Source organism: Lepus europaeus, chromosome 11, assembly GCF_033115175.1.
Source record: "Lepus europaeus isolate LE1 chromosome 11, mLepTim1.pri, whole genome shotgun sequence".
Lineage (NCBI taxonomy): Eukaryota > Metazoa > Chordata > Mammalia > Lagomorpha > Leporidae > Lepus > Lepus europaeus.
This window is the reverse complement of record NC_084837.1, coordinates 117,467,253-117,539,102: the sequence shown is the minus strand read 5'-3', so window position 1 is coordinate 117,539,102 and position 71,850 is coordinate 117,467,253. Positions and strand designations below refer to the sequence as shown.

General features: G+C 46.9%; 1 protein-coding gene and 1 pseudogene across 1 annotated transcript; one reads left to right on the top strand and one right to left on the bottom strand.

Annotated features, from left to right (window-relative positions):
* The first annotated feature begins 24,663 nt into the window (after window positions 1-24,663).
* Window positions 24,664-58,736, top strand: LOC133770637 (rho GTPase-activating protein 6-like; annotated as a pseudogene).
* Window positions 58,737-63,244: 4,508 nt separating this feature from the next.
* On the bottom strand, window positions 63,245-66,527 carry LOC133770422 (holocytochrome c-type synthase-like). The gene is made up of 7 exons (XM_062206562.1): window positions 66,392-66,527; window positions 66,123-66,270; window positions 65,589-65,740; window positions 65,034-65,182; window positions 64,176-64,295; window positions 63,872-63,958; window positions 63,245-63,563 (listed from the first exon to the last, which is right to left on the bottom strand). Exons 2-7 carry the CDS (start codon window positions 66,226-66,228, stop codon window positions 63,365-63,367), a joined length of 813 nt encoding a protein of 270 aa, XP_062062546.1. The 5' UTR covers window positions 66,229-66,270; window positions 66,392-66,527; the 3' UTR covers window positions 63,245-63,364.
* Between the last annotated feature and the right edge of the window lie 5,323 nt (window positions 66,528-71,850).

Genomic DNA, 71,850 nt, shown 5'->3' with positions numbered 1-71,850 from the left:
CTCCAACTACCAGCCAGTAGCACACACAAGACATCACTTCACACATTCTGAAGTCTAGGTCACAGCTCAGTGCCAGGAAACTGAGCCACAGGAGGCCGCATGTGCACCTCTTGTTTCACAACCCAAAAATTTGAAGAGAATATTTACACATTACACATCTAACAGCATGCTGTCCAGAGTATGTCCTATGTGTTTTCTTTTCTTTTTAATATTCATTTATGTATATGAAACTCAGAGTTACAGAGAGGGAGACAGAGAGAGACAGAGACAGAGACAAAGAGAAAGAAAGATCTATCCACTGGCTCACTTCCCAAATGGCTGCAATGGTTGTGGCTGTAGCCAGGAGCCAGGAGTTTCATCCTGGTCTCCCATGTGGGTGGCAAGAGCCCAAGCACTCTGATCATCTTCTGCTACTTTCCCAGGCCATTCCCAGGAAGCTGGATCAGAGTTAGAGACCCAGGACTGAAACCTGCACTCATGTGGGATGCTGGTATCCTAGTAGGCAGCTTTACCAGCTGCACCACAATGCCAGCCTGAATCCTGTGTCTTTTCTTAAAATGGTGAAATAATTGTTGAGAAGCAATATAGAATGAAATGAATGTAGACACAAACTTCACTACATGTACAAACAGTCACTCAAATCAGTGTATACATTAAAATTTGAAATGCAAAGTATAAACATTCAAGAGAAAATCTATGTGCCCTGGCATTTGGTAATTACTTTTTTTTTTTTTTTTTTTTGGACAGGCAGAGTCGATAGAGAGAGACAGAGAAAGGTCTTCCTTTTTGCCGTTGGTTCACCCTCCAATGGCAGCTGCGGCCGGCGCATCGCGCTGATTTGAAGCCAGGAGCCAGGTGCTTCTCCTGGTCTCCCATGCGGGTGCAGGGCCCAAGGACTTGGGCCATCCTCCACTGCCTTCCCGGGGGTGCAGGGCCCAAGGACTTGGGCCATCCTCCACTGCCTTCCCGGGCCATAGCAGAGAGCTGGCCTGGAAGAGGGGCAACCGGGATAGAATCTGGTGCCCCAACGGGACTAGAACCCGGTGTGCCAGTGAAGAAATATTAAAGATAGTAGACCCCCCTCTCCCTATTTCGTAAGTTTTACTTTTTGATTTTACCCTTCATTTTTAGAGCAACCTGTGACCTGATTTCTAATTTCTGGCTCAAAGGGGGCCGAGGCCTGCTTCTACTGACCAGGCATAATGGAGCCAAGGCAGGAAGAGACAACATCAGAATGTGGGAAATGGCCCACCACAACCTGTTTACCTCTACAGGCGCCCTGTTGGTGAAACACAGGAGCAGCCTCCTCTCTGTTCTTTGTGTCTGTTCCTAAAATGTTTAACTTAGGATTTATTCAGCCTTGGGAAATGTATGGTGAGAGCGACCCCGCCCTACCCTGTTGTAAATCTTGTCTTTGCCTGGTGTTATCTGTACTTTGCATATGTATACCTTCTCACCTTATGCTTGTAAAACGCCCTTACCTCCTTTGTGAACCAAATGGATTAGCTTGAAAGGCCCAAGTAACTATAAAAAGCTGATGTAAATTGTACTTAGGGTCACATTCCTGACGCTGCGACCCCAGCATGCTGGTGAATAAAATACTCTACTCGCTTTTTGCATAAGAGCCTGTCTCTTGCTGTGTTCTCTGCTCCGGCATGGCCATAACACCAGCACTGCCAGGCGGAGGATTAGCCTGTTGAGCCACGGCGCCGGCCTTGGTGATTACTTTTAACACACAGCACAAAAAGACAATTCCCAAAAGAAAAAAATTAATATCATGGACTTCATAGAATTAAATTTTCTACTCTGTGACCCATTATGTGCAGAGAACAAAAAGACAAGCTACAGATTGGGAGAAAATGTTAACAAAATACATCTGACAAAGAATGTGTATTCAAAATACACAGAGATTCCTAAAAATAAAAAATAACCACAAACAATTCCACTAAAAATGGGCAAATAAATGGTTACCTGGCCACTAAAATATTTATTAGAACTGCTAGACAACAAAACAAGAACAAAACAGCAGCTGCAGGAGGGAACAGGAAGTCTCCTTGGTGCTAGAGGACACAATGGCACAGCCACTACGGAAAAACGTGTCAGTGCTTTTCCCAGGGAGAAACAAGTGTCACTGTGCAATCCAACATCGACACCCTACATGCTCTGTGTTTAAAACATTGCTTTAAAAAATATTTCCAGACAGCAATCACCAGGTAAATTTGTTCAGACTTACGGTAATCGGACTCCTCCAACAGCAGAGTGATGCGGGACTGAACTGGGTACTCCATCCACGGTGCACTCGCCACACGTCTGCAAGAACAGAGGTTGTTTCTCTGTGCTCTACACTGGACCCCCAACACCAAAGGCAGGAGGAAGCTTCCCACATCAGCGGAGTCCCTAGGTCTCCAGATACCACGCAGGGGTCAGTTAAAGGCACAGCAGCATGACTGCCTCTCCCACGTCAGACGCCCATCACAAGCCTGTCTCTCCCACAGCAGCAGGTCCCCAGGTCACAGAGCCTCCTCTCTGAGATGGCCACAGACTGAGGGCTCACACTGCTCCCTACTCAGGTTCAATCATTGCTATGATGTTCACAGAACTCAGAAAAACAATTTCCTGAATGTTTTGGTCTCCCCACAATTCATCACTGAAATGCAACCCCCAAAGTGATGTTATGAGGAGGTTATTTGGGGGCTGGCACTGTGGTGCAGCAACTTAAGCCAACACCTGCAGTGCCAACATCCCATAGGGGCGCTGGTTCAAGCCCCCGGTGCTGCACTCCAATCCAGCTCCCTGCTAATGCGCCTGGGAAAGCAGCAGATGATGGTCCTAGTGTCTGAGTCGTTACACCCACGTGGGAGACCTGGACAGAGCTCCTGGCCCCGGGCTTCGACCTGGCCCAGCCCTGGCCGTTGCAGCCATCTGAGGAGTGAACCACTGGATGGAAGCTCTCCCTCTCCTATCTCTATCTCTCCCTCTCTCACTGTAACTCTTCCAAATGCATAAATCATTTTAAAAAGAGGTTACTGGAACGTGACTGGATGGAGAGTGCTCCGTCACCATAAGACATCTGAGCTGGAAGAGGGGAGTCGGGCTGGGCCCCAAGGGAAACCTGCAGGTTTTCTTCACTCTACCTGTGCAACACCAAGGGGAAGCGAGAGCTTCACCATAAAACACTGTTGCTTTTCTCAGACGCCTGCCTGTTCACTTACTTGTAACATTAAAGTTAGAAGACTGGGGAGGGGGATTAGCAGAGGGAAGGCTTGGAGAGGTCCGCCTGGACCACGGAGGCCACGGGTCAGCTGAGTTTATCTCACACGGAGCCCGGGGGGCAGGCCTCACCACACTGTGGCAGAATAGAAAACCTCTGAGCCACGAGCTCCACACAGGCCACTCACGGCCGTCGGACACCTGCAGGTTCTGCACCGTCACAGAACTGTGAGTGCTCCGGGCGGCGCTGTGGCCCCGGCCTGCCCTAGTGCTGGACACTGCGGCTGTCGGACACCTGCGGGCTCTGTGCCGTCACAGAACTGAGTGCTCCGGGCAGCGCTGTGGCCCCGGCCTGGCCCAGTGCTGGACACTGCGGAGGTCCAGAGAGTGAACCAGCAGAGGAAGCTCACACTCGTTCTCCGTTACTGTTTCAAGCAAATATATAAATAATAAAAAATAAATGAGCAAAGCTAGTCCAGAGCTGCTCCTTGTGAACGAATTTTTAAGCGCACCCAGGTAATCCTTACCGGTCTAGGACCAGGGCTCCGTCCAGGGCCTCCAGGGGCTGGGGCGAGGCTGACAGGGGCTTCTTCCCCCACATTCTCTGTCTTTCCCGCATCTTTCCTTCAGCCCCGGCCCCCGGAACCCCGACAGCGCCTCCCTGCCCGGTCCTGAGGGGAGCGGAGCCGCGGCTCCCGCCATGGGCTCCCAGGCCTAGGCACCTGCCCGGGTCGGTCCGAGGAGAACGAGCTTCCGGTCGTCGCGGTGGAGGAGGAGCCGACGCGCAGAGGAACCGCGGCGCCACCGGGGCGGCGGGGCCGGGGCGGGCGCCCCCTGGCGGCAGCCCCCTGATCCTGAAGCTGGCGGCTCCTAGCGCCCCAGACCCCGGCTGGAGGGAGATGCAGGCAGAACCGGAGCCGCCATAGAGCATGAACCGAGGGCCTGGCCCGGAGACACAAGTCACTAGATTTGCTATGTATCGGTACCAATGTAAAAGAACCATTGAAATTTGAAAACTAGAAAATGAAAATGTTAAAATGTGACACAGTTTCACTACCTAAAATTAAAGTCCTTAAGCAAAACCTTAACAAAGTATAAATATGTGTTTAGAAAACCTTGGAACTTGACACACACCTTAAAATCATTCAAAATGTCCCAAGTATTCATATTTAAAACGTCAATTTGCCTCTGCCTCTCTATAACTCTGCCTTTCAAATACATAAATCTTTTCTAAAAATGTGAACCTAGGGGCTACCACTGTGGTGCAGCAGGTTAAAGCCCCAGCCTGCAGCGCTGGCATTCCAGATAGGTGCCAATTTCCCGGCTGCTCCTCTTCTGATCCAGCTCTCTGCTATGGCCTGGGAAAGCAGTAGAAATGGCCCAAGTCCTTGGGCCCCTGCACCCACATGGGAGACCTGGAAGAAGCTCCTGGCTCCTGACTTCAGATCAGCTCAGCTCTGGTCGTTGTGGCCAACTGGGGAGTGAACCAGTGGAATGAAAGACCTCTCTCTCTCTCTCTCTCTCTCTCTCTCTCTGGCTCTAACTCTCTTCGTAACCCTTTCAAATAAATAAAATAATTCTTTAAAAAATGCAAACCAATAAAAAAAAATCCAGAATAAAATGGACATAAACATGTATTTTGTGGGGCCGGCACTATGGCATAGCAAGTAAAGCTACCATCTGCAGTGCCGGCATCTCACATGGGCACCAGTTCGAGTCCCAGCTGCTCCACTTCTGATCCAGCTCTCTGCTATGGCCTGGGAAAGCAGTGGAAGATGGCCCAAGTCCTTGGGCCCCTGTACCTGCATGGGAGACCCAGATGAAGCTCCTGGCTCCTGTCCAGGGGAGTGAACCAGTGGATGGAAAACCTCTTTCTCTTTGCCTTTCCTTCTCTCTGTGTAACTCTTTCAAATAAATAAATAAATAAATAAATCTTTTAAAAAACATGTATTTTGTGATAAGTTTTTAAATTTAGTTTTATTTATTTGAAAGACAGAGAAAAGGAGAGACAGAGGTCTTCCATCTGCAGGTTCACTCCCCAAATGGCTGCAAAGGCCAGAGCTGGGCCAATCTGAAGCCAAGAGCCAGGAGCTTCTTCCAAGTCTCCCACACAGGTGCAGGGACTCAAGGACTTGGGTCATTTTCCACTGCTTTCCCAGGTTACTAGCAGGGTGCTAGACTGGAAGTGGAGCAGCCAGGACTCAAACTGAGCCTATATGGGATTCTTGGGCTGCAGGCAGCAGCTTTACCTGCTGTGACATAGCATAATTCCCATGGTAATTTTTTAGATGTAAGCCCAAAAGCCAAACAATGAAAGAAAACAATCGATAATATAGACTGTTAGATTTACAAATCTACTCTGTGGGGGCAGATGTTGTGGATCAGCGGATTAAGTTGCGACTTGGGATGTCCACATTCTGTGTCAGAGTGCCTGGTGTGAGTCCCGGGTACTCCCAGCTTCCAGTCCAGCATCGAGCTCGTGCTCCTGAGAGGGCGCAACAAGCCCGGCCCGGTGGAGACCTGGATGCAGTTCCTGGTTCGTGGATGCAGCCTGGCCCAGACAGAAGTTGGTCAGATAAAGTGGGTTCGCGCGCCCTCTCGTGGCCGCCATGACTGCGCAGAACGCTCAGTATGCCTCATCCTAGCTTTTCTAGAAAATGAAACAAATTCGGGGTCGTACTCAGGCCTCCGTTGGAAATTTGCACTGAAAGGGGGCGCACTACCCCATGTCTTTGTCTGACAGTCGTGATGCACAACTGTATGCAATGTCATGAATACGAGTGTAATTTTTAAACAAAAATCAACTCAAAATAGTCCATATGCTGAAAACTGAAATGCAGAAATATACAAATTCTAGAAAAATGTAGACCGGAGTCTATGTGGTCTTGGATTTGGTAAGGAGTTCAAACCACAGTTCAATTCACAAAAGAATAAAGTTGTGAACGTGGACATCATAAAATTAAGTTTTCTTCTCTGTGCAAGGCCCCGTTCAGAGAACAAAGAGGGTGCAGGATGGGAGCAAGCACCGACAGAGCAGACACCTGTGAAGAGTATGCACTCGGGGCAGGCATTTGGTCGAGTGGTTACGATGCCCAAGTTCCACATCTGAGTGCCTGGGCTTGATTCTGGGCTCTGGCTCCTGACTCCAGCATCCTGCTAACAAGGATCCTGGGTGGCATCAACTGAAGGTGCCAAACTATTTGGTTCCTGGTACCCACGTGAGACACTGGATTCAGTTCCTGGCTCCCCACCATCTGGGGGCTGTTGCAGAAATTTCTGGAGTTAACTGGAGGTGGGAGCTCATTCTGTCATTTTTCTCAAAGATGTGTATATCAGGGGCTGGCACTGTGGCGGAGTGGGTAAAGCCACTGCCTGTCAGGCCAGCATCCCATACAGGTGCAAGTTCAAATCCCGGCTGATCCACTTCCTAACCAGCTCCTTGCTAATGTTCCTGGGAAAGCAGTGGAAGATGCCCCAAGTCCTTGGGACCTTGTGTCATGGGTCCTAGTACCAGCTATTGCAGCCATTTGGGAATAAACCAGAACGTGGAATCTCTCTCTCTCTCTCTCTCTCTCTCTCTCTCTGTGCCTCTCAAATAAATATTTTTAAAAAGGAATAAGTCATAATCTACTTAAATTATATAGAATATGTGAGCATCAGAGTATGGAATGCAAAGGATGACAAGGAATCTGTGTCTCAGGTGTGTGGAAACACTGACTGCGGGTGGTGGGAGAAGCTGCTTGTCTCAGCCACTCTGGAGATGAGTGGAGTCCACAGACCCCAGGGGAAGGAGGCTCCTGGATCCTGGCTCCAGCCATTGTGATCATTTGGAGAGTGAACCAGCAGATAGAGACTCTCAGGGTTCTTCAGAGGAAAGAGGCTCTCAGGGCCCCCAGGGGAAGGAGGCTGTAGGTGTAGCATGGCCAAGGAGCTCCATCTGGCATGGCAGTCTCAGGTAGAGTGGAGTCATGTGCCCTCTGCTGGCATCTGGGGTCCCCAAAGACCACTACTCATTGCTCAGTATCACAACAAAGTGGTGACCATGCCCCCACCACGGTCCCACTGAAGCTGTAGATTACTCTAATGGTGGCTCCCTAACACTATGCAATTGGAATTTTCAACAGCACCATAAAAACTTAAGTCTTAAGATATAAATGTAACAAAGTATATACACACATGCACTCAGAAACCTTGAAACATGATAGGGAGGGGTCAGCACTATGGCGCAGCAGGTTAAGCACTATCTACAGTGCCAGCATCCCACACAGGATCCAGTTTGAGTCCTCACTAATGCACCTGGGAAGGCAGCAGCAGATGGCCCAAGTGCTTGGGTACCTGCCACCCACGTTAGTAACACAGATGAAGCTCCTAGCTCGCCAACGCCAGCCATTGGGAACAAGCTAATTAGAAAACAGGGAGATGGGAACGCACTATTAAATGGCTAAAATCTTTTAAAAGAAACAGTAGCCATTGCAATAAGAACTTTCACTCATCACTATCTCACCCTCCCTGTAGATTTGAGAAGGAAATTGTTTTTGAATGCAATCATGTCGACGCCATGCAGGAAAAACAGAGACCACCCAACTTTATTGAACACAGTAAGCCCACCAAATCCAGCCAAGTGTCAAACCAATCAAGCTTGTAGGGTGTCGGTAACACCGTGCATACATGATTGACTAATCCTGGAGGCCACACAGGGAACATTAAGTTAGTTTCAGAGGTCACCGTGTGGATATCACACCAGTATTAGAGGTCATGTGGATATAAAATCAGTACTAGAGGTCATCGTCCAGACCTTATATTAGTTTAGGTGGCCACTGTGTGGATATCTTATGGTAAATGTATGTCCTGTGCTTTAGGTGGAATTTCTTTTTTTCCCCCAAAGCCCTATCTGTGTCCAGCACTCTGAAGATCCGGCAGCACTGAAGCGAGAGACTGGAAGCTTTTCACCCACCACTGCAGGTGCAGATCTGAGATTTTGTCCTTGCTGGGGGCTGCCACACTTGTCACAACCTCAATAGCTACAGTCGATCAGAAAAGGCGGGTCCGGGCGCCCTCTCGTGGCTGCTAGGTCTCGGCGCAGGATATGTGCGACATGCGCCCCCTCCTGGCTTTCCTAGGAAATGAAGGATATTTAGCCCTTTACTCAAGACTACTTAATGTCACAATTTTAGAAATGCAAACCGAAAATAAAGTCCACTATCCTGTATCTTTTCCATAAATGGTGGTGGAATACTTACTTGAAAAAACAAGCTTTGGAGCCAGTGCTGTGGCATAGAAGGTTAAGCTTCTTGCCTTCAGTTGCCGCATCCCATATGGGCCCTAGCTGGAGTCCCAGGTGCTCCACCTCCATTCCAGCTCCCTGCTAATGCACCTGGGAAGTCAGCTGAAGATGGCCCAATTACTTGGGCCCCTGAACCCACGTGGGAGACCCAGAACAAGCTCCTGGACTGGCTTTGGCCTAGTCCAGCCCTGGCGATTATGGCCATTTGAAGAATGAATCTGAGGATGGAAGATAGATATCTCTCTCGCTGTCTCTCCTACTCTGTATCTCTGCCTTTAAAACAAATATTTGTAAAAAAGAAAACAAAATTCACTGAAAATACTTAATAGGCTAAAGTTTCCAATGCAGAGTACAAAAATTATAGGAGAAAAAAGAAATGAAGAAAATCTACATGGTCTTGGAAGACTTTTAAAATTTGTTTATTTATTTATTAAGTCAAAGTTAGAGAGAGAGAGAGATCTGCCATCTGCTGATTCACTCCCCAAGTGGTTGCAACAGACCAAGATAGGCCAGGCCAACGCCAGGAGTCTCCAACTCCATCCAGGTCTCCCACATGGGTGACAGGAGTCCAAGCACTTGGGACACCTTTAGCAGCTTTCCCAGATGCATTATCAGTGAGCTGAATCAGAAGTTCAGCAGCCGGCACTCCAATAGGCACTCATAGGTGAGGCCAGCATCACAGGCTGTGGCCTAACCCACTGCACTACAATACTAGCCCTGAAGCTTGAATAATTTGTAACACACAACATCAGAACCCAATCCCCAGAGTAAAAAACTGAAATTTTGCACTTTATAAAGGTAAACCTTCTGTGTGACAGATCATGTGTAGAGAAAGAAAAGGTACAGTTTAAATTATTTGGGATGTGAGAGTACCCAGGGATGGAATGTGACAAAAACCTGCTAAAGATGTATGGAAACTCACTGCAGATTATGAGGACACAGCTAAATGCACCATCTATGAAGAGTGGGCCCTCACCAGGCTCACATCTCCCTGAGCCTTGGTCTTGGGTTTTCTGGATGCTGGGGTTGTGGGCAATGAGCATCTGTCATTTATAAGTTACTAAGCTGTTCTGTGACAGCAGCCTGGAAGGACTAAGACAATGGGTTATTATAAAGGTGTGATGAAGGACACACATGCACAGCTAAAGGCACCTAGGATGAGGCCCACAAGGGTCCCAAGGGCAGGGCTTCCATCCCATGGAGCTGGAGCACCACCCTCTTGGCACATGGAAGTGTTCACCACCACAGAAGCTCCCTGAAGCACATCTTTTAGGGATCCTCTGGAGGCTTCATCAGGCAGGCATGACTGATGGTTCACTCCATCTCCAGTCCTCTCATCCCAGAGGATGAGGGAAGGGACTGGAATTTCCAGGCCTTTAATCACAGCTTGGTCTTTCTGATAACCAGCCCCTTCCTGAAGCTATCCAAGAGCATCCAAGAACATCCAAGAACTACCCAAGCGTTCCCATCGGAACAAAAGACTTTTCCTATCAACCAGGAGAGGTCAAAGAACTTGGAAAGAACTGAAAAGACCAAACACATATTAGAACACCAGAGGCTCCCAGGACTCCTATCACTTTGGACATTTAAGAGTTTTAGAAGCAATACGCCAAAAACAGAGGACAGAGACCAAACATGAGGGTAATTCAAAAAGTTACTGGAAAATGGAATTAAAAGAAAAATTGATTTTGCTGCAAAAACATTTAAAAGCAAGCATAGTTTTTTCATTTGAAGTTTATGGAAATCATATATTCTGAAAACCATATGCATGGATTTTAAATTTTTTATGAAAAAGATTTATTTATTTATTTATTTATTTGAAAGACAGAGTTAGAGATATCTTTCATCTGCCAGTTCATTGCCCTAATGGCCCAAGGCTGGGCGAGACTGAATGCAGAAGCCGAGAGCTTTCTCTGGGTCTCCCACATGGGTTCAGGGGCCCAAGCACCTGGGCCGTCCTCTGTTGCCTTCCCAAGTGCACTAGCAGGGAGCTGCATCTGAAGCATAGTAGTCAGGTCTTGAACCCACGCCCACATGGGATGCTGGCGTCATAAATAGCAGCTCAACCCACTACACCACAATGCTGGCTCCTGGATTTCCAATTTTTATTGCACCAAAATAAACTTACCAGAGCTGGCATTGTGGTGCAGCAGGTTAAACCACCACCTGAGATGCCAGCATCCCATACAGGAGCATGGGTTTATGTCCTGGCTCCTCTGCTTCTGATCCAACCTGTCACTTTGCCTTCAAATACATACGTCTTTAAAAAAAATAAACTTATCTTTTAACTCTACTTTTTTAAAGATTATTTATTTGAGAAGCAGAATTACAGACAGAGAGAAGGAGGGACAGAGAGAGGTCTTCCATCCACTGGTTCACTCCCAAAATGGCTACAAAGCTGGAGCTGTGCCAATCTGAAGCCAGAAGCCAGGAGCTTCCTATGGGTCTGTCATGTGGGTGCAGCTTTCACAGACTATTAGCAGAGAGCTGGATCAGAAGTGGAGCAGCCAGGACTCGAATTGGCACCCACATGGAATGCTGGTGACACAGGTAGAGGTATAAACTACTGCACCACAGCACCAGCCCCTGAACTCTACTTTTTATGAACCTTTTGAAGTACCCTCATGTGTCTGTGTTGGTGTGTACACATTTCATATTATGCAATCTGGAAGAATGACAATGTATTCAATATTCATAATAGACTAATGAATTAAATAAATGGGAGATGGTAGGAGCCTGGCTTCTCAATGCTGGAGGGAAAAGTAACAGATGAGCAAGTGAGGAAGGCTGGAACAGTCCGTGTCATACTGAATCAGAGTCCATTGATTGCAGACATCAATATCAACTCTCATTCAGCTTAATATATAGACAACTCCACATAGAAATATTTGCAATTAGATGTGCAAATGTAGAATTCACAAGTATTTCCTTGTATTGTCAGTTATGAGAGTCAAGATGCAAAAAGCACAGTCAGCTGCTAGATATAAATTGTCATTTAAAAAAAATTTTTTTGAGGGGCCGGCACCATGGTGCGGTAGGTTAATCCTCCGCCTGCAGCGCCGGCATCCCGTGTGGGTGCCAGTTCTAGTCCCGGCTGCCCCTCTTCCAGTCCAGCTCTCTGCTATGTCCTGGGAAAGCAGGAAAAGATGGCCCAAGTGCTTGGGCCCCTGCACCTGCATGGGAGACCGGAAGGAAGTACCTGGCTCCTGGCTTCGGATCAGCACAGCTCTGGCTGTTGCAGCCATCTGGGGAGTGAACCAATGGAAGGAGGACCTTTCTCTCTCTCTCTCTCTCTCTCTCTCTCTCTCTCTCTCTGTAACTCCAGCTCTCAAATAAATAAATAAAATCTTTTTTTAAAAAAAAGATTTATTTGAGAGGCAGATTACAGACAGAGAGAGGAAGAGACAGAGAGAGAGGTCTTCCATTAGCTGGCTCATTCCCTAAATGGCCACAACAGCCAGAACTGCACCAATCCAAAGTCAGGAGCTTCCTCCAGGTCTCCCACATGATTGCAGGGACCCAAGCACTTAGGCCACCTTCCGCTACATTGCCAGGCCATCAGCAGGGAGCTGGATCAGACGTGGAGCAGCTGGGACTGGAACTGGTGCCCATATGAGATGCTGGCACCACAGGTGGAGGCTTAACCTACTACACCACAGCACCAGCCCCTAGATGTAAGTTTTTAATATCATTCTCCCATAATAGGAACCAGGAATCTTTGAAGAAATGGCAGATACTAGGACTGGGACAGGAATTATGTGGGCCAAGGTCATCTTTAATATAAGAAAATGAGGAATAGAGAAAATAAAAACACGCAATTACCTCAGAGAAAACCGGAAGCCAATGGAAAGAACTCCCAATGGCCAACGTAGCAATGAATTGAGCAACAAAATAGTGCAGCAGCAGAGAATGATCTGAATGTTCAGGCATCCATACTGGCATAAATACAGAAATGAAGACTTTCTAGAATAGGATGTCATGCAGAAAATTGTCAAATCTCAGCCATAAAGGAAGAGGAGACAAATTCCCACTCCTGAAGCATGGGCCCAGCAGAAGAACAGATACAATGTGGAAAAGGGGGAAAGTAACTTCACACTGAGAAGCCTGAACACACTCCCTGAGCCAGCTGACCAAAGTTAACATGAACAGGGATCAATCACCTAGAATGCATGAAGTGAGAACAGCACTTCTGTGATGTTTTCCCAAACCCCTAACCCAGCCTAATTATGACAAAAACAAGGCAATATCAATGGAAGACATTCTTCTTTTTAAATATTTATTTGAAGGCAGAGAGAGAGGGAGATATACAGAGAGAAAGATATTTTCCACCCACTGATTCATTCCCCAAATTGTAATGGCTGGGGCTGGGCCAGGCTAAAGTCGGAGCCAGGAACTTCATCCTGATCTTCGCATGTGGAAGGGGCCCAAGTACTTTGACCTTCTTCCATTGTTTTCCCAAGTGCATATGGGATGCTGGCATCATGGGCAGGGGCTTAACCTGCTGCATCACAGTGCTGTCCCCTCAATGGAGAACATTCTACAGATACCAGACAGGTCCTCCTCAATCCTGCCAAGACCTCAGAAAGTGTCAGAAGGACCTAGAGAAACCTGACAACTAAATGTCATGTGGGATCTTGGGTGGACCCTGGCATTGACAAAAGTATAAACCAGGGAAACCAAAGAAATAAGACTGTGGGTCCAGCACTGTAGCATAGCAGGTAAAGCCACTGCCTGCAGTGTTGGCATCCCATATGAGTACCAGTTCGAATCCCAGCTGCTACACTTTCAATCCAGCTCTCTGCTATGGCCTGGGAAAGCAGTAGAAGTTGGCCCAAGTCCTTGGGCCCCTGCATCCACATGGGAGACCTGGAGGAAGCTGCTGGCTCCTGGCTTCAGATCAGCCCAGCTCCAGCCATTGTGGTCAACTGGAGAGTGAACCAGCAGATGGAAGATCTCTCCCTCTCTCTCTCCCTCTGCCTCTCAAATAAATAAATCTTTTTTAAAAACTACACTAAAGTAAATTATAGTATATAAACATTTACTTATTGTGATAAATGCTGTAAGATGTTAATATGAGGGCCGGCGCCGTGGCTCAACAGGCTAATCCTCCACCTAGTGGCGCCGGCACACCAGGTTCTAGTCCTGGTCGGGGCGCCGGATTCTGTCCCAATTGCCCCTCTTCCAGGCCAGCTCTCTGCTATGGCCCGGGAAGGCAGTGGATGATGGACCACATTCTTGGGCCCTGCACCCATGTGGGAGACCAGGAGAAGCACCTGGTTCCTGCCTTTGGATCAGTGCGGTGTGCCGGCCACAGTGCGCCGGCCGCGGCGGCCATTGGAGGGTGAACCAACGGCAAAGGAAGACCTTTCTCTCTGTCTCTCTCTCTCTCTCTCACTATCCACTCTGCCTGTCAAAAAAAAAAAGATGTTAATATGAGAAAAAAGTAGAGGCTATGTAGAAAACCTCTGCATTTTAGAGCAATTTTTGAGTACATGAAAAACTATTCTAAAATTCTATTTAAAAACTTTGCTATATTTATAAACTACCTACTTGTTTAATTATTCACACTATTACTAGCAGTTGATGCTGTTAAAAAGTCATTTTTAAAAAGATTTATCTTATTTATTTTAAAGGCAGAGTGACAGAGAGGGAGAGACAGAGATAATAAGACATCTTTCACCTGCTGATTCTCTCCACAACATCCAGGGCCTAAAGTCCGGAGCATGGAACTCTGCCCTGGTCTCTCACATGGATGGCAGGGGCCCAAGGACTTGGGTAATCTGCTGCTGCCTACCCAGGAGCATCAGCAGGGAGCCGGGTCAGAAGCAGAGCCACAGGACACTCCGACCTGGTACTCCAATATGGGAAGCTGGCATCGCAGGACGCAGCTTAACCCACTGCATCACAACCTTGCCACCCCTCCCCAAAAAGTCCTTTTTAAAATAATTTTTAAAGATTAATTTTTATTTATTTGAAAGAGTTACAGAGAGATGCCGACACACACACACACACACACTCACACAGAGAAAGGTCTTCCATCTGCTGGTTCACTCCCTAAATGTCTGCAACAGCTGAAGCTGAGCTGATCTGAAGTCGGGATTCAGGAATTTCTTCTGGGTCCCCTATGTGGGTCCAGAGGCCCAAGGACTTGAGCCCCCCTCTGCTGCTTTCCCACGCCCATTAGCAGGGAACTGGATTGGAAGTGGAGCAATCATGACTTGAACCAATGCCCATATGGGATGCCAGTGCTACAAGCCGGGGCTTTAACCTGCTGTACCACAGCACCAGTCCCTAAAAGGTCTGATTTTTAATAACAGCACTTATGACCCCAAATTAAATAATGACGGCTAATGTATAATTTCTGATAAATGCTTTTTTACATGTTGTATGTTAAAGTTATAACACATGTGTAAACACCTCAGTGCACTGTGCTGGAGCCCGGCCTCAGCATCCATGGGGGACCCTGGGGTTCGGCAGACTCTGGGAACTGTTCCCTGAGGAGGGAGGGTCCTAATACCTCAGCGCACTGTGGTGGAGCATGGCCCATGCCTCCACAGGGGACCCTGGAGTTCAGCAGACTCTGGGAACTGTTCCCTGAGGAGGGAGGGCCCTAATACCTCAGCGCACTGTGGTGGAGCGTGGCCCATGCCTCCACAGGGGACACTGGAGTTCAGTAGACTCCGGGGAACTGTTCCCTGAGGAGGGAGGGCATTATGGGTAAGGGCAGTCTGGGTGAGGTTCACTTCAGATCAGGGGGCATCATGGGCGAGGGCATCTGGGCGAGGATGGCATCATAGGGTGAGGGTCATCTCTGTGCAGAGGGCATTGGCAAGGGTATCACTGGGCAAGGGTCACTTCCAGGCCAGGGGCATCTGGGTGAGGGTCATCTCTGGTCAGTTGCTTCGCTGGGCAAGGGTCACTTCCAGCCAGGGGCATCATGGGTTAGGGTCACTTCTGAGGCAGGGTCATCTTCGGGAGAGGTCAATTTCAGGGATGGCATCGGGTGAGGAGGGCATCTGGGTGAGGGGCATTGCTGGGAGGAGCACCCAGTCAAGGGCAAGGGTCACTCCTGGGGCAGGGGTATCATGGGTAAGGGCACCTGGGTGAGGAGAGCATCTGTGTGAGGGTCATTGCTAGGCGGGGGCACCTGGGCAAGGGCATCTTGGGCAAGGGTCCCGTCTGGACCAGGGGCAGCATCATCGCAGGGCCCAGGGTCTGCTGTGCTGTGGGTGGGCACTGCACAGGGAAGCAGGGCCTGCCAGCAGTAGACAGCCATCTGTGCTGTGCTGAGCGTTCAGTGGGGTGAAGAGGCCTCTTCCGGGCTGGTCTCCTTACACTGCAACTCCAGGGGCACTGCCACGTGTGTGTGCATGTGTGTGCGTGTGTGTGTGTGTGTATATATATATATATATATATATATATATATATATGAGTATTTATAGATATTTCTAGAACAGGGCAGGAGCAGGACTGCAGAGGGGCACAAATTTTCACCAATGTCATGATGCCTGGAGGTGTCAGCTCACCATACAGCGGAAAGTCATAGATGAAGGGGAGGCTTTGGGGCTGAGGGGCCCCCATAAACTCAACAACTGTCCAGGCAGGCTTGGAAAGGGAGGTCTCCGAGGAAGAGGAGGGATCTGGTTAGAGGTTGAAGGGGGGGCTGGGGCTCTCAGGATGGGACAGACTTACCTGACCTAATCGTCTGGCAGTGGGAGAGAAAGCAGAGAGAACAGCAGAGAGAGAGGAGGGAGACAGGTGGTAAGGCAAGAGCAGCCAGGCCACGGCACTGGTGGGCAGGATGGAGGTGAGAAGCAGCAGCAGGTGGGCACGAGGGTGAGCTTTCTGGAAAAGGCCATGGACAGGCAGGGGAAGGAAGATGGGAGGAGGAGCTGGAGTGGGTGACCAGAGCTCTCGGAGAGTCGGGCTGGAGGCTGGAGAGGGCCTCCCCTGCCACTCACCAACCTCTCACACACCATCCAGGCAGCACAGCCACAGTCCTGACACTGCCTGGCCCTCTCAGATGTCCCTCCTCCCTGACAGCCCTGTCTTTGGACCCACTGGCCAGGGCCAGCACTAGCCTCAGGAGGCCCACATGGTGGCCAGCAGTCCTGATGGAGAAAGACAGGAGGAAGAACCCTGCTTGAACCAGGAGGGCGGAGCTAAAAAGGATGGCTGGAGGGGGCACCAGAGGCCCCTCTGGGTACTCAAAAAGCCCAGGAGTCCTCTGAGGGGACCCTGAGGAGGCAGGGCATGCAGGCGGCCAGATGCCAGCAGCCATAGACTCATAAATCTAAGAGGGGAGCCTCGGCTGCTCCGGGGCTGCAGGTCATGTAGGCGAGGCTGGGCCCTTCCTGCTGGGGAAAAGCAGAAGAGGGAGAGTCAGAGGCCAGCGAAGAGTGGCAGGTGGGGCCCTGGGCCAACTCTGTGGCCCGGCCAGGACGGACTTCAGAGTAGCTGACCTGCCCTGGCTACGGGGCTTCATCTGGGGCTGAGGACCCTGCCTTCAGCCAGTAGCAGGTGTGACAATGCCCAGGAGGGAGGTAGGAGGCTGTGCATCCCTGCCTCGCCTGGGCTGATGGTGCAGAGGATTCTCAGGCTTTGAGGTCATCAAGCAACCGGAGGCTTCACCCTGGCCACTGCTCAACTGCACACCCAAGGGACTGGTGACCCCAGGCCTGTCACCCTTGGCCTGTGCTGGAGCTCCCAGGCCGGGGGGCTGGATACCCCCCTGCCCCCTGCCCCCAGCAGCACAGCTCAGATTGGGGCGGGTGTGGCACACCCAGGAGGAAGTTCAAAGACTTCTGGCTGTCCCACAGCAATACCCTCCAAGCTCCCAGCCCCTACACCATCAACCACAAGCTCCCTGGCCTCTCTGACAGCTCAGAGGGCACCCACATCTGTCAGTGGTGCGGATCCTGTCCCAAGAACTCCCAGGCTCAGCCACGGAGGCCCTGGGCAGTGGCACTGAGTCCCGAGGCTGGCTGGGAAGGGAGAGGAGAGAGCCAGCTGGCCCAAGGACAGAAACAGGAAAGAGGGAGTCTGGAGCTTCAGTAGGGAGAGGGAGGGGCCTGGCCCTGAGGTCCCAGGGGCGCCCCCCAGTGTGGGGCTGGTGCAGTGGGGCAGACGTGGTCCTGAGGCAGGCAGAGTGGCAGGTGCCTACCTTGGCTGACACTCCTCAGGGGACATTGATAGGGATTCTGAAAGACAGCTCGAGAGCCTCCCGGAGTTTTGTCTGCCCAGGAAGACTGAAGAAGGCCCACCTGTCGGCTGCAGTTGGGGCTGGGGTAGCCATGACTGCCACTGTGTGTGTGTGGGGGGGGGGGGGCACGTAGACATCCTCCCCGCATTGTGTGGGCTCTAAAATCCTCACAGGTCAGTGGGCACTGGCACCCACACGGGGTCGGGGGGCACTGGCACCTTCATGGGTTGGGGGGCACAGGCACCCTCACGGGTCAGGGACACGGGCACCCTCACGGGGTTGGATGGTGCTGGTACCCTCATGGTGTTGGGGGGTTCAGGCACACTCATGGGGTCAGGGATGCTGGCACCCTCACGTGTCAGTGGGCATTGGCACCCTCACAGGTCTGGGGGTGCTGGCACCACGTGTCAGGGCCCCTGCACCCTCATGGGGTCATGTGGTGGAATGAGAAGGCCATGCCAAGATGGCCATTGGGAAGCCAGTGTCACTTACTCAGAAATGGCTTTGGAAACTCCCTGGGAATGGAGCCTGCCTGGCAATGGGCTGTGATTGGTTAGGACATAAACTGCCCCTTGACTGGATTGGCTGCCTTGGCTATATAAGCTGCTGTACCAACTGAAATAGACGAGTCTGCAGGATGCTCATCTCTGGCCCGCTTTCACTCGACTCCCAGGTTCTGTGTGGTGACTCCGTGCCTCTTGCCCCCACCATGCTCCTCTCAGAACGAATCCACAGCAACAATTAAGTTCAGGGGGGATGCAGGGGCTGCCTCAGAATGTGGATTAAAACTCGGGATTTGCACTCTGGCCCAGGGGTGCCTCTTTGAGGACAGCCAGGCCTGGATGCAGCTCCAGGAGCCCTGCAGGAACACACCTGCCAGAGAGAAGCTGCAGGGTAGCTCCTGTTAGTTACCTGATAACCCACCCTTGATTAGCTTCAAGTATCTTACACTGCTACTTCATTCCCCGGATCCAAGTTTTTATCTTCTCTCCTTTATTCAGATAGAAACTGCATTTTGCACCTGGATATTGTTAACCAAGGATTCATACTCAGATTCCAGTCCATGGCCAGGTCTCCAGGTGCCACTTGGGAAATGCCTGAGTCAAATGAACAGATATCCACACCACACAGAAGAGATGTTCCAGTTATTGGTGCTACTTCTCTAACGATGAGGTGGTTTGGGCCCCACGTGAATACTCATGAGCTCTGCACACACTGATACATAGACCAGCCCGGAGCTCCCCAAGGCCTGGATCCATGAAGAGGATTCTCTCTGGTGCTCTATACTTGGCTAGAGTTGAGGATGCCTGCACTCATTTCTGCCCACTCACACAACCCCCACACCCTAGGTGCCTAAGATCCATACTCAGACCTGCCTCACCACCGCTGATCTGTATCAGGATATTCTGAGACTCCCCACAAAACCTCTGGAGGCTCTGAAAGTACACAGGGAGGGCAGGATAACTGAGCCAGAAGAGACTTTTGCCTATGGGGGCCTGAGGCTGCAGGAAATTGTTTTTTTTTTCTCCCCTAGGCTATGGAATTATTGAATCTGGGAGTAGAGATGCCCCTTGCAGTTCAGTAACTAGAGAACAACCTCTCTTTCATCCTTTCAAAAGTTCAGCACCTTCAACACCAGAATGGATGCATCCCAGCCCCCACTACACATATGATCTCAGTGACAGCTCCAAGGCCAGCAGTCAGGCCTCTTGGAACCTGTCTTGGGCATGTAGGAAAAGAAGGGGCCTCTTGGGAGAGAACAGGATGCCTTGGGCCATCTGGTCAGGTTTTCTGTGATATCCCTAGGACAATGGCAATCTCAAAAGCAAAAATAATCAGGTTTTGCAAATAATAATATTCATTTGGGAATGGTAGAGCAAAGCAATGGTTGAACATGTGTCATAATAGACTATGAGCACACTGAAAGGGTCTTAGGAAGAGGGAGTTTTCAAAGGAAAACATAAGGAATGCTATACAAATACTTTGAAACAACAGTATTGGATCACAATGGATAATACCTAGGCAGAGTCTTTTACAATAGTTACTATTAGGCAACCAAGAGTTTAGCATCAGCTTCAGGGCTGCAGGAGGTTGGACACAATAGGAACTAAGGTGGCTCTACAGGATTTGTGGTTGTTAGTGACTATAGAAGAAAGTGTCTCTAGAACGGTGGCAAATATCCCATTAGGGTGAGCCTAAGAAAGAATGGCAGAAGCATGGACAAAAGTATACACACGAGTCCATGTTTTCTGCTGAAAAGAGAGTTGAGTATTTACAAAGATGTGTGATGTGGAGGTTTTGTCTCACGGATGAACATGGCATAAGATGCTCAGGCCATGCATTGATTGATGCGAGACACTGGTAGAAAATCAACATACAAGGGAGTTCGGAGTGCACTTACTTTAGAAATGAGAAATATCAACAAACAATTTCTCTTTGGTTTGTCTGTGCTTTGATGAGGGAAGATTGCCTTTCAAATGAGAGCCATTTTTCATTGTGTGGTATGCTGCAACCGCACCAAATTAAAATATTTTTTCCTAGTTGTTTTCTTTCTCTGAAAAATTTCATCTTAAGGATGTATTTACAATATGATTGCATTTTGGAGCCGACACTGTGGTGCACTGGGTTAAACCACTGCTTGAGGTGCTAGCATCACATACAGGTGCCAGTTTGAGTCCTGGCTGCTCCACTTCCAATTCAGCTCCCTGCTAACACACCTGGGGTAGTAGCAGAAGTGCTTGGGCCCCTGCACCCATGTGGGAGACCTGGAAGAAGCTCCCTGCTCCTGGCTTTAGTCTGGCCCAGCCTCGGCCATTGCAGCCATCTGGGGAGTGAAGTAGATAGAAGACCCCCCCCCCTTCGCTTTCTTTCTTCCTCTAACTCTACCTTTCAAATAAAGTAAATAAATTATCTTAGAAGATACTGCATGTCATATACTTTACTACTATCAGATAGCTGAATAATTATGGGGCTCCTAAGCTTACTGGGGATGCATTAAAGACCTGAATTTAAGGCCTAAGACTAAATTTGCTAGGAGAAAATATAGGGGAAACATTTCAAGACATTGGTGTAGATGGTAACTTCTTGGTTAAGGTCTCCAAAGCATAGACAACAAAAGCAAAACTAGACAAATGGTATTATATCAAAACTCAGAAGTTTTTGCAAGTCAAAGGAAAATATAGAGTGAAGAGACATCCAACAGAAAGTGAAAAAATACTTGTGAGCTACTTATCTGATAAGGGATTAACATCCAAAATATATCAGCAACATAAAAAACTCAACAACAAACAACCAATTGAGTTAAGAAATTGGGAAAGGACCTCGGTAGATAGTTCTCTAAAGAAGAAATGCAAATGGCCAACCAATATAGTCAGGGACTCTTAGGGGACAATAATTTAAACAGATCCAAGAATCTGGTATATGATTGTCCTTGAATTCAGAACATGGCAATCAGGAGGTAATTAGTTTGGACCAAATGATACTACATTATTGATTTTGTAATTGTCAAATATCATCAGATTCTCATAGTGGATTTCAAAACATTTGGAGAGGATTATTATTTTTTAAACATTTGGGAAAGGAAGGAGAGACTGTTCAGTGATCAGAAAGGTGTTCTTTTTTTTTTTTTACAGGCAGAGTGGACAGTGAGAGAGAGAGACAGAGAGAAAGGTCTTCCTTTTGCCGTTGGTTCACCCTCCAATGGCCGTGCGGCCGACACTCTGCGCCGATCCGAAGGCAGGAGCCAGGTGCTTCTTCTGGTCTCCCATGGGGTGCAGGGCCCAAGCACTTGGGCCATCCTCCACTGCACTCCTGGGCCACAGCAGAGAGCTGGCCTGGAAGAGGGGCAACTGGGACAGAATCCGGCACCCCGACTGGGACTAGAACCCAGTGTGCCAGCACTGCTAGGTGGAGGATTAGCCTATTGAGCCACAGCGCCGGCCAGAAAGGTGTTCTTTAAAACCACCACAAGAGAGCAGTAACGCAAAGGCTTTAATATCTGCACCCCTGTGTTGAGGTGGATTCGTTCTGAGAGGAGGAGTGTTGTGGGGGCAAGAGGCACGGACAGATGGGGCAAGCCCAAAACGCTGTGTCCCAGATGTAAAAAAGGCTTTCATTGGGCAAAAGATTGCAAGACCAAGCCTTTAAACTCCCAGCAGTAAGAGGGAGTCCCACCACCATTAACTGGTCCATGTCTATCTTCAATCTGAGGCCAAAATTGACCCTATACTTAGATGACATTGCCTTTGCCCCTTGACCAGATTGGCTGTCTTGGCTATATAAGCTGCTGTAGCAACTGAAATAAATGAGTCTGCAGGCTACTCGCCTCAGGCCTGCTTTCACCTGACTCCGGGGTCTGTGTGGTGACTCCACTCTGGGGGCCAGTGCTCTGGTGTAGCAGGTAAAGCTGCTGCCTGCAGTGCCAGAATCCTATATGGGCTCCGGTTCAAGTTCCAGCTGCTCCACTTCTGATCCAGCTCTCTGCTGTGGCCTGGGAAATCACTGGAGGATGGCTCAAGTCCTTGGGCCCCTGTACCCACATGGGAGATCCAGAATAAGCTCTGGCTCATGGCTTCAGATCAGCACAGCTCCAGTCATTGTGGCCAACTAGGGAGCGAACCACTGAATGGAAGACCTCTCTCTCTCTCTCTCTCTCTCTCTCTGTGTGTGTGTTTGTGTGTAACTCTGCCTTTCAAATAAATAAATCTCTTTTAAAAAAAAAAGGGGGGGGGTGGCCAGCACTGTGGTGTAGCAGGTAAAGCCGACGCTTGCAATGCCAGCATCCCATATGGGCCCGTGAGGTGTTCTGGGAGACGCGGCGCGATGCCCACGGTGACCACTGGGAGATGGAGTCTGGGGCTCTGGGGTAATGGAGTCTCCGGTAAGCGCCCATGAATCCTGCGCTGAGTCCTAGAAGCCACCAGAGGACGCGTGATCTCGCCTTTTCTGACAGCAGCCATTAAGGGCGAGACTGTCCACGGTGCATTCTGGGAGATGCAGTCCTCTGACGTGTGACGACCACTGGGACCACTGGGAGATGGAGTCCTTTGAGGCTTGTGGGTCGCTGGGCTCTGGGAAAGTCAGAAGCGGGCGCCCGCGGTCCTCTGAGAGACGGGGCCTGAAGGGCATGCCCAGGAGGCTCTGAGAGAGGGGGTCGTCAAATACGGCACCCCCGCAGGGCCCTGTGAGAGACCTAGGAAGCTGGACACCCACCGGGCTCTGGGAGATGGAGTCTGAGGTGGGCGCCCATGAGGTGTTCTGGGAGATGGAGTCTGAGGCGGGCGCCCATGGGGTTCTGGGAGATGGAGTCTGAGGCGGGCACTCACAAAACCCTGGGAGATGGAGTCTGAGGTGGGCGCCCAGGGGGTTCTGGGAGATGGAGTCTGAGGTGGGCGCTCAGGGGGTTGTGGGAGATGGAGTCTGAGGCGGGCACTCACAGGACCCTGGGAGATGGAGTCTGAGGTGGGCGCCAGGGGGTTCTGGGAGATGGAGTCTGAGGCGGGCGCTCACAGGACCCTGGGAGATGGAGTCTGAGGTGAGCGCCCATGAGGTTTCTGGGAGACGCGGTCCTCTGATGCGTGACGCCCACGGGGACCACTGGGAGATGAAGTCCTTTGACGCTTGTCACTTGCTGGCTCTGGGAGTTTCAGTCTGAGGCGCCCAATGGACTCTCGGAGATGGGGTCTTAGGGGTTTGCACAGAGTGCTCTGGAATACGGGCTCCTCAAAGAGGGCACCCCGCAGGGCCCTCCGTGAAACGGGCCCTCGGAAGTTGGACACCCACGGGGCTCTGGGAGACGGAGTCTGAGGCGGGCGCCCACGGGGTTCTGGGAAATGGAGTCTGAGGCCAGAGAACGTGAGGTGTTCTGGGAGACGCGGCCCTCTGACGCAAGACGCCCGTGGGGACCACTGGGAGATGTAGTCTGTGGCGAAAGGCCACGAGTCCTGTGCGGAGTCCTAGAAGCCACCAGAGGGCGCACAAACCTGCCTTTTCTGACTGTAGCCATCAAGGGTGTGAGAAGTGCACCAGGGCCCAGCAAGGATGAAATCTCAGATCCGCACTCAGGTCCTCAGAGTGTTGGACACAGAAAGGTCTGGGGGGACGGGGGAAGAAATTCCACCTAAAGCACAGGACAAATATCTACCAATAAGATATCCACACAGTGGCCACTGAAAGTAGTGTAAGGTCTGGATGGGACCTGTAATACTGGTGTGGTATCTGATCTGTGAAACTAACCTGATGTTCTCTGTGTGGCTTCCAGTATTACTCTATCATGTCTGCATAGTGACATCCTACAAGGTTGATTGGTTTGGCAGGTGGCTGCACTGAAACTTGGTGGGCTTACTGTGTTAAATAAAGTTGGATGCACTCTTTTTCTCTTGCATGGTGTTGACATGATTGTTTTCAAAAGCAATTTCCTCCTCAAATCTACAGGGAGGGTGGGACAGCGATGAATGAAAGTTCTTATGCTACTGTTTCTTTTAAAAGATTTTAGCAATGGGCCAGGCTCAGTGGCATAGTGGGTAAAACCACTGTCTGCAGTGCCAGCATCCCATATAGGCGCCGGTTCAAGACCTGGCTGCTCCACTTCAATCCAGCTCTCTGCTACAGCCTAGGAAAGCAGTAGAAGATGCAATGGAAGACCTCTCTCTCTGCCTCCTTCTCTCCCTGTGTAACTCTTTTAAATAAATAAATAAATAAATCTTGTTAATAGATGCACATTCTAATATTCCTGTTTTTAAAAGATTTATTTATTAGAAAGGCAGAGGTAGAGAGAGAGAGAGAGAGAAAGAGAGAGAGTTTTCAATCTGCTGGTTCACTCTCCAGATGGCTACAATGGCTGGAGCTGAGCCTATCTGAAACCAGGAGCCAGGAGCTTCCTCCAGGTCTCCCACATGAGTGTGATGGCCTAAGGACTTGGGTTATCTTCTACTGCTTCCCCAGGCCATAACAGAGAACTGGATCAAAAATGGAGCATCCAAGACATCCAGCAGTGGGCATCCAGCTTCCGAGGACCCCGTCTCACGGAGGGCCCTGCGGGGTGCCCTCTGAGGAGCCCGTCTTCCAGAGCACTCTGTGCAAACCCCTAAGACCCCACCTTCGAGAGCGCCGCGGGCGCTCGCCTCTGACTCGAACTGCCAGAGCCGGCGAGCGACGAGCCTTAGAGGACTCCATCTCCCAGTGGTTCCCGCGGCTGTCACACCTCAGAGGACCGCGTCTGCCAGAATACCTTGCGGGCGCTCGGCTCAGACTCCATCTCCCAGAGCCCAGCCAGCGACAAGCCTTAGAGGACTCCATCTCCCAGTGGTCCCCGCGGGTTTCATACGTCAGAGGACCGCGTCTCCCAGAATACACTGCAGTCTCTCGCTTCAGACTCCATCTCCCAGTGGTTCCCGCGGCTGTCACACCTCAGAGGACCGCGTCTCCCAGAACACCTTGCGGGCGCTCGCCTTAGACTCCCTCTCCCAGAGCCCAGCCAGCGGCAAGCCTCAAAGACTCCATCTCCCAGTGATCTCCGCCGGCACCGCGCGTCGGAGGACCGTGTTTCCATGAAGGCTCGGGGCGTCCGTCCTCAGACTCCATCTCCCAGAGTCCCCGCGGGCACCCGCTTTATACTCAGAAGGTTAGAGCCGTAGACTATGTGGTGCCGAGCACGACGGGGCATCCGTCACAGATGTGTGGAAACGCTCATGACAGGTGGTGGGAGACGGCGCTTGTGTGGAATCCACAGGCCGAAAGGAAAATGGAATACACGTAAGCGGTGGCCTCCACCGTCCTTTCTCACAGGATACACAGTGGCTTCAGGCGTCAGGCGGCTTAAGCGGCTGCCTGCTATGCCGACATCCCCTATGGACACCAGTTCGATCCAGGCTGCTCCACTTCCAATCCAGCTCCCTGCTAATGTGCCTGGGAAAGCAGGGGGCCACAGCTCCAGTCCTTGGACTCCTGCCATGCACATGGGAGACACAGATGGAGTGCCGGCTCCTGGCTTCAGCTTGGCCCAGCCCCAGCCATTGTGCCCATTTGGGAAGTGAACTGGCAGATAGATGTAAGATCTCTACCTCTGTTTCTCCCTCTCTGTAACTCTGCCTTTCAAATAAATACGGATCTCCTTTTTACACAGCGGCTTTTGAAACCACTATTCTCATTTCTGCCAGATGAAAGAAAAAATGCTTGTGTCTATATTCACATCTATAACCAAATGTGGGGCCAGCGCCGGGGCTCACTAGGCTAATCCTCTGCCTGCGGTGCTGGCACCCCGGGTTCTAGTCCCGGTCAGGGCGTTAGATTGTGTCCTGGTTGCCCCTCTTCCAGTCCAGCTCTCTGCTGTGGCCGGGGAAGGCAGTGGAGGATGGCCCAAGTGCTTGAGCCCTGCACCCGCGTGGGAGACCAGGAGGAAGCACCTGGCTCCTGGCTTCGGATCGGTGCAGCGCATCGGCCACAGCACATAGGACGTAGCGGCCCTTTGGGGGGTGAACCAACAGAAAAAGAAGACCTCTCTCTCTCTCTAACTCTGTCAAAAATAAAAAATAAAAACCAATTTTTTAAAAATAACCAAATGTGGGAGAGTTTCCCAATCTAAGGAATTCAACTCTGGACACCAGCTGGTTTAACAGATCAGAAGAGGAAGACTGGGGTTGGTGGTGTCTTAGCATAGCAGGTAAAGCCTCTGCCCAAGACACTGTCATCCCATATGGGCACCAGTTCGAGAACTGGCTGCTTCACTTCCAATCTGGCTCCTTCCTAATTGTATGGGAAAGCAGCGGAGGATGGCCCATGTGCTTGGGCCTCTGCACCCACCTGAGAGATCTGGAAGAAGCTCCTGGATCCTGGCTTCTGTCCAACACAGCCCTAGCCATTGAGGCAATTTGGAGAGTGAACCAATAGATGGAAGATCTGTCTCTCCCTCTGTTGCTGTAATTCTTTCATGTAAATAAATAGTTTTTAACAACAACAACAAAAAAGTCTTAGCTCTGAAGCCTGTTTCACCATCCTGCCATTCAAGGCCACAGCTGCAGACCCATCAGAGAAGAGCAGGTCTTCACCAGAAAGGTCTCCAGCGCCTTCAACTCTGACTGTCTACTGTCCAGAACCGTGGGCAATAAATTATTGTTGTGATCTCCTTCCTGAAAACCCATAACCCCAGTCCCATTGTGAGAAAAGCCAGAAAAGAGAAACTCATTGCATAAAGCTGGAGACCTTGAAGACATGAGCAATTTTCTAGTAAAAATACATATCAACTGGGGTCAGTGTTGTGGTGTAGAGGGTTAAGCCACAACCTGTAGTACCAGCATCCCATATGGGCACCAGTTCAAGTCCTGGCTTGCCACGCCCACAGCTGTGATACCCGCGTGGCAAGATGTTGCTGCGTCGGGGGTCTAAAGCTGCAGGGTTTTGGGGTGCGCACTCTGTCGGAGTTTAGCCTCAGGCGATTCCTGTGCAGTCCACGGTTGTAACGACCCTCGACTCACAGTAGGGGAGCCGAAGACTGTCCTTGCTAAATTTTGGGGGACACCGTGTCTCTGCTCTGCTGATGAACTCATTATGCATTATCTACCAGCTGTGTTTACACTTTACTACTTACCCTCATAATTCTCAGAAACTAAAAATCAAGAAAAAGAAGTTTCCCATAAGCCAGGAATGCAAGTCAAAACATATCATTAGGTTCCCATTGTAGTAACAGAAAAATGTTAAGGTTACTCAGAGGTTATCTCCAGGTACCTAGAGGGCAAGCAAAACCTTGGACAGTTATTCCCCTAAACAGTTCAGTAAGTGAAACTAAGTCAAAGGTCAATTCTCATCCTCAGTAAGTAAAACTAAGTCAAAGGTCAATTCTCATCCTCAGTAAGTGAAACTAAGTCAAAGGTCAATTCTCATCCTCAGTAAACGGAACTAAGCCAAAGGTCAATTCTCATCCTCCGTAAATTGTCTAAAAACAATGTCCCCACTATGTTCCTCATAAAACCACTCGTATGACATCATTGTTTTAACTCATTTTGTCAACCTTTGTGATAAAAGTTTTTCATTTGCCTGCAGCATTGTTCTTTACTATATAAACCCAAGCCTTACTACAATAAATCGCAGCAGTAACATACACATAACGTGTGTGTGTCTGTCTGTCATTTCCCCGCCGATTTCTGACTCTCCTGGCTCTTCGTTCCCTCGTTCTCCCTCGGTCTGAGACTCCGCGAGAGCCGGTCCGCGGCACTGGCTGAGGCACCTTGGATCCAGCTCCCTGATAATGTGCCTGGGAAAGCAGTGAAGGATGGCCCAAGTGCTTGGTCCCCTGCACCGGCATGAGACACATGGAAAAGCTCCTGGCTTGTGGCTTTGGCCTGACCCAGTCCTGGCTGCTGTGACCATTTGGGGAGTGAACCACTGGATGTAAGACCTCTCTCTGCATTTCCCTTTCTCTCTCTGTAACTCTGCCTTTGAAATAAATAAACTAAATCTTTTAAAAAAATTTACACACAGGGGCTGGCATTGGTGCTGTAGCAGGTAAAGCTCCAGGCTGCTGGCTTCAGTTTGGCCCAGCACCAGCTGTTGCGGTCACTTAGGGAGTGAACCAGTGGATGGAAGACACTCCCCCCACCTCCACTCTGTAACTCTGACTTGTACATAAATAAATAAATAAATAAATACGCTATTGGAGAAAAATCAGAAGAAATATAAATAAGTAGAGAGATAGTCCTCCTGCAGGAGCAGAACATTGATTACTGTTAAGACACAAAAATCCCCTCTAATTTGACCTGAGGGTTCAGTGGAATCCCAATCAAATTCCCATCAAAGATGCCAACAAACTATTTAAAATCCAAAATAGATGACAGAACACTGAAGAAGCGGGGGACTGGCACTGTGCCTTAGTGGGTAAAGTTACAGCTAGCATCACCAGCATCCCATATAGACACCTGCTGGTGTCCCAGTTGCTTCACTGCCAGTCTAGCTTCCTGCTAATAGCCTGGGAAAAGCAGCACAAGATGGCCTTAGTGCTTGAACCCTGCACCCACATGGGAGACCAGAAAGAAGATCCTGGCTCCTGGCTCAGCCCTAGCTGTTGTGGCCACCTGGGAGTGAACCACTGGATATAAGAACTCTGTCTCTCTCTCTGACTCTCCCGCTCTCTCTGAAACTCTGACCTTCAAATAAATTTAAAAAACAGAAATTATGACAACAGTTTTCATGAAAGAAAAGCTAATTAGAAAATAGGCTCTCTTTACCTCTACCTCTCTATAGCTCTGCCTTTCAAATAAATAACTAAATCTCTTTGTTATAAAAAGGGGGGGAAGGAGCTGGCACTATGACATAGCAGGTAAAGCCACCATCAGTTCCAGCATCCCACATGGGCACTGGTTCCAGTCCTGGCTATTCCACTTCCAATCCAGCTCTCTGCTATGGCCTGGAGAAACAGTGGAAGATGGTCCAAGTTCTTGGGCCCTCGCACCCATGTGGGAGACCTGGAGGAAGTTCCTGGCTCCTGGCTTTGGATAGCTTCAGCTGTTATGGCCATCTGGGGAGTGAACCAGCAGATGGAAGACTCTCTCTCTCTTTTTAAAGAATTTATTTTATTTTGAAAGACAGAGTTACAGAGAGAGGTAGAGCCAGAGATAGAGGTCTTCCATCCACTGGTCCACTCCCCAAATGGCCACAATGGCTGGAGCTGTGCTGATCCAAAGCCAGGAGCCTGGAGCTTCTTCTGGGTCTCCCACGCAGGTGAAGGGGCCCAAGGACTTGGGCCATCTTCCACTGCTATCTTAGGCCATAGCAGAGAGCTAGATCAGAAGTAGAGCTGCTGGGATTTGAACCAGTTCCCATACAGGATGCCAGCACTGCAGGCCAGGGCTTTAACTTGCTATGCCACAGCACTGGCCCCAGAAGACACACTCTCTCCCTCTGCCTCTGCTTCTCTGTAGCTCTGCCTTTCAAATAAATAAATCAATCTTTAAAAAAAAAACCAGGAATATGGGGATGCACATCAATTAAACAGCTAAAATCTTTTAAAAGAAACAGTAGCAGTTGCAATAAGAACTTTCATTCATCGCTGTCCCACCCTCCCTGTAGATTTGAGGAGGAAATTGCTTTTGAAAACAATCATGTCAACACCATGCAAGAGAAAAAGAGTGCATCCAACTTTCTTTAACACAGTAAGCCCACCAAGTCCAGTGCAGCCACCTGCCAAACCAATCAACCTTGTAGGATGTCACTATGCAGACATGATAGAGTAATACTGGAAGCCACACAGAGAACATCAGGTTAGTTTCACAGATCAGATACCACACCAGTATTACAGGTCATCATGTGGACCTAAAATCAGTATTAGAGGTCCCATCCAGACCTTACACTACTTTCAGTGGCCACTGTGTGGATATCTTATTGGTAGATATTTGTCCTGTGCTTTAGGTGGAATTTATTTTTTCCCCTAAAGCCCTTTCTGTGCCCAGCACTCTGAAGATCCATCAGCACTGAGGCCGGAGTCTGGAAGCTTTTTACCCACCATTGCAGGGTGTAGATCTGAGAGTTCACCTTCACTACCTGGCACAGTTCTCATAACCTCAACAGCTGCAGTCAATCAGAAAAGTTAGGTTTGTGCACCCTCTCCTGGCTGCTAGGATTTGGTGCAGGACATGGGTGATGTGTGCCTCTTCTTGGCTTCCCCTAGGAAATGAAGGAATCTTAGCCCTATACTCAATACTACTTAATGTCACAGTTTTGGAAATGTAAACTGAAATGAAGTCCACTATTCTGTCTTTTCCATAAACTGTGTTGGAATACTTATTTGAAAACACAAGCTTTGGAGCCAGTGCTGTGGCATAGAAAGTTAAGCCTCTTGCTTTCAGTGCCCACATCCCATATAGGTCCCAGCTATAGTCCTGGGTGCTCCACTTCTGATAGAGCTTCCTGCTAATGCACCTGGGAAATCAGCCAAAGATGACCCAATTACTTGGGCCCCTGGACCCATGTGGGAGACCTGGAACAAGCTCCTGTGGCCATTTGGGGAGTGAACCAGTAGATGTAAGATCGATCTCTCTCTCTTTCCTTCTCTGTATCTCTGCCTTTCAAATAAATAAATAAATTGTTAAAAAAAAGAAAGAAAAAAGAAAACAAGTTTTAAAACCTTCCTGAAGATTCACTCAAAGTAGTTCATAGACTACAGTTTCAAATGCAAAGTATAAAAGTCATAGGACAAAAAAGAAATGAAGAAAATCTACATGGTCTTGTATGAATTTTTAAATTCATATTTATTTATTAATGCAGAGAGAGAGAGAGCACTCTGCCATCTGCCAGTTCACCCCCCCAAACAGCTACAATAGCCCAAGATAGGCCAGGCCAAAGCCAGGGGTCTCCAACACCACCCAAGCCTCCCATATGGTTGACAGGAGTCCAAGCACTTGGGACACCTTCAGCTGCTTTCCCAGATGCATTATCAGTGAGCTGAATTGGAAGTTCAGCAGCCAGCACTCCAATAGGCACTCATAGGTGAGGCCAGCATCACAAGCTGTGGCCTAACCCACTGCACCACAATACTAGCCCTGAAGCTTGAATAATTTGTAACACACAACATCAAAACCCAATCCCCAGAGTAAAAAACTGAAATTTTGCACTTTATAAAGGTAAAGCTTCTGTGTGACAGATCTTGTGTAGAGAAAGAAAAGGTACAGTTTAAATTATTTGGGATGTGAGAGTACCCAGGGATGGAATGTGACAAAAACCTGCTAAAAATGTATGGAAAACTCACTGCAGATTATGAGGACACAGCTAAATACACCATCTATGAAGAGTGGGCCCTCACCGGGCTCACATCTCCCTGAGCCTTGGTCTTGGGTTTTCTGGATGCTGGGGTTGTGGGCAATGAGCATCTGTCATTTATAAGTTACTAAGCTGTTCTGTGACAGCAGCCTGGAAGGACTAAGACAATGGGTTATTATAAAGGTGTGATGAAGGACACACATGCACAGCTAAAGGCACCTAGGATGAGGCCCACAAGGGTCCCAAGGGCAGGGCTTCCATCCCATGGAGCTGGAGCACCACCCTCTTGGCACATGGAAGTGTTCACCACCACAGAAGCTCCCTGAAGCACATCTTTTAGGGATCCTCTGGAGGCTTCATCAGGCAGGCATGACTGATGATTCACTCCATCTCCAGCCCTCTCATCCCAGAGGATGAGGGAAGGGACTGGAATTTCCAGGCCTTTAATCACAGCTTGGTCTTTCTGATAACCAGCCCCTTCCTGAAGCTATCCAAGAGCATCCAAGAACATCCAAGAACTACCCAAGCGTTCCCATCGGAACAAAAGACTTTTCCTATCAACCAGGAGAGGTCAAAGAACTTGGAAAGAACTGAAAAGACCAAACACATATTAGAACACCAGAGGCTCCCAGGACTCCTATCACTTTGGACATTGTAAGAGTTTTAGAAGCAATACCCCAAAAACAGAGGACAGAGACCAAACATGAGGGTAATTCAAAAAGTTACTGGAAAATGGAATTAAAAGAAAAATTGATTTTGCTGCAAAAACATTTAAAAGCAAGCATGGTTTTTCCATTGGAAGTTTATGGAAAGCATATATTCTAAAAACCATACGCATGGATTTTAAATTTTTTAGGAAAAAGATTATTTATTTATTTGAAAGGCAGAGTTACAAAGAGATATGGGGTGGGGGGAGAGCAAGAGAGAATCTTCCACCTGGTGGTTCATAGCCCAAATGGCCCAGGGCTGGGACAAGCCAAACAAAGAAGCCAAGAACTTGCTCCAGGTCTCCCACATGGGTGCAGGATCCCAAACATGTGGGCCATCTTCCGTTGCCTTCCCAAGTGCACTAGCAGGGAGCTGGATCTGAAGTACAGTAGTCAGTCTTGAACCCATGCCCACATGGGATGCTGGCGTCACAGGTGGCAGCTCAACCCACTACACCACAATGCTGGCTCCTGGATTTCAAACTTTTGTTGCACCAAAATAAACTTACCAGAGCTGGCATTGTGGTGCAGCAGGTTAAACCACCACCTGAGATGCCAGCATCCCATACAGGAGCATGGGTTTATGTCCTGGCTCCTCCACTTCTGATCCAGTTCCATGCTAATGCTCCTGGGGAGGCAGCAGAAGACGGCCCAAGTACTTGGGTCCCTACCACCCATGTGGGAGACTCAGATGGAGTTCTTGGCTTCTAGCTTCAGCCTGGACCAGACCTGGCAGTTGTGGCTGTGTGGGGTCTCTGATAAGACCTCAGATAAGAGGCCACTGTTTTTCTGTCTGCCTCTTTCTCCCCCTCCCTCCCTCCCAACCTCTCTGTCATTCTGCCTTCAAATACATAAATCTTTTTAAAAAATAAACTTAGATTTATTTATTTTATTTGCAAGGCAGAATTACAGAGAGAAGGAGAGACAGAGAGAGGCCTTCCGTCCACTGGCTCACTCCCCAAATGGCTACAAAGCCAGAGCTGGGCCAATCTGAAGCCACAAGCTAGGAGCTTCCTATGGGTCTGTTGGTGGGTGCAGCATTCCCAGACCATTAGCAGGGAACTGGATTGGAATTGGAGCAGCCAGGACTCAAACTGGCACCCTTATGGGATGCTAGCACCACAGGCAGATGCCACAGAGCTGGCCCCTGAACTCTACTTTTTATGAACTTTTTGAAGTACCTTCATGTGTATGTGTCTCTGTGTGTGTATGTACATATTTCATGTTATGTCACAACCTACAATCTGGAAGAACAATGAATTCAATGTTCATAACAGACTAATGAGTTAAATAAATGGTAGATGGTAAGAACCAGGCTTCTCAATGTTGGAGGGAGAAGTTATAGATGAGCAAGTGAGGAAGGCTGGAACAGTCCCTGTCACACTGGAACAGAGTCCACTGACAGAAGACATCAGTATCATTCAGATTAACATATAGACAGTTCCACAGGGAAATATCTGCAGTTAGGTGTGCAAATGTAGAATTCACAAGTATTTCCTTGTATCGTCAGTTATGAGAGTCAGGATGCAATCAGCATAGTCAGCTGCTAGACATAAGTTTTTAACATTTATTTATTTATTTATTTGAGAGACAGATTACAGACAAAGAGAGGGAAAGACAGAGAGAGAGGTCTCCCATCAGCTTGGTTATTCCCTAAATGGCTACAGCAGACAGAGCTGCACTGATTTGAAGTCAGGAGCTTCTTCCAGGTCTCCCACATGGGTGCTGCACCATCTCCCACTGCTTCCCCAAGCACATATGGGATGCCGGCATCACAGGCAGGGGCTTAGCTCACAGTGCCACAGTGCTATCCCCTCAGTGGAGAACATTCTACAAATTACCAGGCAGGTCCTCCTTGATACTGGCAAGACTTCAGAAAGTCAGGAGGAGCCTAGGGAAACCTGACAACTGCATGCCATGGGGGACTTCGGGTGGACCCTCGCACTGAAAAAAGTATAAATAAGAGAAACCAAAGAAATTACAGACTGTGGGGCCAGCACTGTAGCACAGCAGGTAAAGCTATTGCCTCAGTGCCAGAATCCCATCTGGGCACTGGTTCAATTCCTGGCTGCTCCTCTTCTGATCCAGCTCTCTGCTATGGCCTGGGAATGCAGCAGAAGATGACCCAAGTCCTTAGGCCCTTGCACACACATGGGAGACCTGGAAGAAGCTCCTGGCTCCTGGTTATGGATTGGTCCCAATTCCGGCCATTGCGGCCATTTGGGGATTGAACCAGTGGATGGAAGACACCTCCCTCCCGCCCTCCTTGTGTGTGTGTGTGTGTGTGTGTCTGCCGCAGCCTATCTGTTACTTTGCCTTTTGAATAAATAAATAAATAAATCTTTAAAAAATTACAGACTGTAGTACATTATTGCATATAAAAATTTTTTGTTGTGATAAATGCTATAAGATGTTATTCTGAGAAGAAAGTAGAGGTTATATGGAAAATCTCGGCATTTTAGAGCAATTTTTTAGTAAATGTAAAACATTCTACAAAACTATTTAAAAACTTTGCTATATATAATACTTGTTTAATTATTCATACTAGCAATTGATGCTGTTAAAAAGTCATTTTTAAAAAAAAATTCTTATTTATATGAAAGGCAGAGTGACAGAGAGGGAGAGACAGAGATAGTAAGACGTCTTCATCTTCTGATTCTCTCCCCAGCGTCCAGTGCCCAAAGTCAAGAGCAGGGAACTCCATCCTGGTCTCTCACATGGATGGCAGGGGCCCAAGTACGTGGGCCATCTTCAGCTGCCTATCCAGGTACATTAGCAGGAGGCTGGATCAGAAGCAGAGCTGCAGGATACTCCAGTATGGTACTCCAATATGGGAAGCCGGCATCACAGGCAGCGGCTTAACCCGCTGAATCACAACCTTGCCCCCCTCAAGAAGTCTGAATTTTAATAACAGCATTTATGACACCAAATTAAATAATGACTAATGTATAATTTCAGATAAATGCCTCTTTTACATGTTGTATGTTAAAGTTGTAATACATATGTCTGAACCTATTTATTATATTTTTTCTTATGCTGTGGTTATGCTCTGATTTGCCCCCTAAAATGCTGGTCATCTTAGAAATAAGCAAAAAAAATTACAATTTAGATATTCAATTTCAATTCATGATTGCATATTTTTTAAATGTTTATTTGAAAGTGGAAGCTACAGAGAGAGAGAAAGAGAAAGAGAAAGAGATCTTCCATCTGCTGGCTTACTCCCCAGATGGTCACAATGGCTAGCACTGGGCCACGCCACAGCCAGGAGCCAGAGACTTCCTCCAGGTTTCCCACAAGCGTAGCAGGGGCCCAAGGACATGGACCATCCTCCCCTGCTTTCCCAGTCACATCAGCAGGGAGTCAGATTGGAAGTGGAGCAGCCAGGACAAGAATCAGCATCCATATGGGATGCTGGTGTCACAGGTGGTGGCTTTATCCCCTATGCCAGCCCCTGCACAGTTTCAAAAATATAACTTCATAAAAAGAAAGGTATCAATGACAAATTGATTCATTGTGACTAGATCACTTATTCTAATATTTTCTTTCCATTCATACCTTTTATCAGTAGTAATAGGTCCTTGAGAAAAATATTCGAAGAATAGAATGTGTGGCCACAATGATTCAATGTGTCATTATATTGCTTTCTAAAACAGAAGATTATAAAAGAACCTTCAAAATCAGTTTCCTCAATTATGCATTGCAGAAAGTGATCAAACCAGAGAAACAGAAAGGATAGCACATACTATGTGGTTTAGATGTTATTATACTTTATGAGGGGTGGAATGTACATTTAGAGATTATAAAGAACTTTTGGAAGTCCAAGCTGAACCTGTAATTACATGGTCACCACAGTTAATTGTGATACTAATGTTAAAAAAGGATCTGCATGGCTGGCGCCACGGCTCACTAGGCTAATCCTCCACCTGTGGCGCCAACACATTGGGTTCTAGTCCCGGTCAGAGTGCCGGATTCTGTCCCGGTTGCTCCTCTTCCAGTCCACCTCTCTGCTGTGGCCCGGGAAGGCAGTGGAGGATGACGGCCCAGGTGCTTGGGCTCTGCACCCACATGGAAGACCAGGAGGAAGTATCTGGCTCCTGGCTTCGGATCATTGCAGCGCGCTGGCCGTAGCAGCCATTTGGGGGGTGAACCAACAGAAGGAAGACCTTTCTCTCTGTCTTTCTCTCTCTCACTAACTCTGCCTGTCACAAAAAAAAAAAAAAAAAAAGGATCTGCAGGGAAGGCATTTGACCTGGTGGTTAAGATGCCCACATCCCTTATCAGAGCCCTTGGGTTCAGTACCTGACTCTGGCTCCTTACTCCAACTTCCTCCTAATGTGCACCCTGAGAGGAAACTGATGGCTCAACTTATTGGGTTCCTGCAACCTACATGGGAGACCTGGATCAAGTTCCCGCCTCCTGTGTTTGGCTCATCCCAGTTCCAGTAGCTGCAGGCATCTGGGGAGTCAATCAGCAGATGAGAAACTTCTTTTCTCTTTCTCTCTCAAATAAATGTTTTTCCAAAAATTATCTGTGCTTTATTTTGTATAATAAAATAGAAAATTAACAATTAATGCTCACAGAACATGTTAGACTTAAAATGCAAATAAATCAAAATGCTCTTTCTACACTAGATTATATAGCCCATCATGAGCCGATGTGCCATATCATAAAGTGCATTCACCTTAACTACACTGAGGGAGACCTGAAGAAGCTCCTGGATCCTGCCTTTGGTCTGGCACAGCCATGGCCATTGCAGCCATTTGGGGAGTGAACCAGTGATGGAAGACCTCTCTTTCTCTCACTGCCTCTTCCGTCTCTGTAACTCTGCCTTTCAAAAAAAAAAGAAAAGAAAAGATTGTTTTCCAAAAAAAGAAAGAAAACAACTAGCATAGAAAAGCTTGGAATGATGCTTGGAGCTGCCCATGGGCAGAGACCCCAGGACCACAGTGATTCCTGGCTAGGAGTGCAGTGGCCTTCCAGAAATTATAGTGTTGTGCCCAGATCGTTAGAGCCCCGCAGAGACCCCAGAGAGTTTATCACACCGAACTGTAAAAGCAAGGTTTATTCAGGAGTACAAGCCGTGACAGGGACCCCATCCAACCAACCGGCACAGCGGAGGAAGGAGTGAGGCCCCAGTCTTGGTTTGGGAGAGTTTTTAAAGGAAAAAAGGGCTACATTAGCAGGAAAAAAGAGTTACATACAGCACCGAAGCTCTGGGCACAGGGAGTTACTTTGTTTAGCAATCTCTACTGTGCTGTCCTTGGTCTACCAAGCTAGCTGTCCCTGGTAAGCTTTGACATCTCCGGAATGCCTGAATGCCTGCTTTTACAAGGACCCGGGTCTGCTATGGGAAATGGAGGCTGCTTTATTGTTTTAAAATGGAGTCACTTTGGCTCTTCAGTAGTTTGCCTTTCAAAAGTCAAGGCACAGAAAACAAAAGGCGGCGGCTTTTCTGCAGGGCACTTCACGGCGTAATCCCGAAGGTGGACACAGGGGAGGCCTGTCCCGGGCAGGCTGACCAGACACAGCCCTGGACCAGCAGGAGCCGCTCCAGCCGCGCGGCGACCTCACAGGACTCGCGAAGCTCGTTTGGGCATAAACAAGTCTTACATAGCAACTTTTCCTCGGGGTTTTGCACCCCTAAGGATTTATTTGTTTATTTGAAAGAAAGAGCGACAGAGAGAGAGAGAGATCTTCCATCCGTTGCTTCACTCCCCAGATGCCCTCAACGGCCAGCGCCGGCCAGGCTGAAGCCAGAGCCAGGAGCTAACCCTGACCCTGACCCTGACCCTGACCCTAACCGCTAAACCCTGACCCTGACCCTGACCCTGACCCTAACCCTAACCCTCACCCTCACCCTCACCCTAACCCCTAACCCTAACCCTAACCCCTAGCCCTAACCCTAACCCTAACCCTAGCCCTAACCCTAACCCTAGCCCTAGCCCTAACCCTAACCCTAGCCCTAACCCTAACCCTAGCCCTAACCCTAACCCTAGCCCTAGCCCTAGCCCTAGCCCTAACCCTAGCCCTAACCCTAACCCTAACCCTAGCCCTAACCCTAGCCCTAACCCTAACCCTAACCCCTAACCCTAAACCCTAACCCCTAACCCTAGCCCTAGCCCTGGCCCTAGCCCTAGCCAAGGCCCTAGCCCTAGCCCTGACCCTGACCCTGACCCTGACCCTAACCCTAAACCCTGACCCTGACCCTAACCCTAACTCCTAACCCTGACCCTAACCCTAACCCTAACGCACAGGAGGCAGCCTGGCTCTATTCCAACTCACTCTTGGGATAACACATCCACTTCTGGAAAATGAGCACTCACTCATGGGAAAAAAGGCATTAATTCATTTATCCAGCTCCACTCCCGTGACTGACACACTTCCCACTAGGTGCCACTTGCCAAACTGCCCCATTGGACAATTAAGGTTCCAATCCATGGTCATTAAATGGACACCTGGAAACCACAGTGCTACTGAACCACTATCAGTTTCTTGTAGAGAAGTTTCCTGGTTGACTTGAGCGACACCTCTGAATCAAGGTATAGGGGAAGCTCACAGAAATAATGCTTTTGTGAACAGTGAATGTACTCTGAAGATGATATGAAGGGCTGATGGCTCATGCTGAGCATTCAGTCAAAAACATGGATTTTATGTGGTGAATAAATTTGGGAACACATATATAAGTCCCATGAGAATGTCACTTCTGTAAGTTAACCCTTGCAGCCTGATGTGAGGACAAAGCATTAACAAAATGCATCTGATTGAATGGAATGTGTGAGGTCTATAAAACCCAGGAGATATTAAAAGTCACAGAAGTGAACATTGCCCTCATCTGACTTGCATGATACAGGCAGGCTAGTCTTTTGTGGTGGAAAGCACCAATATAGTTCCCAGGATTTATGGCTTCCCATCCTTACTTATCCTAGCAGAACAGCATATTGTCACTCAAGCAATTTTACCATACAAGTGTGTAAGGTGGGGGCCTAGTGACCTAAGGAAGAAGAATGTCCTCTTAAAGAGTTCTTTACAGCAAAGCCATATTAATAGCAGTGAACAATATTGGTTTAGGTTTGGAATGTATTGTCCGCAGTCACATGTACATGCTCACAATTCATTGTAGGTGTTTTCTGTCCTCGTTTGGCTTTGTCCCCTTTTTGTAGCTTATCCTGGTAGCTTTGGCCAAAAGGCTGTAGATTGCTTTGCTTGAAATGCCAGGTGGCTATGGAAGAAGGGTTTGCAATCCCTGCTCACTGTGTTTCTTCTGAGTAGAAGCCAGGTGAATTGTGTGGAAGTGATCTGTTCTTTCCCTTGGGAGAAATTCCCACCTGGGACTGTTCTGGGACAGGATCAAAGCAAAATCCATGACATCGGGCCCTTCCCTGCAGCTGAGGTGAGTGGGGATGCAGAGCAGCCGCATTTCTCTTGGTCTAAACTCTCCTTTCATGTGGTTTGTCCCTATTAGGGGTGGTGTTCTGGCTCTGTGAAGACAAATGATGCACAGGAGGACTCGGTCTTGGGCTGTCCTGCTGCGGGCATCTCTGCTTTCAAGGTTTGACAAAATCCTGTGCCTGTTAAAGTTAGGACTCCAGGGTCATAGTGGACCAGGGCATACCATGAGCAGCATTGGGAGAAATCTACCATGACTTCAGTTGCCCCTCTCTCGAGGAACCTGGCAGTATGTCCTTTTCTCCTCCTCACTCACAACTATGGGGCTAGTCCCCCTTTGCAAATTATCTCAGGATTTTAAATGTTGGTCTTGCAGTTGTAATATCTTCTAGTCTTTTAAAAGTTATTTATATAAGGTGAATAAGCTTCATTTGTTTCATATATACAGAAATAAGAGCATAGTGATCCTCATCACCCTAACCTCCCTCCTGCCCATGCTCCCACTCTCCATTTTCCTTCCTTATTTTTGATATAATTTTTTACTATGACATACTTTCAGGTTATTTTATTTATTAAGAAAACTTTTATTTAACAAATATAAATTTTGAAAGTACAACTTTTGGATTATAGTGGTTTTTTCCCCCCATAACCACCCTCCCACCCACAAACCATCCCATTTCCTACTCCCTCTCCATCCCATCTTCATTAAAATTTATTTTTAATTATCTTTTAGTACAGAGCTGGTCTTCTGTATATAAAGATTTCAACAGTTTGCACACATATAGACACACAAAGTATAAAGTACTGTTTGAAGACTAGTTTTACCATTAATTCTCCTTAATTCACATTAAGGACAGAGGTCCTACATGGGGAGTAAGTGCACAGTGACTCCTGTTGTTTTAACAATTGACACTGTTATTTATGATGTCAGTAATCACACAAGGCTCTTGTCATGAGATGCCAAGGCTGTGGAAGCCTCTCGAGTTTACCAACTGCAATCTTATTTAGACAAGGCCATAGCCAAAGTGGAAGTTCTCTCCTCCCTTCAGAGCTAGGTATCTCCTTCTTTGATGGCCCGTTCTTTCCACTGGGATCCTACTCACATAGATCTTTCATTTAGATCATTTTTTTGAATGGATGGAAAAAGATATTCCAAGCTAACAGAAACAAAAAAAGAGCCAGTGTGGTCACCCTAATATCAGACAAAATAGACTTTAACACAAAAGCTATTAAAAGAGACAAAGAAGGACACTATGTAATAATGAAAGGATCAATCCAACACAAAGATGTTACTATCATAAATGTATATTCACCTAATTACAGGGCACCTGGCTATTTGAAATCATTATTAAGGGATTTAAAGGGAGATATAGACTCAAATATAATAGTAACAGGAACTTCAATAGCCCACTTTCAGCAATGGACAGATCAACCAGTCAGAAAACCAACAAGGAAACAACAGAGCTAATTGACACTATAGACCAAATAGACCTAGTAGATATCTACAGAGAATTCCACCCCATAGCCACAGAGTACACATATTTCTCCCGGGTGCACAGAACTTTCTCTAGGATTGACCATATGCAGGGCATAAAGGGAGCCTCAGCAAATTAAAAAAAATGAATTTATAACATGCATCTTCTCAGAACACAATGCAGTGAAGCTTGAAATTAAAAACATTGAAACAAAAAAAAAATACAAAAGATCATCAAAATGAAGAGCTGGTTTTTTTTTTTGAAAAAATAAACAAAATTGACAATTGGCCCAGCTAACCAAAAAATTGGAGAGAGAAGACTTAAAGCAGTACAATTAAAAATGGTAATAGGAATGTAACAACAAACACAACAGAAATAAAAATAATCATCAGAAACCACTACAAAGAGCTGTATGCTAACAAATTGGGAAACCTAGAAGAAATGAATAGATTCTTGGACACATACAACCTACCTAAACTGAGCCATGAAGACATAGAAAACCTAAATAGACCCATAACCATGAAAGAAATTGAATGAGTAATAAGTACACTACTGAAAAAAAAAAAGAGCCCAGGACCAGATGGCTTCACTGCTGAATTCCACCAGACATTTAAAGAACTAATCTCAGTTCTTCTCAAATTATTCAAAACAATTGAAAGGGAGGGAGTCATCCCAACTTCTTTCTATGAAGCCAATATCACATTATTTCCTAAACCCAGAAAAGACTCAACAGAGAAAGAAAACTATAGACCCATCTCCCTGATGAACATAGACTCAAAAATACTCAACAAAATTCTGGCCAACTGAATCCAACTACAAATCAGAAAGATCATTCACTTGGACCAAGTAGGGCTCATCCCTGGTATACAGGGATGGTTCAACATTCAAAAATCAATCAACGTGATACATCACATTAACAAATTGAGAAACAAAGTCATATGATTATCTCAATAGATGCAGAGAAAGCAGCTGACAAACTACAACACCATTTCATAATGAGAACTCTAAGCAAATTGGGTTTAGAAGGAACATTCCTCAACACAATTAAGGCAATTTATGACAAACCCATGGCCAACATTATATTGAATGGGGAAAAGTTGGAGGCATTTTCATTGAAAACTGGCATCAGAAAGGGATACACACTCTCACCACTGCTATCAATATAGTCCTAGAAGTGTTAGCCAGAGCCATCAGGCAAGAAAAAGAAATCAAGGAGATACAAATGGGAAAGGAGGAAGTCAAACTATCCCTATTTGCAGATGACATAATTCTATATAGAGAGGACCCAAAAGACTCCATTAAGAGACTATTGGGGGGGAGGGGTGGCACTGTGGCTAACTACATTAATCCTCCGCCTGCAGTGCCGGCATCACATATGGATGCCGGGTTCTAGTCCCGGTTGCTCCTCTTCCAGTCCAGCTCTATGCTGTGGCCCGGGAGGGCAGTGTAAGATGGCCCAAGTGCTTGGGCTCCTGCACCCACGTGGGAGACCCGGAAGAAGCTCCTGGCTCCTAGCTTCAGATGAGCGCAGCATCAGCTGTTGCGGCCATTTGGGGAGTTAACCAATAGAAGGAAGACTTTCTCTCTGCCTCTCTCTCAATGTCTAACTCTATCTTTCAAATAAATAAATAAAAAAGATACTACTGGAACTCATATGAGAGTCTGGTAAAGTAGCAGGATACAAAATCAATGCACAGAAGTCCACAGCCTTTGTATATGTAGATAATGCTATGGCTGAGAAAGAACTTCTAAGATCAATCCCATTCACAATAGCCACAAAAACAATCAAGTACCTTAGAATAAATTTAACCAAAGATGTCAAAGATCTGTAGGATGAAAATTACAAGATATTAAAGAAAGAAATAGAAGAGGACACAAAAAAATGGAAAAATCTGCCATGTTCATGGATTAGAAGAAGTAATATCAAAATGTTCATTCTTCCAAAAGCAATTTACAGGTTCAATGCTATACCAATCAAAATACCAAAGACATTCTTCACAGACCTAGAAAAAAAATGATGCTGAAATTCATATGGAGAACACGAGACCTCACATAGCTAAAACTATTGTATACAATAAAAATAAAGCCAGCACTGCAGCTCACTAGGCTAATCCTCTGCCTGTGGAGCCAGTACTCTGGGTACAGGTCCCAGTTGGGGCACCAGTTCTCTCCCAGTTGCTCCTTTTCCAGTCCAGCTCTCTGCTGTGACCCAGGAAGGCAGTGGAGGATGACCCAAGTCTTTGGGTCCTGCACCCACATGGGAGACCAGGAGGAGGCACCTGGCTCCTGCTTTGGATCAGTGCAGCGCGCCAGGGTGAACCAACGGAAGGAAGACCTTTCTTTCTGTCTCTCTCACTAACTCTGCCTGTCAAAAAAATTAATAATAATAATGCACTTTGTGCTACTTATGGGGAAATAACTAAGCCTATTTTGTATATTCTTCCTATTTTTAAAAATCTATTTCCACAAGCCATAGATGAGTTTTTCTTTAATTCACAAGACTTCTCTGACTTTACCTCATTCATCAAGTATGTGATTTTGTTTTGCTTCAAGAAATGAAGTGGTTCAGCCAAAATATTTTAATTGCATGTTTCCCATTGCTTGGCATCCATTTGGAAAAAAAATTGCCTATGGTTGAAATTGTTAACTATCATTACTTTACCCTGTGTTGCGGTTCAAGCATGACAGTCATGAGCAGAAGTATTGATTGGCTAGTACTTGGCAATCTTATTTCAAACATGATAGTCGTGAGCAAAAGTATTGATTGGCTAGTACTAGATAATCTTATTTCAAACATGATAGTCATGAGCAAAAGTATTAATTGGCTAGTACTTGGTGATCTTATTTCAAACGTGATATTCATGAGCAGAAGTATTGATTGGCTAGTACTTGGTGATCTTATTTCAAACACGATAGTCATGAGCAGAAGTATTGATTGGCTAGTCCTTGGAGGTATTATTTTGCTTTTCTTTGTCTTCTTTGGTTGTATGTGTGCATCACATCCAGGGCGCCACGTCAGTGGATTCCATCACCCATCTGGATGACAATCACTCTCAACTCCTAGAAACTCTACAGCTCTCCTTGCCTGCCAAGGCCCAAAGCAAAAAAAGAAAAATCCAGAGACAAGAAATTTAGTCTGAATCCTATATACAGACAGGTGCCAAGGCTCATGGACAGCTGCTGTGAGCATCTAGAAAAACATAGTGAGTAGACCTGCGGGTCACTGGTCATTTATTTAAATATCGTCCGTTGGAGTCAACAATTGGCATTTTGTATTCATGGGATCAGGATCTGGACAGACACTTCCTTTGTGAAGAAAGTATATAGAGGTGAGGCTTGCTTAAGAGATTACTGGGCTGGCTGGTGCCACGGCTCACTAGGCTAATCCTCCACCTGTGGCACCAGCACCCCAGGTTCTAGTCCCGGTTGGGACTCCAGATTCTGTCCCAGTTGCTCCTCTTCTAGTCCAGCTCTCTGCTGTGCCCAGGAAGGCAGTGGAGGATGGCCCAAATCCTTGGGCCCTGCACCCACATGGGAGACCAGGATGAAGCACCATGGTCCTGGCTTCGGATTGGCGCAGCATGCCGGCCGGAGCGGTCATTTGGGGGGTGAACCAACAGAAGGTCTCGAGTCTCATAAAACAGGACTGTTGATTTTGTTTGCCTCTTTGCAGGCCTCCAAACTGGGGATATTCCAAGTTGGAAGTTCAAAAAAGAAAGTAAGACAGGCCAGCGCCGTGGATTAACAGGCTAATCCTCTGCCTTGCGGCGCCAGCACACCAGGTTCTAGTCCCAGTTGGGGTGCTGTATTCTATCCCGGTTGCCACTCTTCCAGGCCAGCTCTCTGCTATGGCCCGGAAAGGCAGTGGAGGATGGCCCAAGTGCTTGGGCCCTGCACCTGCATGGGAGACCAGGAGAAGCACCTGGCTCCTGGCTTCGGATCAGCAAGATGCGCCAGCCACAGCGGCCATTGGAGGGTGAACCAACGGCAAAAAGGAAGACCTTTCTCTCTGTCTCTCTCTGTCACTATCCACTCTGCCTGTCCAAAAAAAAAAAAAAAAAAAAAAAAGTAAGACAAGTAAGTCCCTACCATGTACAAACGTTCACGTTTATGTCAATTCTCTTCTTCATATATCCTTTTGCCCTCTCACTAATGATAATGTAATTATCAGAGTGCCTGGTGCAAGTCCTAGTTATAACACTTCCCATCCAGCTTTCTGCTAATGCACACCTGGGGAGCAGCAGGTAATGGATAAAGTACTTGGATCCCTGAGAGACCTGAAATGAGTTTCAGGCTCCTGGCCTTTGCCCATCTCAACCCTAGCTGTTGAAGGTGCTTGGGGAGTGAACCAACAGATGATTGGTTCTCTCTCTCTCTCTCTCTCTCTCTCTGTGTGTGTGTATGTGTGTGTGTGTCTGTCTGTCTGCCTACCAAGTACAATGAAAATTGATTTTTAAAAATAAGTTTACTGCCATGGGACTCCAAATCCCATTAAGTTGGCATGTACCAATACCATCTCACTAGATAAAGTGATCAGTTTTAGTTCATAATTGATCATAATGGTAGGATTACATGTCAAAGGGATCACATAAACAAGACTAATGTCTGCTAATACCAACTGATAGAATAAAAAAGGAGATAACAATCCAACATGGGAAATGGGATATGCAAGACTCACAGAATGGCAAACACCGTAAACAGCACTCTGGCCTCAAAATCAGCCCTTAAGGCATTCAGCCAATGACAGTATTTCAGGCATGGAAAGCCAAGACACTGTGGCAAAAAATGACCTAAATGAAAGATCTCTGTGAGTGAGATCCCAGTGTAAAGAATGGGCCATCAAAGAACGAGGTACCTTTCTCTGAAGGGAAGAGAGAACTTCCACTTTGAATATGGCATTGTTTAAATAAAATTGGAGTTGGTGAACTCAAAAGGCTTTGATAACGTTGGCAACTCATGACAAGAGCCTCGGGTGATTACTGATGTCATAAACAAGAGTGTCAATTGTTAAATCAACAACAGGAGTCACTGTGCACTTACTCCTCATGTAGGATCTCTGTCCTTAATGTGTTGTACTTTGTGAATTAATGGTGAAACTACTAAGATAGCACTTGATACTTTGGGTATCTATGTGGGTGCAGTCTGTTGAAATCTTTACTTAGTACATTCCAAGCTGATATTCTGTATATAAAGATAATTGAAAATGAATCTTAATGAAGAATAGGATGGGAGAGGGAGTGAGAGATGGGATGGTTTGGGGGTGGGAGGGCGGGTATGGGGGGAAGAACCACTATAATCCAAAAGTTGTACTTTTGAAATTTCATATTTATTAAATAAAAACTTCCTATAAAAATTAAAGAAACAAAAAGAAGTTTACTATTAGACCTTAAGGAATAGACTCCCTTGATATGACAAACATCTGTGTTCACAATAGGCCAACTGTTCTTTTAAAAGGATTCCTGATTTGGCAAAGAAAATTAAAATATTCTTTTCCCTCTATGTCTTTCAACAGAAAGGAAATATGGAATTCAGCAAATCAAAAACAAAGCCAAGGCAGAATAATATTGTAGTTTGATGAAAGTATTGAAATTGTATTTGTTCCTATTAGTGAAAGTAACTTTTTTATCAAGATAAAAAAAAAAGAGATCTCAAAAGAAATATGATTACTTGGTTAGCCTTATTGTTTTAAATTTTAAAAATTTATTTGAGCAGGGCCGGTGCTGCAGCTCACTAGCCTAATTCTCCACCTGTGGCACTGGAACTCTGGGTTCTAGTCCTGGTTGGGGCACCAGATTCTGTCCCAGTTGATCCTCTTCCAGTCCAGCTCTCTGCTGTGGCCTGGGAAGGCAGTGGAGGATGGCCCAAACACTTGGGCCCTGCACCTGCATGGGAGACGAGGAGGAAGCACCTGGCTCCTGGCTTCAGATTGGTGCAGTGCCAGCTACGGTGGCCATTTGGGGGGGGTGAACCAACGGAAGGAAGACCTTTCTGTCTGTCTCTGTCTGTCTAACTCTGCTTGTCAAAAAAAGAAAAAAGAAATGGAAGAGAGGAGGGACTTCACCTCTTTATTGGCCCATGTATTTGGAGAGCCTATCAACATTATCAAATCAATATCAGTAATATTCAAATTCCAACATGGCAGGATTGGTAACGTCCAGAACTTCTGTGCAAAGTCCTTCCTCCCACATTTATGATGGATCTAAATTTTCCTCTTAGCTCTTCCTCACAACCTCTGATTATCAAGCCCTTCTGCTTCTATCATTCACAGTAAATCCTCAGATGGTTGTATTCAATAGCACATTGAATATATGTGTGTGTGTGTGTGTGTGTGAGAGAGAGAGAGAGAGAGAGAGAGAAAGAGAGTGAGAGAGAAAAGAGACAGAGAGAGAACTATATATATAGAGAGAGCGAGCAAACGAGCAAGTGAGCTGGGTTCTGCAGACACTACTGAGCAAGGTGACCTGTCATTTGCTTCTTCATGGAGTCTTTAGAGACTTCATTCCAGAGGCTACACGTACACCATTATTTTCCAGTTACGAGAAGAATTTAACTGTGGGACTGATGTCTCTCTGGAGGAAGAACAGTGTTCACAACATAGCAGCCTTGCTGAAGGAGTTCCTGAGGGACATGCTGGACCCCCTTCTGATCAGGGAGCTGTAAACAGCTTTCATCAATACCCTCTGTACATACTGTAGTCACGTGTGTGGGAGGGCACCCCCAGAATACTTGTGTGTCCAAGTCGCTCATTAAAACCTTGTGCATTGGCTGGCGCTGTGATTCACTAGGCTAATAATCCTCCGCCTTCGGCGCCGGCACTCTGGGTTCTAGTCCCAGTTGGGGCACCAAATTCTGTCCCGGTTGCTCCTCTTCCAATCCAGCACTCTGCTGTAGCCTGGGAGGGCAGTGGAGGATGGCCCAAGTGCTTGGCCCCTGCACCCACATGGGAGACCAGGAGGAAGCACCTGGCTCCTGGCTTTGGATCAGCGCAGCTCCGGCTGTAGTGGCCATTTGGGGGGTGGAGTATGATTTCTCTAGATTTTATTCTCCCAGGTTGAACTTTTTTTTACATCTTTCACAGAACCTTTCTGCTAAAGTGTTAAAGCAATGGGATAAGGGATGAAAGTGTGAATTGGGACCTGCCTTGGTAAATCCTTTCTTAAGACAGTTAAGTGCCTGTCACCATGAGACAGAATGGTGCAAACTCCCCTTGTACTTAGGGCTAGGGCTAGGGCTAAGGCTAGGGTTAGGGTTAGGGCTAGGGCTGGAGGTAGGGTTAGGGTTAGGGTTAGGGCTAGGGGTAGGGCTCGGGTTAGGGTTAGGGTTAGGGGTTAGGGATAGGGGCTAGGGCTAGGGTTAGATTTAGGGTTAGGGTTAGGGCTAGGGCTAGGGTTAAGGGTTAGGGTTGGGGTTGGGGTTCGGGTTAGGGCTAGGGTTAGGGTTAGTGGTTGGGGTTGGGGTGAGGGTTAGGGTTAGGATTAAGATAGTTGAGAGCCTGTGAGCATGAGCCAGAATGGTGCAAACTCCCCTCGTACTTACCCCAAGCATCTCTCTTAGCTCTCCTTAGTGCTGGAGCCAGAGGAACAGCTGAGAACCCTGTAACTCCTCATCTACCTTCTACCTTCCTGCAACTGTGACACCCTCCACTGCCTCCTACAGTTCCTCTCCATCGTGGCCAGGCATGCTGATCACAATATCAGCCAAGATGGACACGAAATAAGACACCTATCCACGTTGTGACTCTTTCTTTGTCCTGTTTTCAAAGGAAAAAGCCACCGAGATAGCCAAACATTTCACCAGGAGAAAATGACAGCTCGTCTTCCCTGACCTATTCCTTTTTTTTTTTTTCTTTGACAGAGTAAAATAGTGAGAGAGAGACAGAAAGGTCTTCCTTCCATTGGTTCACCCCCCAAATGGTTGCTGCAGCCGATCTGAAGCCAGGAGCCAGGTGCTCCCTCCTGGTCTCCCATGCGGGTTCAGGGCCCAAGCACTTGGGCCATCCTCTACTGCCTTCCGGGGCCACAGGAGAGTGCTGGACTGGAAGAGGAGCACCTGGGTCTAGAACCCAGAGCGCTGGCACTGCAGGTGGAGGATTAGCCTAGTGAGCCACGACGCCAGCTCCCCTGGCCAAATCTAAGGTCTTGGGTTCTGGTTCTCTTTGGTCACTGTCACAGGCTTCAAGATTTTTTTTCAAGCTTTTCCCTTGGACAAGAGACACTGGCCTTCATTTGGAGAGGCCAGGATGGAACTTTGCCAAGGTAGCCATGTATTTCAATAGTTAGTTATAATTAATGAAATACCTCCTGGCTTTGGGTTTCATACTAGGGTGCTGACACCTCATTTCGGCATGACAGGTCGTATATGCTTATGTTAGGTATGATGTGTCTGCACGTCAGCCTTTATCAACTCCAGAGACAACAGCTGCTATGAGGCTGTCTGCCCAATCCACAATGGGATACAAAAGTCAACCGAACTCTTCATTGACTTTTTAAGACAATTTCAGACATTCCTTCCTGCCCAATGCTAAACGAGACTCCGTTGCCTATCCGCCCCCCACCCCCGACCAAAAAAGAAGAAAATATTCTTGAAAAGCTACAAAGGAAGCTTAGCATGCTGGGAGATTCTCTACCTTTTGTCTCTCCCGTTTCACCAGTCATAGGGAAAACGGCTGCTCCCATGGTAAATGTTTCCATGTACGAACAGCCTTGGTATTTGAGTCATGTGTGTCCCAAGCGCCTACCCTGAGTCGCTCTAAACTAATGTTGGTTCAGGAATTTTTGGGGGAAAATAGCAGCATTGTATTGGATTGTGGTGTTTTGATATCTGATGTTTTTTGTTTTATTCTGTTTTGCTCAGTTGGCTGTTTGTTCCTTTAGGGAAAAGGAATTCCCAAATATAAGAGACTTCATTTCTCCTAGAAAGTATATAGCAGGAAGAAAATTAAAAGCTCCTGAGCAGTGGTGTTTCGGAGAATCTCAGAACACCTGGCATTGCTTGGAAAACGTGGTGTGAAGACAGACTGTTCTGGTTAAGGCTGTAGCTGCATTGGTTCATGGAGTCTGCGAGGAAGGATAGGAAGGAAGGAAGGGAGGGAGGGAGGGAAGGAGGAAGGAAGGAAGGAAGGAAGTAGGGACGGAGGGAGGGAGGAAGGAGGGAGGGAGGAAGGAGGAAAGGAGGAAAGGAGGAAGGAGGAAGGAGGAAGGAAGGAAGGAAGGAAGGAAGGACAGACATAGAGCCCTTATTGCTGGTCACTGCAGGGCACCGGCCTTTAAGGTTGGTAGGTTGGCTCTGACACTTTGCAGGGTCAGTGCCTTACTCACCTCAGCCTCCTCTGGCCGCTCTGGAAAGCCCCTGTCCCCATCTCCCTGTACCATGGCTCAACCTGTCAAGGAAGAGTGGACAGGAGGAGGTGCATCCCCCAGGGAAGAAAGGAGGGCTCTGGGTATCACCTCCACAGTCTAAAAGTAAGAACAGCCACTGTTGCTTCCTGGACTTAGAATGAGAAGGAATTAGCAGAGCCTATGGAGAGCACCTGGCCCAGTATATGTCCATGCTAGACTTGGAATAAATGTGAATGATTCATATGAAGCTTCAAAATGATCCAAGAGGCTTACATAGTGAGTATAAAAGTTTTCCTTGAATTGGATGGCTAATTGAATAATGTTCTGTTGGCCTGCCTTGGCTATACCTCATGTTACCTAGACAGCACCATCTGGAGGTATGATGATATGCTAAAACATAGAGAACCAAGGTGGAAGTTTTCTGAGTGAAAATCTCAAGAAAAAAACAATAAAATATCACAAAAGTGTTAATGAACCACAGCATCTTGGTCTGCAGCTGGAATCTGTGTGTAGTTATACAGATTGTATTGCATTCTCAGAATAGCAACCAGAGAAGGAGCAGAAACAGAGCTCAGGATTGTCCTTATTCTAAACATTATTTTACAAGAAAACAAAAGCTTCTACTTGTTAATGTCTGCCTCTTAGAGGTGTTTGGGGAGTAAACCAGTGGATGGAAGATCTCTGTCCCTCTGACATTCAGATGAATATAAATAAATATGTAATTTTTAAAGAAAATAAGTATATAGATACATCTGCTCATGGGCAAGTGTTGGAATGGCTGATTCTTGGCAGTGGTGGGATTATGGGCATCTCTTCTCCATGCTTTTCTTTTTTTAGTTATTAATATGTTAAATGTGATGGGCGCTGGGTTCTAGACCTGGTTGCCCCTCTTCCAGTCCGGCTCTCAGCTGTGGCCTGGGGAGGCAGTAGAGGATGGCCCAAGTGCTTGGGCCCTGCACCCGCATGGGAGACCAGGAGGAAGTACCTGGCTCCTGGCTTCGGTTCGGTGCAGCACGCTGGCCATAGGAGCCATCTGGGGAGTGACCCAACGGGAGGAAGACCTTTCTCTCTGTCTCTCTCTCTCACTAACTCTGCCTGTCAAAAAAAAAAAAAAAAAAAAGCAAAAAAAAAAAACCTTATAATAGAATGAAAATGACAGTGGATCCTGACACAGATGATGATATCCTGTGTCGGAAAGAAGATGGAAACAAACAAAAAAAGTCATTGACGATCAAATCCCTTAACCAAAGCAAAGCAAAGAGCAGGTCTTGCATTCTCTTCTCCCATAGGTCCCTGGGAATACAATGATGTCTCTGAACTTGGCCACCATCTTTGGAACCAACTTGCTGCACAAGCAGAAGTCATCAAAGAATTTTCAGTCCAGAGCTCGGCCCGGGCCGAGGAGAGCATGGCCATCATCACAGTGGTGCAGAAGATGATTGAGAACTATGAAGCCTTGTTCATTGTAGGTAGTCCTGCTCTGGGGCGGGATGTCCTAGGAAACTGCTATGGTTGTCTCTGGTGCCAGAAAGAAACTCTTGTCCAACACCTTCCAGCCTAGGGTGCTAGCCACTGACTGAATTCATCAGAAGCCAGTGAATCTAGTTGCCTATTTTAAATCATAAATACTTTATCTACATTTATCCAATGCCTTATCCTAGATTGATTTCCATGCTGGTTTTATTCCAAGTGTGTTTGTAAATTTGAGAGCCAGCAGTTCAGAATATTTGTCCTCTGAGTTTTACCTATGTTATTGTGACCAAGGAAGTCAATACTCAAGAAGCATTAGCTTCAGCTCCTATGAAATAGGAAAAATTAAAAATAGGACCTAAACACTGCCCAAACCTAGAAGGGGCATCCATCATGTCCACTCAGATCCCATTGACCAGAACTTACCCACAAGCTACACTTAGCTGCAAGGGAGTCTAGGAAGAGAACATGGATTTACCACAGTGAATATGGGCTAAGTTAATGAATGACTCAGTGGTAGTTCTGTGACACATGATTTGCATACTACCCATCCATACTCTTTATATATATATGAAAAAGTTTAGGCATGGAAGAATTAAGAATATCTTTCTCAGAGTAATTTAATCATTAATTAATCATTCTTGATCTCTTTGGGATTATGGCAATATGTTGAGAAAAGAACAGTGGAGTGTGGGAGGGGATGCAGGTCCCACACCTCAGTCTGTAAGAAGAAACTCTCTAGGACCAGAAAACTTCCCTATTGCCCTGCGTTGGCCATACATTAGCTGCATGACCTTGTCTTCTTATATTTCTCTCGTTATCCAAGGACCATATTTAAGGAAGTGCTACCCAGGATGGCTGAATTCTAAAACATGTGTGAGAGGCTGGGCCCTCTCCCACAGCCCTCTGGACAGTGTACATACCGGTCAACCTGACCTTGTGCAGTTCTGGACGGCGTCAAGGAGTCTGGCAGCAATGATAAGAACTTGTACAATAACAGGCAGCAAAGAACTTACCAAGGACATGATGAGAAAATACCAAGCAATGCATGCGACACGGAGAAGCAGCGTGGACAGGAGGATGATTGGACGGCGTCTGTGTGATCTAAGAACTGATTGGTTGAGCAGAGTGTATATGCCAAACAAAGGACTGGCTGAGACTCGCTTTCTCTTCTTCTTTTCTCTTTTACTTTTCTATATGCTGTTCTTATTCTTTGTAATAAAGCCCTACTGAAGGGGAATCAACAGCGTTCCTGGTCGTTCTTCTGCAGGCGGGGGAGTGACAAACATGCATGGTTCAATCTCCTAGCATTAACGTCCCCTCTTTTACTTTCTTAAAGCACCAGAGAAAATTAATCTAATTTTACAGTATCTTGCTGTTTCAGATTCCAGTTGGTTATACCAAGGCTGGGTTGTTGACTGACAATCCTGTTCTTGTACATGGACAAAAAGTCGATCACGTATATAGATCTTTCATTTTATCTTGCTCGGCTTTTTAAAGAAGCTTTCGAAAGGATTAAAGGGCAGAAAAGAACGTGGCTTTTGTCCTGTGGAACATAAAACCATCTAGAGGCCGACACATAATTCAAGAGTTGAGCCAGGAAAGGCTTTGGCATGGGCTATTTGGTTTTGATTTAGAAATCCTACAGCTAGAGATAGATCCCAGTCACAGCCATCGTGACCCCTGAATCAAAAACACCAAGCCATCAGATTATAACATTGGTTCTCAAACTGGATTGGGCAGAAGGGTCACCAGGAATCTCATCATACGTTCAGATCCCAGGCAACACTTGAACAGATCTGGCTGGAAAACACAGGAATGGAACCCAGGATTCTGAAGTTAACACCTCCAGGAGGTCTGGGTCGTTTCCTACTCATATCCTGGGAAATCACATCTTAAAGAGGGAAACACTGGTAGGTTGGGAAGCCCATAAGCTTTGGAAATTTAAATTTCTTGAAACAGTTTCCATGTATTGCCTATGTACAGATTGAGGAACACAGTGATCCTTCCCACCCTCTCCTGCCCATGCTCCTACCCTTCCTCCGCCTCCTGCTCTGATTCTCTCTCTTAATTTTTACAGACTTACATTTACAAATGCATTAACCCTGCACTAAGGAAAGAGTTCAACAAACAGTAAGAAGGAAAAAAAAAAAAACAAAACCATTGTTCCTCAGCTGTAGAGCTAAGGGCCTTAGGCAATTGTTGACTCTCAAAATATCAATTTCGCTCAAATACATTATGTTTCTTTTAAAAGATTTTATTTATTTGAGAGGTAGAGTTACATAAGGTGGGGGGGGAGAAAGAGACAGAGAGAGAGTGAAAGAGACAGAGAAAGAGAGAGACAAAGAGAGAGATAGAGAAAGAGAGAGACAGAGAAAGAGAGAGAGGTGAGAAAGAGAAAGAGAAAGAGAGAGGTCTTAGAATTCTTAAGAACTTCAGAACTGAGTGGAGAACACTGTTAGCTCCTTCTAAGGCTTTTTTGGGGGCCAGGCAAGGAGGAGAAGACAACGCATGTGTAGGCTGAGAAGTCCCAAGAGCAGTGGCAGACGTGGGAAAGCCTGCAAGTTCCCACCCCACTGGTCCAGTTCAGCGCATGTGGGAAATTTCCAACGAGCACTTTTGGAGCGAGGGTCAGAGGCTGTGATGCGGATTCAAGCTAAGAAATCAAGCTTTGTGCTCTCTTCCTTCCCCAGTGCACATTGCATTTTCTTTTTCTTTATTTTATTTATTTAAGAAGCAGAGAGAGAGGTAGGGAAAGAGGGAGAGGGAGATAGAGAGGGAGAGAGAGAGAGAGGGAGAGAGGGAGAGGGAGAAGGAGAGAGAGAGAGAGGAGGGAGAGAAATGGAGAGAGAGAGAGACGGAGAGGGAGAGGGAGAGAGGGAGAGGGGGAGATAGATGGAGAGAGATGAAGAAAGGGAGAGAGGGAAGGGGAGTGGGAGAGAGAGAGGGAGAGGGAGATGGAGAGGCAGGAGGAGAGAGAGGAAGAGGGAGAGGAAGAGATGAAGAGAGGGAGAGGGAGGGAAGGGGAGAGAGGGAGGGAGGGAGGGAAGGGGAGGGGGATAGATAGAGGGAGGGAGTGGGAGGGGGAGGGGGGGGAGTCAGGGAAGGGAGGGGAAGAGAGGGGGAGGGAGGAAAGAGAGGGGAAGAGGGGGGGGTGTGGGGAATCCCACAGGAATCTCAAAAAGAGTCACAGATCACCGCTTACCTGAAAAGGAGATGTACTGTGGAAACACAGTAAAACATTGAGTTAAGAAGTTACCACTAGGCACAAAATAAAAGTAAAGTGGAGTTATAAGTCAGGAGCTAAGGCAATGCCTAACGGCTGTTAAGGAGATACTCCTAATCATACCAAGCAGGCATCTCTGGTCAGATAACAGTGTGCTATGGACAGTACCCTCCTACCCACGCTGACTGGATAGTTCAAACATAAGCAAGGAGGAACCAGCATTGATTGGACAAGTTGGAGGATGGTAAGCTGGAGAGCTGCCGAAAATGAGGATAAAAAGGGAGCCCTTGCACCACTCTTCATCCTCTCGGGGATCATGGCCCGGTGTGTGCGAACCTCTGGATCTCCACACATCCGGAGCTGAAGGGGCAGCCCGTTACTTTGCATGGAGCAGATAGTGGCACAAGCTGACAATGGACAAAGGGCCGGTGTGTGTGAACCTCGGGATCTCCACACATCCGGAGCTGAAGTGGCAGCCTGCTACTCTGCACCGAGCAGGTAGCAGCACAAGCTGACCTGAGGAGCTGTCCCTGAGCTGTAACCCCATTGTCTGAGTGTGTATGTGTGTGTGTGTGCGTGGCCCAGTGCGAGCAAACCTCTGGGTCTCCTCGCACGTGGAGTCAAAGAGCCAGCCTGCTAGCTTTTGCTATGCAGCACAAGGTGACGACGGGATCAAGAGGCCATCCAGAGCTGCTGCGTTGCTGCACAGCTGCTGTCTGACCAGTGGAGCTGCCGCCTCACCACCTCGCCTGGAGTCTGCTAGAGTTGACCGCAGAGCCCGCAAAGCTGGACCAGGCCTCTCAGCAGGGGACCTCTCCAACTTCTCGCCTGCCGTCTGCCTGGAACCTTGAGCCTACTGCCCAGAGTGATAACCTTGCCACGACTTCCCTCCTGTAAGTGACTGGTCTGAGTTCCATCCCTGCTGGGACACGGAACTCTGGACACTGGACACTCCCCACAGGAGAAACACATTCGTGACAGTGATGCGAGCCTAGATACGTAGCAAACCAATGTTATGAATCTTTTGCTGTGCTTGTAGTGTTCATTGTGAAAGTACTTAAGATTATTTTAATAGTGTTTGTTATGACTTGTGGTATAATACTGATTGCCTGGCAGACAAGTGATATTGTTAAGATTGGGTAGATGTAGTTAAGTAGTTAAGTGGTTAAGTCAGGTAGTTACTGGTTAAGTTATGTAGTTAAGTAGTTAACCATTTAAGTCACCTTAAATAGTAGTGTTAAGTTTAGTGATAAGTGTATTAAAAAGGATAGATTGATAAGTATATTGGTACTGATAAGTGTATTGACCTCCATGAGCATGCCGATGAGTAGTATGATATAAAACCCCCTGGTGTGTCCCCAGTGTGTAAATTATAAAGTTGGAAAAAGACAGTGTTGTGTCCGTGTGTTCCTTTCTTCCCTGTGACTGATAAGTCGTACGTCACACTTGCTACTGTTGAGCTACGTGACAGTAGGTGCTTGTGACAGGGGGAGGGAGGGAAGGGAGGGAAAGGGAGGAAGGGGGAGGGAGGAGAGGGAGAGAGGGAGAGGGAGAGGGAGGGAGAGGGAAGGAGGGAAGAGAAGGCGGGAGAGAGAGAGAGGGAGAGAGAATCAGCAACCAGAGCCAGGCATTGAGCCCAGGCTCTCTGAGTTAGGTGTAAGCATCCCAACCAGCATCTTAACTGCTAGGCTAAATCCTCACCTCCCGGTTGTCTCAAAACTTCTCTTGCACACCAGGTATGAAAGAGTCAACCAGGTCATCAGATGAGAAGCCGCTCCTACCAAGATATCCCCATAACCAGATAGCTCTGTAGGTTTTTTTTTTTTTTTTTGACTGGCAGAGTTAGAAAGTGAGAGAGACAGAGAGAAAGGTCTTCCTTCCGTTGGTTCACCCCCCAAATGGCCGCTATGGCCGGCGCACTGCAACGAGCTCCCTCCTGGTCTCCCATGCGGGTACAGGGCTCAAGCACTTGGGCCATCCTCCATTGTTCTCCCAGGCCACAGAAGAGAGCTGGACTGGAAGAGGAGCAACCGGGACTAGAACCCATCGTGCCTCTCTCTGGAATCATCCCTATTGATGCCTCCACATTCGGCTTTTCCAGGTCCCTCCCTATCTCTAGAACGAGGTGCTCGTCAGCCTGCTGGAGATCAATCCTGACGTCATGGACTATTTACTCCGAAGGAAAGCTTCCCAATCCTCGTGAATAGGCCTTGATGCTTCCTTCCATCTGTTGGGGTTGGCTGCTCCCTGCTGGCTGTCGTTGGCAACTACTAGACAGGGCTCCAGTCATCCCCGAGCCCTAGTTCTACCTGGTTCCATGTGTGGGTTCTTCTGCCATCTAGTGGCCATTATATGGAACTGCCTGCCCTAGTTCTACCTGGTTCCATGTGTTAGGTTCTTCTACCATCTAGTGGCCGTTATATGGAACTGCTCCCACCTTTTCTACAGAGTTGGGTAGGACCATTTTGTGACATGATCCTATTGTGTGTCTCTGGGCCCTAACCCGCTCACACACCTCTAACTATTCTCGTTGTGCCAGCAGCCCTGTCTTGCTACCATCAGGAATTTCCTTCTGCACGGAAGGAAGGCACTCATCCACAGACTCCCACAAAGCCTCCACCGGAGACGTCTCCCCCTACAACTCCCCGGTGCTGTCCGAATGCTCCCTGCCATCCGAGCCCAAGTCCAGAGAAAGTTCTCCTGGACCCAGGCTTGGAAAAGGTAACAGGGCCAAGGCCAAGGCCAGGGCTGGACCAATCCAATGACTCTGTTCTTAATGCATGTGGTATGGTTCGGGAAACACCCAGGTCCTCTCCACATCCATCTCCTCTTTGGTGTCTTGGTCACTCCATGAGCATTTATAGGGTCCCTGCTGAATACAGCCCCATTGCTCAGATGTCTGGGGACTCAGGTGCCCCCAAGGAACGACCCGGATTCCCAGCTGATTTCTCATCCCTCCATCAGCTCCGGCTACTGTACCCTAACCAGTGGCTTGAGCGACATATTTGCTATGTCTCTAAGATCACCCCACATGGCTAAGTACCCTATTATTATGTGTGTGGTAAAATGTTCTCTATTCCATCCAGTTTAACTGCAAAACTATTTTTGACCAGCAGGGGGCGATATGTTTCAGTATTGGATTTTATTTATTTATTTTTTTATGGCTAATGTTGCTTGGATAGAGTGTGGCTGAACCAGCCACACCCAGGGGCTGTCCAGAGTGTCCACCTAGCGTCCAGCCCAGAGTCCGAAGAGAGCCCATTCCCTCCCACTATGCTTTTTTTTTTCCTAGACGTCTCGGAGCTTTTCAATCTCTGGGGAACTTGGCATTCAACCTTAAAAAAAGGATCCTAGGACTCCGTGTCACACGTGGGCGGCAGCGGCACGCCCAAGTGGTCCTTGGCCTTGGATAGTGCATGAGACCTCCCGCAGAGCGAGCCACACGTGGCCCGGCTGCGGACAAAATGCTCCAATCAGAGACCTCGGGAAAGCTGCTGGGTTGGCCAGTGACCCCCCTCCTCCGTCCCCGGGCCCGGGGATTCCGCCCAGGAGCCCTGGCCGCAGAAGCCCGAGGAGGCCAGTGACCAGAGGGCCTCGGGGCGGCCACTTGGCTTGACTAGCAGCATGAGCGGTGGCAAATCTGGGAGCTGCTGTCCACCGATGGCTCCGACGCCCTGCCCGAGACGCTGGTATGAGAGCCAGGCCTGAGTTACAGAACCCTCCCGATGTCCGAGATGGAGTCGTCCAAGATGGAGTCATCCAAGACGGAGGCCCCTCCCCGCGTCTAAGATGGAGTCGTCCAAGGCAGAGCCCCCTCCCGACATATAAGATGGAGCCATCCAAGATGGAGCTCCCCTCCCGACGTCCAAGAGAGTCGTCCAAGACAGAGCCCCCTCCCCACGTCCAAGATGGAGTCGTCCAAGACAGAGCCCCCTCCCGACATCCAAGATGGAGTCGTCCAAGATGGAGGCCCCCCCAACGTCCAAGATATGGCCCCCTTCCCCCTCCCAAGACAGAGCCCCCCTCCCACGTCCTCTTTCCAAGGTGGTGATAGGCAATTGGCCACTTTTTTCTTCATTCCTTTCACCATTTAAGAAAACAGCAGGACCCCCAGTCCACAGCCACCCACGTGCGCCCACTATACAGCTCTCGCTTCCGTGTAGCTTAACTGTATTAACGGGTCTCTGATGTCTATGACTGTATATTCTGCAACGGATGATGTGTGATAAATATACGATAGCTTCACAATTTTTAAAAAATTTGACACCATCAAATTATTAGAGCATTGGAGAAACCCTGCAAGATATAGGTACTGGCAAAGACTTCTTGGAAAAGACCCCAGGAGCACAGGCAGTCAAAACCAAAATTAACATTTGGGATTGCATCAAATTGAGAAGTTTCTGTACTTCAAAAGAAACAGTCAGGAAAGTGAAGAGGCAACCGACAGAATGGGAAAAAATATTTGCAAACTATGCAACAGATAAAGGGTTGATAACCAGAATCTACAAAGAGATCAAGAAAATCCACAACAACAGAACAAACAACCCACTGAAGAGATGGGCCAAGGACCTCAATAGACATTTTTCAAAAGAGGAAAGCCAAATGGCCAACAGACACATGAAAAAATGTTCAAGATCACTAGCAATCAGAGAAATGCAAATCAAAACCACAATGAGGTTTCACCTCACCCTGGTGAGAATGGCTCACATTCAGAAATCTACCAACAATAGATGCTGGAGAGGATGTGGGGAAAAAGGGACACTAACCCACTGTTGGTGGGAATGCAAACTGGTTAAGCCACTATGGAAGTCAGTCTGGAGATTCCTCAGAAACCTGAACATAACCCTACCATACAACCCAGCCATCCCACTCCTTGGAATTTACCCAAAAGAAATTAATTTGGCAAATAAAAAAGCCATCTGCACATTAATGTTTATTGCAGCTCAATTCACAATAGCTAAGACCTGGAATCAACCCAAATGCCCATCAACAGTAGACTGGATAAAGAAATTATGGGACATGTACTCCATAGAATACTATACAGCAGTAAGGAACAATGAAACCCAGTCATTTGCAACAAGATGGAGGAATCTGGAAAACATCATGCTGAGTGAATTAAGCCAGTCCCAAAGAGACAAATATCATTTGTTTTCCCTGATCAGTGACAACTGAGCACCAAAGGGGAAACCTGTTGAAGTGAAATGGACATTATAAGAAACAATGACCTGATCAGCTCTTGTCCTGACTCTAGATGTACAATGTAATACTTTATCCTTTTTAGTATTTGTTGTTGTTGTTGTAGTTGTTGTTCTAGTACTAGTGGTTGAACTCTGTAATTAACACACAATTATTCTTAGGTGTTTAAACTTTAACTGAAAAGTGATCCCTGTTAAATATAAGAGTGGGAAAAAGAGAGGGAGGAGATGTACAATTGGGGACATGCTCAATCGGACTTGCCCCAAATGGTGGAGTTAGAAATGTGACAGGGGATTCCAATACAATCCCATCAGGGTGGCATGTACCAATGCCATCTCACTAGCCCAAGTGATCAATTTCAGTTCACAATTGATGACTCTGATAGGTCTAAGAGTCAAAGGGATCACACAAACAAGACTAGTGTCTGCTAATACTAAGGGATAGAATAAAAAAGGGAGAGAAGGATCCAACATGGGAAGCGGGATACACAGCAGACTCATAGAATGGCAGATGTCCGAAACAGCACTCTGGCCTAGAATCAGCCCTTAAGGCATTCGGATCTGGCTGAAGAGCCCATGAGAGTATTGTAGGCATGGAAAGCCAAGACACCATGGAAAAGAAAAAAAAGAAGAAGAGCTAAATGAAAGATCTCTGTGAGTGAGATCCCAGTGGAAAGAACGGGGCCATCAAAGAAGGAGGTACCTTTCTCTGAAGGGAGGAGAGAACTTCCACTTTGACTACGACCCTATCAGAATAAGATCAAAGTCAGTGAACTCTAAAGGCTTCCACAGCCTTGGCAACTCATGATTAGAGCCTAGGGAGATTACTGACGCCATAAACAAGAGTGTCAAATTGTTAAGTCAGCAACAGGAGTCACTGTGTACTTACATCTCATGTGGGATCTGTCCTTAATGTGTTGTCTAATGTGAAGTGATGCTATAACTAGTACTGAAACAGTATTTTTACACTTTGTGTTTCTGTGTGGGTACAAACTGATGAAATCTTTACTAAGTATATGCAGAATCAATCTTCTGTATATAAAGATAATTGGAAATGAAAAAAAAAAAAAAACAAAACCTGGTGTTAAATTGGAAATTGCATAGAAAATTAATTAATTTTTAAAAAATATCATGTAGGATCTCTAACTTTAATGTGCTGTACACTGTTATTTAATGCTATAACTAATATTCCAACAGTATTTTTTCACTTTGTGTTGCTATGTGGGGGCAAACTGTTGAAATCTTTACTTAATATATACTGAACTGATCTTCTGTATATAAAGAGAATTGAAAATGAATCTTGATGTGAATGGAAGGGAAGAGGGAGCGGGAAAGGGGAGGGTTGCGGGTGGGAGGGAAGTTATGGGAAGGGGGAAGCCAATGTAATTCATAAGCTGTGCTTTGGAAATTTATATTCATTAAATAAAAGTTTTTAATAAAAAAAAATCACTTCACTGATGTTAGCCAATGAGAGGCCATAGAATCTAGAATAGAATATTCGAGAACATGCACAAGCAGGTGTCTGTGCTTTTGGCCATAGCTTGGCAAATATCTTAATTTTTAAAATCACTTCACTAATGTTAGCCAATGAGAGGCCATAGAATGTTCTAGAACATGCACAAGTGGATTTCTGTGCTTTTTGGCCATAGCTTGGTGACTGGGCACAGCCTTTCATTCAATGCCTAAGAAAAACACTAACAAAGCCAGAGTACAAGAAGCCATATTTCTTTATATTTGTGAGATGCCAAAAAAAATAGTCACAGAAAATGCTTTTTCATATCAAAAATGAGGGAAATGTTACATTTGATACATTATGAAGTCTATTTTTAGAACCTGTTTAGCAAGGATTTGGTCAAAGAAACCAAAATGGCTGTGCCTAAGAAAGAAGAATTAAGAAATTCTCTGTCCTGTGTTGAGTTCGAAATGAATTTTATGTAGACCTTCTAGAATATATATTTATAAATGTCTAATTTTATGTATTTTTCAAAATGACAAACTGGAATCCAAGGGGAAAGTGTTGAAGAGTGTAAGTATGCAAATTATAGAAGAACCAGATTTTTCCTGTTGCCACTTCCATCCCGCTTTTTTTTAACTGCAAAACTACTTTTGACCAGCAGGGTTGATATGTTTCAGTATTGGAGTTTTTGTTTTTTTTTCACTTCAGAAGGGAAAAGTGTATTAAAGATTTTTTTTTTTTAATAAAATATGCTACTCTTCATTTTCATGAAGGCAGTGAAATGTTCAGTGGTATTTCCCCAAGTTAAATCTTGTGCCGTGATGAATAAAATGTTACGCAGAGGCTCTGTTCCCTGGCTCTAAGTGTGATGATGAACTCACACCCCGTTCTAGACATGGACTTCACTCTCCAAAACCCCAAAGTTACAAAGAAATGGAAATTCTATTTTATATATATTATATATATATGATATCAGGTAACTTGGGGCCATATATATATATGATATCAGATATCTTGGGACCATCAAATCGGTGACCCCGAAGCATTTAGAAACTTATAATTATAATTTATAATTATTTGTTAAAAGTGAAGGGTGAGGGCCGGCATCATGGCTCACTTGGTTAATCCTCTGCCTGTGGCGCCGGCATCCCACATGGGTGCCAGGTTCTAGTCCCGGCTGCTCCTCTTCCAGTCCAGCTCTCTGCTGTGGCCCGGGAAGGCAGTGGAGGATGGCCCAAGTGCTTGTACCTCACAATCCCTGTATTACCTCACGGTCCCTGTATTGCCTCAGGATCTCTGTATTATCTCACGATCCCTGTATTACCTCATGGTCCCTGTATGATCTCACGGTCCCTGTATTACCTCACTATCCCTGCTGTTTCTAGACAGAAGACTTAGCTTCATTTTACCATATATAAATATTTTGATGTAGAGTTTAAGGCTGTTGGATTTTTTTTTAGAAAACTCCACACCAAACCAATGCCACCAGGAAATCCAGACCAAATTAAGTGTTCGGATGCTGAAGTCCATTCACTAATCTCACACAACAATATTCAGGATAAATGAAAGGATTTAATATTACCAACACTGTTTTGAAGTTCCTGGGACATCATGGAAATAATGTGCCTCTCAGGAAAAAAAAAAATAGTTTCCGTCTCAAACGGAACAGTGCTTACGAAGTCCAGCGCCACCAAGCGACTTTCATTCTGTCCCACGCGGCTGAGAATGAATCCAGGGCGGGCCGGACGTCCAGGATGGTGAACTGGTAATCCTTGTTGACTTCGCCACCGTCATAGTAGTCGATCACGTATCGAACTTCCGTCCCACAGCGGTCGACGATCCAATCGTGCCGGTCGAAAGGCAACTCATACCTGATACGAAGACACAGTGGTCAGAGTTACTGGCTGTGCCTTCCACCCTGGCTTAATCAATGAGGAAGACTGATCTATAACGGCCTGGGAGGGCAGTGGAGGATGGCCCAAGTGCTTGGCCCCTGCACCCGTGTGGGAGACCAGGAGGAAGTGCCTGGCTCTCGGCTTCAGATTGGCGCAGCATGCCAGCCATGGCGGCCATTTAAGGGGTGAACCAACAGAAGGAAGACCTTTCTCTCTGTCTCTCTCTCTCTCTCACTAACTCTGCTTGTCAAATAAAAAAAAAAAAAAATCGCACCAAAACTTACCCCATCCAGGAACGAATCCTTGCCCTTGGTGAATACTCTCTGGCCTTCCCTCCAAACCGGATCAAGGAGGGACCACAAGGACACTCTCTAGAAAAACCCCATATGAGACAAGACTGTTAAGATATTATCTTTAGCAAAGATGACGTTCCAGTCTGACGTACTTTTCTCTGTCTGCATTTCGCAGAGTTGTATCACATTTACTTCTAAAATGATTCAAAGACATCAGTGCCCCAAATCATTGGAACGACACATTCAGACTCGGGAAATCAGAGAGGTGCTGGAAGGACTAAGAGCTCCAACATACGCCGCATGAAGGACTTCCCACTTCAGAATCTCCTTCCAGGCCTGCTCGTTGTTCTGATTGTGGATTTTAATGATGTTGTGCATGTCTCTCTGACTGATGTCTTCATCCTTCCATTTCCACCTAGGAAAGAACAGGAGGTGAGATGGGACGACTCCCATTCCTAGGGACAAAAAGTTAACCCGCATATTTGTAAGACAACTGATTAAACATGATCCTTTAGGAAAGAACTAAGAATGTTCATTTTCACCAAACTGAACGGATTCAAGACTCCTTTTTAACTATAAATCTAATAAATATTGTGTTTATATTATATAAACATAAATAAAATTTATATTATATAATACTTATATTTATATAAATATTTTATATTTTATATTAATAAATTTATTTAAATTTAGTAAGTTTAATAAAATATTTTATATTTTTATATTATATGTATTATTTTAAATATTTCATATTCACTTATTTATATAAATATAAATATAAATAAAAACTTAATAGACATATGCTGAAAACAAAGATTAAAGGTTCATCTCAACCTCATTTTCCTGAGCCAGCAAAACAAAGACTCATAGAAATACTAAGAAATCACCTATTTTTTATTCCACATTTTTTCAATGAGTACCACTTCTTAATGATTCTCTCACTTTTTTCCAAGCCTTTTATATAACATTTTTTGTGTGTGTTTTTTTAAATGATGACAAGCTCTGAGAGTTCTGAAAAAGCCATTAATTACTCTGAACGGATTAACTCATACACTCTTCCTGTATGTTTGGGGGTTAAAACCTCTTAACAATTAATTCTGAGATAAATGTGGTGAACCCATTGATATTCAAAACGACATGCTCCCTCACTTACCCCTTCCTTAACATTGCATTCCAAAACATCTGTTCCGAGGGATAAACCCACTTTTTCTCGGAACCTGCTCTCGGAATGGACGACTCCTCCCTGACAGTCGACAAAGCAAAAGGCTGATCTGGGGCTGGTGTTTGGTTGGCTGGTGGCATCTACATAAAACAAGCACATTTTTTTTTTTTTTTTTTGGACAGGCAGAGTTAGACAGTGAGAGAGAAAGACAGAGAAAGGTCTTCCTTCCTTTGGTTTACTCCCAAATGGCCACTACGGCCAACCCACTGTGCCAATCCGAAGCCAGGAGCCAGGTGCTTCCTCCTGGTCTCCCATGCGGGTGCGGGGCCCAAGCACTGGGGCCATCCTCCACTGTCCTACTGGGCCACAGCAGAGAGGTGGACTGGAAGAGGAGCAACCGGGACAAAACCAGCACCCCAAATCATTGGAACTAGAACCCGGGGTTCCGGTACCGCAGGCGGAAGATTAGCCAAGTAAGCCGCGGCGCCGGCCTCTCACTGATCACGAGAGTCCATCTCTCAATATGTCCCATAAAGGCTGGGTTACCAGATTGGAAGGATCCAGGTCGTCCTTGGCCTTGAACCGGGCGCCCGTGACGGGACACTCCACGTACTCGTATGCGCGTTCCTGGTGAGCAGGCACGGAATAGGTTTTCTTCTCATGCTGTGAGTCAGACGGTCCTACGGTCACCGGACAACCTGAAATCACCAAGTCCACAACCAGCGTGAGCATCAAGGACACGTAGCTCTCTAACTGCATCTCTCTCTCTCTCTTTTTAACTGTATCTCTCTCTCAAGAGCTGAATCTCTGGGGATTTTACAAAAAAAAAAAATAAAAAATGGAATCAAAGGATATGTCGGATGCAAAAGAAAATTTTCTTAAATCCATGCACATGAGGAATCTTCAAAAAAAAAAAAAACTTCGTGGACTCGAACTCTGCCTGTGAAAAATAAAAAAACAAAAATAAAAACAAAAACACCTCATGGACTCTAACTCTGCCTGTCAAAAAAAAAAAAAAAAAAAAAAAACTTCATGGAAATTTTTCCTTGGTCGACAAAGGGTCAGCAAAGGGTCAGTGACCTGTGGCTTTCCCGTCATGCATCGGGCACTCGGAAGGAGGGGATACAGTCTGCTGCCCAGGAGCTTTCGCCGTCTCTGCCGCCGGAGTCGATGTAGACGCGCCCATGACTGGAATCCGGGTTGATTCCACACAGTTCTTAACCCGCAGCTGCCGAAACAAAGAGACGGATTAACGCGGGCGCCTGGGCCGGGTTCCGGGTGGCGGGGATGTGGGCGAGGAGAAACCACGTCATAGCGAGGCGACTGCGTAGGGGTGGGGGTCTCCGCACCTCAGGCCTCCGCCGGGCTGCTCCGTGACGCCGGCGCCACCTCGAAACCGAGCCCAGAGGGCCGCTCCCTGCCGGCCGCGGCAGCCACTTTCTCTTTCGCTCGGTCACAGCTGTCAGCCGGGTCACCGCCGGCCCTGGCGTGCGCGCGCGCTTCTACTTCCGTTTCCCGAAGGCGGGACTTCCGGGCGCAGCGCGCCTGCTGATAAAACGCGGCGTCCATCACTCAGGGAGCGTTGGAGGAGGGGGCCGAGGGCGATTCCCACCCGCCCTCTTCTCTCTGACCTATAAGAGCGAGGCCCCGCTCCTTAGCCCTGCCTCCTGGCCGGGCGCCCTTTTCAACTGGTAATAGCTGTACTCGCGACATTGCCACCATGGGCCAGGGCTGGGCCAGACCGGAGCCAGGAGCCGGGAGCTTCTTCTAGGTCTCCTACATAGTTGTAAAATGTTAATCAAGAGGCATATGTCTTTTCTCTCAAAGTGGTTTATATTTTCTGTGAAAATTCGCCAGTGTTTCACAATTCCTTCTCTTTCCCACAATTCCATGTTTCCTATTAGCATAATTTCTCCCCTATCAGCATATCTTCTCCCCTATTAGCATATCTTCTTCCCCATTAGCATAGTTTCTTCCCCATTAACATATTCTCTCCTTTAGCATATTTTCTCCCCTATTAGCATAATTTCCCCTATCTGCATATTTTCTCCCCTATTAGCATATTTTCTCCTCATTAGCATATTTTCTCCACTATCAGCATTTCTTCTCCCATTACCATATTTTCTCCCGTATTAGCATAGTAATTCTGTCCCCTTATAACATCCTTTCACACAATTTCCTATATCTCCCTCAGTTCTCTCTCCAGTACATCTCTCCACTGCTATAATTTGTTTTCTCTCACAACACTTGATCACGCCCTCAATACGCTGTCTCTCCCATAATTCCTATCTCTTTGACAATGCTATTTCTCCCACAATTCTCTGATTTTCCCACAGTTCTCTGTTCTTTCCTACAATACCTCTCTCTCTTAAGTCCATGCTTCTCCCACAGCTCTCCATTTGTTCCCACAATGCCTTGTTTCTGTCAAAGTTCCCTCTACTTTCCCATAGTTCTCTGTCCCACAATTCTTTATTTGTCCCACAATTCTCGGTTCTTTTTCACATTGCCTTGTTTCTCTAACAATTCTCTGTCCCACAGTTCTCTTTCTCCCACAGTGCTCTGCTTCTCCTACAATTCACTTTTTCCCCCACAACTCCCTGTCCCACAAGTCTCTATTTCTCCCACAATGCCTGCTTCTCTTATCATTCTCTCTTCTTTCCCACATTACTCTGCTTCTCTTACATTTTCCTATTCTTCCCACAATTCTCTACTTCTCCCACAATGCCCCACTCCTCCCACAATTCTCTGTTCTTTCCTACATTGCCCTATTTCACAGTTCTCTCTTCTTTCCCATAATTCTCCACCCAACAGTTCTCTACTTCTCCCACAATGCCCCGCTTCCCCCACAATTCTCTTCCTTCTTGTATTTCCCATAATTCCACAAAACTTTGTTCTCTCACATCTCTCTACTCCCACAATTCTTCATTGTCTCACAACACTCCATTGTATTTCACAATTCTGTCATTCCCCGTCCATCTCGCCATGTTCAGGTCTCTCCCACAAGTCTTAACTCCCCCTCACAATTTCTCAGAGAGACCTGGACTTCTCTGTCCTGCATCTCCATGCTTTCTCAAGCTCTGTCTCAGAGGAAGATATTGTATGGGCCAATGGCCAGAGCTCAACAAGCCAGTAGAAACATTTATTTTTGCCCTGTTTTCAAAAGGAACTTTTGTCCTTTCTAGACATCATTTCTTTCTATAATAATTAGTTTCTATTTAAGAGACAACATTCATTGCCGTTGCTCAGTTGCCTTTTGGATGAGTCATTTATCAAAAGTATGTAGAAGGAGTTTAGAAATTTTAACCACTCTTGAAAAGTTGATCAAGACTTGAAATAGAAAAGTCGGATGCAAAGGAATGAATGGGCTAACCAAAAAAAAAAAAAAAAAAAAAAAGTAAGATTTAAGAAAAGAGGACCGAAATGTAAGATGCAAGTCATGCCCTCATTTCAAAGCCTCAGAGGAAAAAAAAATAGAACAGATAAGAAATGGTCGGAGCCTTAGGCCGGCGCCGCGGCTCACTAGGCTAATCCTCCGCCTTGCGGCGCCGGCACACCGGGTTCTAGTCCCGGTCGGGGCGCCGGATTCTGTCCTGGTTGCCCCTCTTCCAGGCCAGCTCTCTGCTGTGGCCCGGGGAGTGCAGTGGAGGATGGCCCAAGTACTTGGGCCCTGCACCCCATGGGAGACCAGGAGAAGCACCTGGCTCCTGCCTTCAGATCAGTGCGGTGCACTGGTCACAGCGCGCCGGCCGTGGCAGCCATTGGAGGGTGAACCAACGGCAAAGGAAGACCTTTCCCTCTGTCTCTCTCTCTCACTGTCCACTCTGCCTGTCAAAAAAAAAAGAAAGAAAGAAAGAAAGAAAGAAAGAAAGAAAGAAAGAAAGAAAGAAAGAAAGAAAGAAATGGTCGGAGAGGAAGTAGTAAAATCCTGTCCTGGAAAAAATGGGCAAAGAACATGAACAGGCATTTTTTCAAAAGAGGAAATTCAAATGGCTGACACATGCAAATGAGTGTGGTTTGGGTTATTTAGTGTTTGTCATACAATATAAAGGAAACACCATTGTTTTATAGGTTAAAAAATATGAAAGCAAATTTCCAAATTCTGAAAGAATAAAAAATCACCATGATAGGCAATAACTGGTCATTGGCACATTTTGAAAAAGTATAATGATGATAAAACACAAAACCACAAATATTTAGTCAAACAACACTGCCAGGTCTCTCACAAGGACATAACAGGTGCACGGAACCCTAAGAACCCCCCAGGACCTATATCTGGGTCTCTCACAAGAATATAACAGGTGCACGGGGGCCCTGAGCCCACCCCCAGGACCTCCATCTGGGTCTCCAGCAGGTGCATGGGGCCCTGATCCACCCCAGTCCTACCTCCATCCTGGTCTCCAGCAAGTACATGAGCCCGCCCCAGGAACTCCATCGGGGTCTTTCACAAGGATACAACAGGTGCACAGGAGCCCTAATTCACTCCCAGGACCTCCATCCCCTCAAGAACCATGCCACCCACACTCCCTTCAAGAGGTAGAAGCTCTTTCTTCTCCCCAAAACCATCCAATCACAGCCTGTTGCCAGGCAATTTCTGAAGCCACCATCCAATCACAGCCTGTCACCAGGCAGACTCCGTGGTCATGTGGTTTCTGAAGCCATCCAATCACAGCCTGTTGCCAGAAAGAGAGAGGTCATCCATCCTCTGGTTCACTCCCCAAATGGCATAGCAGCTGGAGCCGGGCCAGGCAGAAGCCAGGAGCTTCCTCCAGGTCTGTAAGTTGGACACAGGGACCCAAGCACTTGGGCCACCTTCTACTGCTTCCCCAGGCCATAGCAGGGAGCTGGATCAGAAGAGGAGCATCTGGGTCTTGAACCAGTGTCCACATGGGCTGTCGGCACTGCAGGCATCTTTACCTGCTATGGCACAGTGCTGGCCCCAATTCTTTGAATTTAAAAAAATATATATATTTTGGGGCCAGCACTGTGGCATAATGGGTAAAGCCACCACTTGTTACGAGGTCAAAAATCCAAAATGAGCTTGACTGAGCTTATGATGTTACCCCCTGGTTTAAAACATGACTATGAGGGCCAGCATGTGTCTCAGCAGATTAAGCTACTCTTGTGATACTGACATTTCACACTTTAGTGCCTGTTCAGGTCACCATTGTTCTGTTTCCAACACAGCTCACTGCTTATGTACCCAAAAGGCAGAGAATGATGGACCAAGTAGCAGGACCCTTGCACCCATGTGGGAGACTCAAATGGAATTCCAGGCTAATGGCTTTTGTCCATCTCAGCTCGGCCATTGAGGTCCTTTGAGGAAATCAACCAGTAGATTGATGATCTCTCTGTTGTCTCTCCCTCACTCTGTTATTCTACCTTCCAAAAACATTTTTTAAAAAGCTTTAAAAAACCAACTTGTCATTAGTATAATATATGTAACTAGAAATTTTTTTTCATGGGCAGAGTTAGACAGTGAGAGAGAGAGAGAGAGAGAGAGAGAGAGAGAGAGAGAGAGAGAGAAGGTCTTCCTTCCATTGGTTCACCCCCCAGATGGCCACTACGGCCGGTGCACTGCACTGATCCAAAGACAGGAGCCAGATGCTTCCTCCTGGTCTCCCATGCGGGTGCAGGGCCCAAGCACTTGGGCCATCCTTCACTGCACTCCCAGGCCACAGCAGAGAGCTGGACTGAAAGAGGAGCAACCAGGACAGAACCGGCGCCCCAACCGGGACTAGAACCCAGGGTGCTGGCACCACAGGTGGAGGATTAGCCTAGTGAGCCATGGCACTGGCCTCCACTGTATGTTTTATTTATCTACTGAATTCTTCATTTCTAATATTTCTTGTTGATTTCTTTTAAAAATCTCAATTTCATGAGAAAATGTTTATGTCATATACCATTTTGTTTAGTTCATGGATTTGCTTTTGATTGCTTTTGAGTAATCCTATGACTAAATTTTTTATTCCACTTCCATCACTTCATCAATCTTTTCATCTTCACATTATAATATTGAAAAATTGTTGTGTTCCTTTAAGGGAGTCATGGTGTCTTACTTATTTTTGTTTTTCAGAATTTCTGCAGTTATTTTTAAGCTCTTGTGGGGTTCATTTTTGCTTTCCTTTCCTCTAATGGCTTTTATCTTTGAGCTATGCCTATGTGGCTTAGTGGATTGTCTTTGTTTTCAGTGAATAGCAAGAGGTATGTTGTGAGTATGGACAGGGAGCTCTGGTCTGCTCCAAATTGGGGTGATTATTCAGGGTAACAACCAAATTGGGCTTGGTAGCTCTCCTCTTATTAACAGAAGTGGAGGTGGTCACATCTGTTGGTGTAATCAGCCTCTCCTAGAAGCTGAGCAATGCCTGGGTGCTTCTCCCCAGTGGCTTCAACACTAATCTGTGCTGCCATATGAACCACACAAATGATATGAATAGTCTTCTCTGTGAGCATGAGTCCTGCTACCTGGATCTGCCCTGGCAACCAAAGAGTTCTGAGTGTGTGACTCTGCATCTAGAGCTTGACCAGAAACCTGGCTACACCTTGCCTCCTCTAATGCAGGCACAGTGTTTTTGCATTCTAATCACCCAGACCTTCCACAGTCAAGGAATGTAAAAGGGTTCATTCTGTTCTACTAGCCTGCCCTGTCCATAGGAAACTGAGGGGTTCCCAGAGCCACTACCATGTGTTCCATTCAGGTACATGGAGCCCCCTCCTCCCATCCAGACTGAAAGTTGATGTGGATCATGAATTTTCCCTCTGGTAAAATCTCTGGATCATATGTGTGTATAATACCTGCCAGCTCCAGCCC

Coding starts and splice junctions, on each gene's coding strand:
- LOC133770422 (XM_062206562.1), bottom strand. CDS start 66,228: ATGGGCGCGTCTACATCGACTCCGGCGGCAGAGACGGCGAAAGCTCCT. Junction 65,741..66,122: donor GCATGACGGGAAAGCCACAG/GTCACTGACCCT, acceptor TGGTGATTTCAG/GTTGTCCGGTGACCGTAGGA. Junction 63,564..63,871: donor AGGATTCGTTCCTGGATGGG/GTAAGTTTTGGT, acceptor TCTTCGTATCAG/GTATGAGTTGCCTTTCGACC.